The 72,089-nt window shown below is 41.6% G+C and overlaps 1 long non-coding RNA gene and 1 other non-coding gene across 2 annotated transcripts; both read right to left on the reverse strand.

Moving 5' to 3' along the window:
• Positions 1-9,359: 9,359 nt before the first annotated feature.
• Positions 9,360-9,466, reverse strand: LOC116086787. The gene has a single exon (XR_004117127.1). It is a non-coding gene; the product is annotated as a U6 spliceosomal RNA (small nuclear RNA).
• A 10,891-nt stretch (positions 9,467-20,357) lies between these two features.
• LOC116086355 lies at positions 20,358-33,219 on the reverse strand. The gene is made up of 4 exons (XR_004116884.1): positions 33,207-33,219; positions 32,978-33,056; positions 31,904-32,008; positions 20,358-20,394 (listed from the first exon to the last, which is right to left on the reverse strand). It is a non-coding gene; the product is annotated as an uncharacterized LOC116086355 (long non-coding RNA).
• Between the last annotated feature and the right edge of the window lie 38,870 nt (positions 33,220-72,089).

The following is a 72,089-nucleotide window of genomic DNA, read 5'->3' on the forward strand; positions in this document are numbered from 1 at the left end:
CTTCTCATTTTTGTGAATGACTGATAGATATTTTTACCAACAGGCCCATGTGCTTAGAACACCTAATGGAGTGTTATTTAAGGTAACTAAGGGACTTGGTAGAGATCTGCAATGCTAATGCAGACATAATCTACTCTCTCTTCTTAGTAGTTGATTGCCTTTATGTTTTACGTGGGAGATTGTTAAGAACTGTTTATAGTGAGGCCTCTGAGGCCTCAGGTTTCTGTCTATCATGTGGTTTTAGCAGGAAAAATAGCATAAAATCTTACTTGAACAACTAAAACAATCAAACCAACAAAAAGGTTAAAAAAACACAAATAAGGCCAGGCAGTGGTGGCACACACCTCTAATTCCAGCACTTGGGAGGCAGAGACAGGCGGATTTCTGAGTTTGAGGCTAGCCTGGTCTACAGAGTGAGTTCCAGGACAGCCAGGGCTACACAGAGAAAGCCTCTCTTGAAAAACCAAACAAACAAAAAACCACACACACAAATAAGTTAATCTTAATACAATAAAATTGTTATTTAAATTGGACCATCTGGTGTCAGTATGACTATAGAAATATATTTATGTATTTCTGTGGGAGTATAAATTGAGGCAACTTTTCTGAAAGACAGTTTGGCAAATACTTTCAAAAGTGTTCACCATAAGCATAACCTTTGACTCATACCCAGTGACTTTACTCCTGGGAGCTTTTTGTAAGGTGATGGTAATGGGTATGTATAACGATTTATTTACCATGATGATTATTGAAACATTATAACAGCAGCAACTAGAAAAAGACAACTAGCCGACAAACTGAATGGCTTTAAAATGTCATTATTCTAAACAATGTTATGTTAGAGAGACATCAGGAATTTGTTACTGAAGAATCATTACTATGAGGAAATATTTAAGATGTGCTGCTGACTTTTAATGTGGAAGTTTCAAAACGGTATTTTCAAGATACCAGTCTTTGTAAACATCATACAAGTGCAGATTAAAAATATGAAAATTCAACATTGCTTTTCTCTGAAGGTTGGGCTTCTTGGTGGTTTTTCTTCCCATCTTCTGTCTCTTCTGAACTTTTCAAAGAATTTTATAATAAACATATTATATATTATATAGAAAAATGTTTTAAAAATACTTAATCTCATTCGTAAAAGTTTCAGTTTCTCACTATACTGTTGTTAATAAGAGATCAGGCACATTTTTTCCACTGGCTTAGATTGAAAGGCTAATTTAACAAAAAAATAAATAAACTTTCTTTTTTAAAATTTTCTAAATATTATAGAGTCAAACAGCTTTTTATGAAGGCTTGAGAATGAATAGACAATTCCAAAATCAGCCATAATCCTCTGCTCAGTGTTATTTGAAATAAAGAAGAATGTGCACTTGTTAATAATAGCTTCCGTCTTTTTCCAGAGCTTTCAATGTGGGATCAGAACAGTTGCATGACGTCAGCTACCAATGACTTCTGCATCACTAACAGACAATTTGAGCAGGTCTCCTGGTCCTGCTTAGACTACAGTTCTAGACTGGAAGGAAATGGGCTTATAGATGCCTTTAAAGATCAATGTGTATTATTTAATTCTTTCTTTTATATACTGAGATCATAATTACAGCATTTCCTTCTTCTCTTTCTTCCCTCCAAACCCACCCATATATCTCTCCTTGCTCTTTTTCAAAATTGCACTCTCTTTTTTAAATTAATCGTTGTTACATATGTATGTGTGCATGCGTGCATGCATGTGCATTCCTACATACGTAAGTACAGCCTACTTAGTCTGTATGTTATTTGTATACATTTTTTCAGGGCTGACTATTCGAAATTGGATAACCAATTGATGTGTTCTTCCCTGAGGAAGATTATTTCTCTCACTCTCAGTGTTCCTGAGCTGCCTGTAGTTCTTCTGTAGGGTCGAGTCCTGGTGAATTTTCCTCCATCCATGTTATTGTTTTCTTGTTCAACTTGGGTTTAGGCAGGAACATTAGTGAGACTTTTATCAATAGAGCTTCTGACATTACTAGGAGACACAATCTCATAGCAAGCTCCCTGCTCCTTTAGCTCTTACAACCTTTCTCCTCCTCTCTGCAATGATTACTGTGCTGTAGGCCTTGGAGTTCCAATGTAAACGTATCATTTGAGACTGGGCTCTATAACTCTGCATTGTGACTGGTTGTGGTTTTCTGTAAAGATCCCCGTTTGTTTTGAAGAGTAGTCCCTGCAAGCTTCCAAAGGAGGGAAACAGGCAGCAGTCTTACCCAGCTATGAAAACTGAGCCACAACAGTCACCGGCATGGCACAATAACCCTACACGAGGTAGTGGCACACACTCCTTGGCAACAACCAAGAGCTCTCTAACTGGGCTTAAGATCTGCTCGACAAGAGGGAAATCATGTGTACTGGAAACCTAACCAACTACCCCAGGCTAATGAAGCCATGAAGCCATGAAACATGTAAGGAAACCTAAAACTACCGATTTTCTTCCTCCTTTCTTTTCTCTCTCTCTCTCTCTCTCTCTCTCTCTCTCTCTCTCTCTCTCTCTCTCTCTCTCTCTCTCTCTCTCTCTCTCTCTCTCTCTCTCTTCCTTCCTTCCTCTCTCCCTCCCTCCCTTCCTCCCTCCCTCCCCCTCTATCTTTCTTTCTTTCTTCCTTTAACTTCATTTATTTGTTGTTTGTTTGTTTGTTTGTATATGTAAAATAGAACACATGTGCCTAAATGAAGCAAGTTATGCATGTGTAGTTCAATAAATGACTGTAAATTAAATCCCTGTGTAAGACCCATTCAAGTTACAAAGTAGTATAGTTGGCACTCCAAAAGACCCTCATGCCTCGACCCAGTCACTGGACTTGATGTTGGTGTCGTTAGTGTCGGTTGTGGCTGATGTCACTGCTACCATTGGCTGTATTTGCTTCATGCTTTCACCTAAGTTTGGATTTCTGAGCAACATAGTTGCTTGTGTTACTTTTGAACTAAACATATTCAGCCAGAGAAAAAGTAGTCACAATAATGGATACTTTTTGTCAAGTGCAAAGAACACACAGATAAATACCATTATTAGTAGTAATTTTATTATGTGAGGATGAATTTTAACCCTCCAAAGCAGGTGGCAAGTATCAAAGTTTTGAAGTTATTCTCAGTCATAGATAGACCATCTCCACTTTCAGGGCATCAGCACCAGCGGAGACTTGGGGATCCATTGACCTGCTTGTAATTTCATATGCCACCTGGATGGAAAATGACTCTCCTAAGGCAGAAAGAGGGTCCTGTAAGTCCACACAAATAACTGATTTTTTTTTCATAAATTAGCTGGCTTCCCTCTACTTCGTGAATTCCCAGGCATTGTCAAAACTGTAAGGTTAGATCTAGTTAATAGTTGGCTAGAAATCAATACACAAAGAGGGATGGTTTCTGATAAAGGTGGGTAATAAGCAAGTTCAAGCTCAATTGACTAACTGTCCTTTTGCTCTTAGATGTTGAAAAGAAGATGCTAACCTGCTCTCCTGTTGGGAAAATATAATCTCACTCCATTACCTCACGAACAAATTTGCTTTTTAACTAGGTCCTCTCTGTGTCCAGTTCATCCTGTACTGTGCTTAGCTATTCAAAGGCCACCTTTCTGCTGTCTTTTCTGCTCATCCTAAGGCAAAGCGTTCACTTCACTACTATTTTCTGGCCCCAGAAGACCTCAGGTTCTAAAATCAGTCGGATCCTCTTTGATGTTAGTTGCTACCTTGTGAACTGATCCGTGGGGCTCACAGTGCCTGAGGCTCAGCCACACTGTGGGTTTCCCATCTGGCAAACAACCAAGACTTACCATTCCTCCTGCGCAATTACCCTTGTGTGTGTACATGAGCACATGTGTGCGTGTGAATGGGTGGGTGTGTTCACGCATGTGTTAGCATAATGTCTGGCTCATTCCTCACGCAGACTGTAGCAATAATAGTGAGATGGCCTTTCATGTAGTAAATGAGTAAGTAAATGAACCAATGAGCAAAACCTCACCTGCTCAAGACCCTAGCTCTTCTCACAGCTGGGGCCACCTGGATTCCACCTGCAGTCACTATATTGTGCCACTTCTCAGGCTAATGAAGGACTTCTGTGATAGAACATCAAAGGCCACAGTCCACACTCCAAATGATTCCGCATTTTTATGTAACTGACTTACACTTCCAGTAAATGCTGAACTTAGATTTAGATTTCTGTCTAATTCTTCTCCCCCAGTACCTTATGTGTATTTCAGCTGGCATATCAGCATATTTCAGCTGGAGCAATTATTACCCATTCGTTCTGAGGCCGGACTGATGATATCCACCCCTATAAAATTACATATATCAGTTTTAATTCCAGGAGTTAGGAAACTACTGCTTGATTCTCCTTGTCACTCTGATACTACCAGAGTCAACATATGATGTTCTCCATACACTAGGGAGTTCCCATTTTTCCCTTTTCACTGCTCCGTCCTGGTCCTTAGCATCAAAGCTCCCCATACTGTCCACAGAGGACATTTGTCACTAGCCTTCCCCAGCCCACCAGCAGTTATTGCTGCCCTAGACAACAGGACTAGGCCTCTCAAATCTGCAGTCCCACTGTTTGTGATCAGCCTTTCTCATTACTTGCAGAAAGGGCTTTTGGTTTCTAAAATAAAAATAACAATAGGTACCACCAGGAGACCTCCAAAGGAGGAAATAAACAGAAAGAACGCAGTCACAAACTTTTGTTGAAGTCACTGCAAATGAAGGAAGATATAATATTTATGGGTAGAAAAACTCAGTCCAGATAAGGTGCTAGTTTTGTTTTGTTTTGTTTTTGTTTTTTATTGTTGTTGTTGTTTTGAGACAGGGCTTCTCTGTGTAGCCATGGCTATCCTGGAACTCACTCTGTGGACCAGTCTGAACTCAGAGATCATCTGCCTCAGCCTTCTGAGTGCTGGGATTAAAGGCGAGTGTCACCACTGCCTAGCTAACACTAACTTTAAAAAAAAAAACCTGTTATGAAACCGGGCTGTGCAGTCTATCTCCAGGTAGCCTGAAGCTCACTATGCTACTCAGGCTGACCTCCAACGTGTAATATTCCAAGCTCTGCATCCTGAGTTCTGGGGTTATATGTATATGCCACCACTAGGCTAAAACATAATCTATAGATTTATATATAAGTATTGATAATTAAGGATTTCCCAATGGAAAATCTCTAAAGTTTTTTTTTTTTAATTAAGAAACTGTTTCTAAAGTCTATTTGTAAAAGCAATGGAGCTAGAATAACCAAAACAAAGCTAAGAAAATAAGATTGGAGGGGTCACCTTTGTGATTTCATAGTGTACTGTGAAGTTCTCAGACAGTACTGTATTAGAGAGGATATAAACACAGAAATCACAGTCCAGAAGTAGACTTACATGTGTATGACCACTTGATTTCTTTTAATAAACTCCAAGGCAACTTAATGTATTTTCAAAAATTTATGTTGTAGGAATAAGATATCGCTATGCAAGTGCATGAACCCACTTAACATGACATCATATAAACACTAATTCCATTTGGACTGTTGTGAGAAGACTTTTGATATGGGAGTAAAAATACAGTATGTATAAGAATTAAAAGTTAACCCAAACTAAATTAATTAATCTATGAAAAATTCTCTTAAAAAAGAAGAGCAAGGTAAGGAACAAGGAGTCTTATTAATCATATCTAAGAAGGCATTTCTGTCTGTATATAAAGAACTCTCAGAACTCAAGAGTAAGAAACTCGTCTAACTGTTCAAAAGGTACCTGCACTGTGAATAAGCGCTTCATCCTAGAGGATGCATGGATGGCAGACAAGTATACGAGATGGTCATTAGGAAGGAAAACAAAAGTCATGGTTGCTGTGTTTCTATTTGAGTCACTAATGTGAAATCATTCCTAAAAGCTAACAGCAGCAAGTGCTGACAAGAATCCAATATCACTGTCCCTTTCTTGTATATATTGCTGATGAGAATGTAAAGATTTGATAGGTTCACCCAACACAAAAGTCCTCTTAACTGGTACATACTGTGTTCATGGAAAAACCTGTATACAGATATGATAGAAGTTCTGATCATGGTTTCCTTGAGAGAAAAAAACCTTGAGTTCTTTTCTTTTTTATTGGATATTTTCTTTATTTACACTTCATATCTTATCCCCTATCCCAGTACCCCCCTCAGAAACTCCTTATTCCATCCCCCCCGCCCCCTGCTTCTATGAGGGTGTTCCCCCACTCATCTACCCACTCTTGCCTCCCTACCCTAGCATTTCTCTACACTGGGGCATCAAGCCTTCACAGGACCAAGGGCCTCTCCTTGCATTGATACCCAAGAAGGCCATCCTCTGCTACATATGTGGCTAGAGCCATGGGTACTTCTATGTGTACTCTTTGGTTGGTGGTTTAATCTCTGGGAGCTCTAGGGGGTCTGGTTGGTTGATATTATTGTTCTTCTTATGAGGTTGAAAACCCTTTCAGCTCCTTCAGTACTTTCTCTAACTCCTCCATTGGGAAACCTGTGCTCAGTCCAATGGTTGGCTGAGAGCATCTGCCTCTGTACTTGTCAGGCTCTGGCAGAGCCTCTCAGGAGACAGCTATATCAGACTCCTGTCAGCAAGCACTTCCCAGCATCCACAATAGCGTTCTGATTTGGCAACTGTATTTGGATGGATCCCCAGGTGGGGCAGTCTCTGGGTGGCCTTTCCTTCAGTCTCTACTCCACACTTTGTCTCCATATTTCCTCCTGTGAGTATTTTCTTCTCCCTTCTAAGAAGTACTGAAGCATTCACACTTGGTCTTCCTTCTTCTTGAGCTTCATGTGATCTTTGAATTGTATTTTGGGTATTCCAAGCTTTTTTAAAAAATGGAAACAGAGCTAAGCAAAGAATTCTCAACTGAGGAATATCAAATGGCTGAGAAGCACCTAAAGAAATGTTCAACATTCTTAGTCATCAGGGAAATGCAAGTCAAAGTAACCCTGAGATTCCACCTCAAACCAGTTAGAATGGCTAAGATCAAAAACTCAGGTGATAGTAGATGCTGGTGAGGATGTGGAGAAAGAGGAACACTTCTCCATTGCTGGTGGAATTGCAAGCTGGTACAACCACTCTGTAAATCAGTCTGGCAGTTCCTCAGAAAATTGGACATAGTACTACCTGAGGAACCAGCTATACCACTCCCGGGCATATATCCAGAAGATGCTCCAACATGTAATAAGGACACATGCTCCACTATGTTCATAGCAGCCTTATTTATAATAGCCAGAAGCTGGAAACAACCCAGATGTCCCTCAACAGAGGAGTGGAAACAGAAAATGTGGTACATTTACACAATGGAGTACTATTCAGCTATTAAAAACAATGAATTTATGAAATTCTTAGACAAGTGGATGGAACTAGAAAATTTCATCCTGAGTGAGGTAACCCAATCACAAAAGAACACACATGGTATGCACTCACTGATAAGTGGATATCAGTTCTTGAGTTCTTAAAGAGAAGAATAAACCAACAACTGAGGGCTGGGGAAAAAGCTCAGCAGCATTGACCACATTGACATAACACCATGAGAAGGGGCGATATGGCAGCAGGAAACTCCTAAACACAGGTGCAGGCCAGGAACAGAAGGCCGCATGACTCCAACTGGCAGCACAACGCAGATCTGAGCTGAGGACTACTTGTTCTGATTGCTGTGGTGGTCACACAAATTTACACTTTACCATCCCCCCTCCCCTTTTTCCGGTGTTTCAAGACAGGATTTCTCTGTGTAGCCCTGGCTGTTCGAGAACTCACTCTGTAGACCAGGCTGGCCTCGAACTCAGAGATCCACCTGACTCAGACTCCTGACTGTGGGCATTGAAGTGGGAGTACACGTCTACAACCCCTCCTTCTCCATGTATGCTTTTCCTAGGTAGCCTCATACTGATAGAATCACTCTGTATAGTCCATTCTAATTTTGCAGTACTAACTTTCAGTGTAATTTATTCTGTGTCTACACATCAAATATAATGGTTGGCTCATACTACATTGACTCATTGTAAAACCTGTATTAAGAGTTAAATATGGCTGGGCACTAGGGCTGAATATGACATAAATCTTTAAACTTCAAAGATGGCCTTACTGGGCCAGAGATTTTCATTCAGGATTTTTTTCTCCTTTTTTCTCCTTGCCAATGTCCCTAGGACCTTCTAGATCTATTTCAACAATGACTGTAATAGACTGTGTTGTGGGGTTAATACACACACACACACACACACACACACACACACACACACACACGCACGCACGCACGCACGCACGATCGCACGCACGCACACACACACATACACACACACGCAGACACACATATACCCTAAATATTCATAAATCTGTTTTTGTAAGGCCATGTTTTTTTTTAAAGTCTTAATTCATTTGTCAAGATATCCTTCAGAAAAAAAAATGGTGTTCAATTTCATTGCCAGAAGGCAGGGAGTGTCCAGCTCCCATAGCCTGCCTTCTTATGCTGCAACCATTAGAGTTTCAGCTTCCTCAAAATACTTCTCCATCCATGCAAGGGGAATGATCCTTGTGAGCCAAAATCACTCTCAGGACTCTGTATGTAAACTTTAATATACAAGCTTGGGATCATATGTGTATTTGCTCATTTGTTAAAACAAATAAATACTCTATATTTTTCTTGGGCATTAGGTTTTCCTATTTAAAGTTAAACTCATTTGAGTTACCGAATTTTCAAACAATAATCATTAACTCATCCCTGAAGCTGTAATACCCAAATATTTTTATTAGATATTTTCTTTATTTACATGTCATATGATTTCTCCTTTCTCATTTTCCCCTCCAAAACAAACAAACAAACAAAAACAACAAGAACAAACCCCTGTTGCCTCCACCCTCCCCATGCCTGCCACCCCACCCTTTCCCACTTATTGGCCCTGGCATTCCCCTACACTGGGGCACAGAACCTTCACAGGGCCAAGGGCCTCTCCTCCCATTGATGACCGACTTGGCCATCCTCTACTATGCACATGCTGCCAGAACAATCAATCCCACCATGTATAGTCCTTGGTTGAGGGTTGAGTCCCTAGGAGCTCTGAGGGTACTAGTTAGTTCATATTGTTGTTCGTCCAAAGGTGCTGCAAACCCTTCAGCTCCTTGGGTCCTTTCTCTAACTCCTTCATTGGGGACCCTGTGCTCAGTTCAATGGATGGTTGTGAGCCTCTACATCTGTGTTAGTCAGATACAGTCAGAGCCTCTCAGGAGATAGCTATATTTAGGCTGGCTTGTCCTTCCTTCAGTCTCTGCTCCATAGTTAATCTCTGCAACTCCTTCCGTGGGTATTTTGTTTCCCCTTTTAAGAAGGAATGAAATGTCCACATTTTGGTCTTCCAAAAATATGGAATGCTTCATGAATTTGTGTGTCATCCTTGTGCAGGGGCCATGATAATGTTCTCTGTATCGTTCCAATTTTAATATATGTGCTGCCGAAGTGAACACTCCCCAAATATTTTTAATACAGAAAATAAATCAAGTAGTCATACCAAGACTTTTTTCATTTTAAATTTTTTATATTTTAATTTTATATTATATTTTATAGTTTATATGTATATAACTCTTTAATATAGTTCTTAAGAAATAATAAATGTTGGCTTCTTTTATATATCTGGTTAAAAGATAAGCACAAATAGAAATTCTAGAATTTTCTTCCCACTCACCAAAAGTTAGTGCTTTACATCACATCAATCAAGAGATTCTTTGCAGATTTCTGTCCCAAGGGAGATTCTGATCTCTGCCAAACAGTACAGGGTTCAAGAGTTCATAGGCCACCTAGAAAAAAGTGGCAAGAGAGCATCTACACTGGATGTGCAAAAGCTAATCCAGTTGGGAGAGATTGCTCTCAACCAGGGAAGACTTAGTCTGATGACAAGAAGGCCCTGACAAGATTATGACAAATTTTTTAAAAAGGTTGAATTCTGTCCTCTGAGGAAGCCTCTCTCTCCCCCCTGCTCTTTCCAGATGCAGCAACCTCACAGGATGTTGGCACAGAGAGGCTGACTGGGGGACAATCTGTACACCTGCAGTGTGTGACTGTTGGTGGGTTTTTCTTTTGTCTTTTTTTTTCCTGTTTGTTTAATGTATATATTTTCTCCTCCTGCCTTTGGGACATAGTGACACACATTTCTGCTTCAGCAAGTGCAGTGCCATCGCAAAGGAAAAGACACTCCTTTAGTAGGGAAGGCTGAACTTCAGCAAGTTGGTGTCTAATAATGCTTTATTGATTTCTGTTTTGGTGTGTGGGGGGGTGTTATGGTGGTCTCACTATATAGTACCAGCTAGCTTGAACCTATGTAAACCATGCTGCCCTTAAACTCACATAGATTGCCCTGCCTTTGTTTACTGACTGCTAAAAGTAGACACTACCACAGCAGCAGTTTGTTACCTTTAATTGTAAGAATTACACATTCCAGAGAATGACAAGTGAACTCCCAAGACCTTTGACCTTTCCCTGACTCTAATGTACCCAGTAAGAGCTGTGTTGTCTGTCTGTTTACACTGTGGAATTTTCTTTCTTTTCTTTCCTTTCTTTCTTTCTTTCTTTCTTTCTTTCTTTCTTTCTTTTTCTTTTTTTTTTAATTTTCTTTTATTAAAGAAGTTGGCCATAGCAGTAGCCATGCCAATTACAGGGAAGATATTCAGTTCTGGGTCAGTCAGAGCCACAGTCTGAGATCTCACCTCACTATACCTCCAAAGAGGGGTGGGATAGGTTCTAGGTGTTTTTGTAATTATTCGAACAACAATATGAACTAACTAGTACCCTCAGAGCTCCCAGGGACTAAACCATCAACCAAAGAGTATACATGGTGAGACTAATGGCTCCAGCAGCATATGTAGCAGAGGATGGCCTTCTTGGTCATCAATGGGAGGAAAGCTCCTTGGTCCTGTGAAGGTTTATGCCCCAGTGTAGGGGAATGTCAGGGTCAGGAAGTGGCACAGGGTGGGTTGGTGAGCAGGCGGAAGGGGAGAAAACAGTGTTTATGTTTTGTTTTTGTTTTTGTTTTTGTTTTCAGAGGGGCAACCAGGAGAGGAGATATCATTTGAAATGTAAATAAAATATCTAATAAAAAACTTAAAAATAGATGAATGAATATACATTAGAAAACATTATCATCTTATCTATATAGGTTACCACTAAAAAACATATATTGATGATGCTCATGAATGTGTATTTTTTTTCCTCCTGCCTTTTGGACATAGGCAGGAGGGAAACTACTTCTTCTTAAAAATAAGGGTTTACCCCCCTGTTTTAGCCTTTTACTCATTGTGTAACAGAGACTGACTTTAAATTCACAATCCTCCTGCATCAGCCACTTGGGTGTTAGGATTTGTCACTACTGTATCTTAATGTAGTATATACATATGAAATTATCAAAGAAGAAAAGTAATAAAAAGTGGGGAGATGGAGAGCTGGCTTAAGAGTGCTTGCAGCACTTGAAGAGGACTGGAATTCCATTCTCAGTACCCATGATTCATGGCTTACAACTTCCTGTAAGGAGGATGTAATAGCTTCTTCTAGCCTCCACAAACCACTACACTCACAATCAAAGGATACTTTCTTTGTTTGTCTTTTGTTTTTTCGAGACAGGGGGTAGCCCTGGCTGTCCTGGAACTCACTCTGTAGACCAGGCTGGCCTCCTGCCTCTGCCTCCCAAGTGCTGGGAATAAAGGCGTGTGCCACCACTGCCTGGCTCATAGGACACTTTTTTTGCCTCTTCTTCTGCAGTGCTTCCTGAGCCCTGAGGGGAGGGATTTAATAGAGATATCCCTTTTAGAGATGAGTGTTCCATGGCATCTCACTCTCTGCAAACTGGCTGTCTCTGTGTTTGTTCCTATCAACTGCAGGAGGAAGCTTCTCTGATGATGGCTGAGCAAGGCACTGACCAGACTTGGTTTTCTTGTTCTGTGTTACCTCATTCAGGATGACTTTTTCTAGTTCTATCCGTTTACATCTGATAGAGGGCTAATATCCAAAATATATGAATAACTAAACAAAAAACAACATTAGGTATCAAGAAAACAAACAACCCAATTAAAAGCTAGGGTACAGATCAAAACATCATTATCAAAAGGGAAAACTCAAATGGCTGAGAAATGTTTAAAGAAATGTTCAGTATCTTCAAGTCATCAGGGGAATGAAAATCAAAACTACTTTCTAATTTCATCTTACATCCATCAGGATAGCTAAGATCAAAAACACAAAACACAAATGACAGCTCATAATGTCATGATATAACAGTAGGGGGAACACTCATCCACTGATGGTGGGACTGACACTCGTACAGGCAGTATGACAATCAGTGTGGTGATGTGGTGATGCATCCAGAATATGGAAATAGATCTACCTCAAGATCCCAGCTTGGGCATCTTGGGTGTATACCCAAAAGATGCTTCATTCTACCACATACACACTTGCTCAACCATGATTCTTGCTATCTCTTCATAATATCCCACAACTGGAACCACCCTAAATGCTCCTCAACAAAAGAATAAAGAAAATGCAGTACATTTTGACAATGGAATATTACTCACCCAGTAAATGCTTTTGAAAACATAAGGGAAAAAACATACAAAGCATAGATGCATAGCACATCTTAAATATTCTCTCAATATGGATTGAATCCTGCCGCCACCCAAATTAACAGTGACAGTGAGATTTTACTGCACACACAGTGTCAAATATTCCGTGTGACATTCAAAGCACTTCAAATTCTTGCCTCTACCTAGACAACTGCCATCTCCCACCAGAGACATCAAACCACATGCTCCTTGGCACATGTGAACATCTATCGTCCCTTGGTATAGTCCAGCCATCTAAGGAGCTGGGTGCTAAGGCCCTGGGCCCTGTCTCCCTCTTCTCAGTTTTTCTTAATCAGTCATTGGTGTCTAATCTTTCTGCATCTCTTTCTACTGAAGAGGCAGAGCACTCAACTGCCTTTAACAACTGGAGACATTGTTACCTCTTATTGGAAACTGCTTAATTTTTTTCTGGTTTCTGATCTCTTCTAAGCTGGAAGAACAGGCTATGGAGGATAGCAAGCTGCATCATGTTGCTTTGACATTTCATATTAAGAAGCCTGTAGATTTTTAAGTAGAGATGTTCAGGAAACAGCCCAGGCTGTTTTCAAGGCTAGTGGTGGATCTCTACAAAAACCCTATTGCTGAAGTCAACAGCTACACAAGTCATTGAACATGGAGAAGTAGAACTGGTGCCTACATAGAGCCTTCGTCCTCACAAATTAATATTCATGATATTACAAGGTCCTCTGTATTCTATCAAAGAAGAAAATTAAACACGAACCCAGCTACAAACTCTTTCATCTACAATGGTGACCTGCCTGCAAGATATGCTGGTGCAGTAGATGTGCAAGGCTCTTGGGATTAACCAACAAATATCTGATTTGATTTAAGGCCCACTCCACAAGATGAAATCTATATATTACACTGCTTGAATGGCCAAGAATCTGAGACTATAGAGGCAAGAGATCTAGGAAAAGAAAGATTACTGTTCTTTAAGAATTTAAAGGGAGCCATAAAATGACTCTTGGTGATATTCTGCTAAACTCATAGATGGTTGCCTTGCTTAGCCATCATCAGAGAAGCTTCCCCCTGCCAGAGATAAAAACAAATACAGGGACCCACAGCTAGACAATACACAGAGAGTGAGAGAACTTGGAAGACTCAGCCCTAATGGGTATGTCTCCAGCAAATCCTTCCCCTTGGATCTCAGGGAACTCTGAAGAGGAGGAGGTGGAAAGAGTGTAAGAGCTCACGTGGATTGAGGACACAAGGAATCAACCTTCTAAATATAATAGGACTGGTGCACATATGAGCTCCAAGAGACTGTGGCACCATGTACAGAGACTACACAGTCCACAACAGATAGGGTCTTGGGGCTGAAAAGAGAAGTGGACATACACTCCATCCCTAACCCAGACACTATTGTCAATTGATATGCACTTGCAAATAAGAAATTAGTTTTCTCCAAGGGAGTCTAACTAGGGAAACCAACTCCTCTTAAGAATAGGCCTCATGGCCAACAGTAGATGGCCAACAGAAAATGAACTCACCTACATCTTTGCAGATTTTGTCTCATAATGTTAACATAGGGCTTTTCTTACTTTTGTTTTTGGTTTTCCAACTTGCAGGTCTTTTGTGTGTGTGTATATATATATATATATATATATATATATATATATATATATACTTTCCAGCTATTGTTTTTATAGGATTCCTATGTGTGCAAATATGTATGTGTGCTTCTGTACATAGCTATATGTGGTTTTGTGCTTTTTCTTTGGCTATTTTTTTTTTTGGTTTGGTTGATTTGTTCTATTCCAACCAGTTTTGTTTTGTATTATATTATTATATTATATTTATTATTAATCCTTAGATACCTGTTTGCTTTCTGATGAGAGACAGATCCAGATGGAAGGGGGATGGGGAGAAACTGTGAGAAGTAGGGGGAGGAGAATCATCATCAGAATATGTTGTATGGAAAAAATCTATTTCCAATAAAAGGAAAAAGATGTTCCAGAGGTGGCTGGATACAACTGGATGGGCATAAAAATGCTAACAACCCAACATACATCAACATGCAGGTAGAAATAAAATCCGAGAGACTATGACATTCCCTACACTGAATTTAATATGAGAAGTGCATCAAAGTCAGAGTATTAAGAGCCACCAGTATTTGATAGTATGGAAAAGAAATATCCTCAAAGGAGACCAACATGCTATAATAAAAATGAAAAAAGACAATGAGAGATTTGAAAGTTTCAAAGAGGAAGGAAGTGGTAAACTGTAGAATGCTACAGAAAGCCAAGAAAGAAAAGGCTAAAGTATGCATTGACTTTGGCAGTTGGAAAGCCCTTCATACATCAATAAAAGCATTTCCATATGGTTACATGATAAATTGATACTATGCTAAAAAGAGAACATCTCTCTCCAAAGCTTAAATAACTATAGAAGAGAAGTTGCATGACCCAAAATGTATGTTGTCTTTCTGCTGTTATGAAAGCAATTTGATCCTGTTTATTCATTAAAGGAAATAGATTAGTCAACAATATATGCTAACAATACATAAATAGGATTCTATATATCACAGCCGAATGAGAGCCACCTCAGAGGTGCAAGGTCGATTTAATATGTGAAAATTATACTCATAGAATAAAGAAGATCATTTCACTATCATAGAAAAGTATTCAATAATGACAGTATTTCACTGTAAATTAAAAAAAAAATACTCAACCATCTAGGAGTAGAGAGAACATTTTGAGCCTAATAAAAAGCATCCAAGAAAATGCACAGATAATGTTTTACAAGATGACAGAATGCTGAATGAGTTCTTAAGATAAAGAACCAAAGGGTGATGCCCACTCGCCATTTCTATTCAGTGCATTAGAATTCTTACTTAGAACAATTTAGTCAGAAAATTAAAGCATGTTCATACTGAAGAAGAGGAAGTAAAAGTATTTCTTCTTGTAGATGAAATGATCTTTTAGATAGGAAAACCTTACACACACACACACACATACACACACACACACACACTAATTAAAACCTAGCAAGTTTGCAGAATAACACTCCATTATATTTCTGTGTACTGATAATAAAATCTCCAACAATTAAAAGAAAACAATTTTCTTTATAATAACAACAGGAATAATAAAATACTTAAGGACTAAATTTAACAAACTACATAATTGTTTGTACTAAGAAAACTACAAGTCATGATTTTAAAAATGCTAAAAAATTGATTATATCCTATTTTCATGGATTGAAAGAGTAAATATCAAGGAGCTAGAGAGATGGCTCAGTGGTTAAGAGTACTCAGTACTCTTATAGAGGACCAGGGTTAAGTTCCCACCCCCCTGATGGTGGCTCACTATCTAACTCTAGCTCCAGGAGGCAGGGGATGACCTCTTTTGGCCTCTGAGGGCATTGTATACAAATGCAGACAAAAATACTCATGCACATTAAATAAAATAAATCAATCTAAGAGTCACAAGAAAGACTAAATATTAAAATAGTAACCCTCCCTAAACCAGTCTAGAGGATTATTGGAGACCACTTCCCAAGGTCAGCTAGCTTCTTTACAGAAGTCAACAATTGTTTCGAAAGTCAAAATGGAAATTTCAGAGTCAGATGAGCAAAGCTACTTTAATACAAGCAAACCTGGAGAACAGATCTCAAGGTCAGTCAAAACCCAAAGTAGTTAAGATAGTATGCACCACCAGATTCCCAGGTCAACATAATAAGCCTGATAATCCAGGAAAGAAGTTAAGATAGTATACACCACCAAACATATTCCCAGGTCAATTAAGTAAGCCTAAAAAATCCAGGAAAAGTCACCTTGTCAATTGACTTTTCACAGAGGCAACACAATAGGGAAAAGTAAATTTAAAAAAAAGAATTGATGTCAGCACCTCTACATGCATAAGTGGCTTGGGAACCCTAATTTATACCATATATAAAGTTTTAAGTCAAAAGTAGATCACAGACATAAACAGGAATAAAAAAGAAATGAGCTCCTAGAAAGAAAATATAAGAAAAAAACTAAGAGTTCTTTGTGTGGGATTAAACCTTGCTTCAAGATAGGCAACACAATAATAAGTAAGTTGGGCTTTATCAAAATTTAAAAGCACATGTGCTATTAGAAGCAGAAGAAAATAAGAATGAGAAGAGTGAATAAAAAAGGATGAAATTGGAACAGACAACGTACAGAGTGGAATGACAGACTTTCAAAGTACAAGTCTGGTAGGGTACTGATATATAGAAAATACTTCTAAAAACACAATAATGAACAACCCTGACTTTAAGTAGGCAAAGCATGGGAGTAGGCATTTCTCCAAATAGAGCATGTAACAGTTGACAGTCACATGGAGAGAGGTTTGCCACCAATGGTCATCCAGAAAGTGAACAAAAATAGTAATACACATGTTGCTGAAGATGGGGAGAAATTAGAAACTGGATGCTTTCCTGGCGGGAACAAAGAAAAGAGTTAGTCTGGGGAATGGTTTGACAGGAGTTTGACAGTGAGCCATTAGATGGAGAATCAACATTTTGTTAGCTAATTTTCAATGTGACAATTACTTGTAAGAAGTGACTTAAAGGAGGAAAGATTTATTTTAGCTCATGGATTCAGAGGTGCCTGGGATGCCTTGGACCACCTTGGAATAGACTCTCACAGAGTAAAACTTCTAATCTCATGGTGGACAGGGATATCATTCAAAATGATGTCACATGTTCACTTCCTCTAACCTTCTAGAAAACCCCACCTTCTAGAGTCTCCACAACCTCCTAGTAATGCCATCAAGGTACAATCCTGTGAGTGCATTAATTCATTGATTAGATCAGTGCCCTCATCATTAAATTATCTCTAAATGAGAGGGTCCACCTTAATACACTATATATGTTCCAGAAAGTTTACTTCTAGGTATATTCCTAAGGAACAGTGTGAACATATACACTATATATATATATATGTGTGTGTGTGTGTGTGTGTGTGTATTTAAATATATGTGTGTATATATATGCTGTATATTATATATCATATATAAGATATTATATATATAGAGAATATACATATATATATGTATATATGTTTATATATGAACATAAGAACAACTAAAATGCCCATGATAAATAGGTAAATTAAATGTGTGGACTATTATTCATAAATTAAAATGATGAAGCATTAATATATGCTACAATGTGGATAGACCTTGAAAGCATAACATTAAATAAAACAAGGCACATACAAAAAACATTTTCTTTCTTTCTTTTTTTTCATTTAATTTAATTTTTTACTTATTCACTTTACATCACACTCACTGCCTTCCTCTGACCACCAAGCTCCCACAATCCTTCCCCACCCCTGTCCCCTTCTCCTCTGAGCCTGTAGGGCTCCCCTTGGGTATCCCCACACCCTCTGCAAGGCTACATGCTTCCTCTCCCACTGAGGACAGGCAAGGCAGCCAGCTAGAAGACCATAGCCCATGTACAGGCAACAGCTTTTGAAATAGCCTCCATTTCAATTGTTTGGGACCCATATGAAGGCCAAGCTGCCCATCTGCTACATATGAACAGGGAGGCTGTGATGGTTTGTATGTGCTTGGCCAAGGGAGTGGCACTATTAGGAGGTGTGGCCTTGTTGGGGTAGGTATGTCACTGCAGGTGTGGGCTTTAAGACTCTCATCCTAGCTTCCTGGATGTCACTATTCTGCTAGCAGCCTTCAGATAAAGATGTAGAACTCTCAGTTCCTCCTGCACCATACCTGCCTGGATGCCACCATGTTTCCACCTCACCTTGATGGTAATGGACTGAACCTCTGAGCTTGTAAGCCAGCCCCAATTAAATGCTCTTATAAGAGTTGCCTGGTTCATGGTGCCTTTTCACCGCAGTAAAACCCTAACTAAGACAGAAGTTGTTACCAGGAGTGGGGTATTGCTGTGATAGGCCTGACCATGCTTGTGTTTAGAAGAATGTGGATTTGGGGAGTTTGGATTTGGAAAACCATGGAATGTTTTAAGTGGGGCTTAATGAGCCATCCTAGTACGAATATGGAAGACTTTGTTGCTGTGTGTGTTGAACTGTGCAGACCTGCCCCAAGAGGTTTCAGAGGAGAAGAATTTCAATGTGTGGCTTAGGGACTGTTTTTGTGGTATTTTGGTGAAGAATGTGACTACTTTTTGCCTTTGTCTGAAGAGTCTGCCTGGGGCTAAGGTGAAGAGATTCAGATTAATTGCATTGACAAAGGAAGTCTCAGAAACGCCCATCATAGACTCTGTTCTCTGGTTAAGTCTCAAGAAGAACATTTTACATGAGCATAGAAAGCTTAGAAAGGAAAAAATATAAAATATGTGGTTCAAGTATTAAATGACCACCAGGAAGTGAAATGGAGCCAAATCCTGTGTTCTACGAGAAAGCAGATTAAGGGCTTGGGACTTTGAAGATACATCCTACCCAGCTAAATTTAGATTCAGGCTGAGTGGTATACACCTTTAACCACAGGAGATAAGGCCCAACAGATTTCTCAGCTCAAGACTAGCCTGGAACAGAAAAAGTCCTGAGTGAAGAAAAGCTTAAATCCAGGCATGGTGGTACAAATCTTTAGTCTGAGGAGATAGGCATGCAGATCTCTGAGTTCAAGGTAAATCTACAGAGCAAGATTTAGGACAGCCAAGCTTAGGCAGTGAAGGAGTGGAAAACAGAAAGCTAGTGATAATATAATAGAATAAGGGAGTCCAGTTCCAACTCCTGCAAGCAGCAAATCTCAGCAGCTTTGGCCCATGCGTCTCTGGCTTTAGATCAAAAATAGAAGGGACTACTGGGACAATTGATGCTATTTAGCAGAGCTAAGAAATTAGTAGTGATTAAGAAGAGAACAGTGTCACTAAAGTAGAGTCATCTGGGAAGTGTTTTCTGAGAAGACAAGCTGTGTTCCAGAGATAGCTAAGGTTGTACCTCATGCTTCTGATGTACATGGTAATGTATAAGAATCATAAAGGTGCTACTGGTCTTGAAGGCATGAAGGGGTGATGAAAAGCAGCTGAGGCTTGGCACTGTGAGAGGCCTTGGAAGGCCACTGGTAAAGGTACAGCCTCAGTTACAGTTGATGTCAGCCTAGGACTGAAGGGGTCATGCAAAGGATTTGAGACTTGGCACTATGAAAGGAGCCTGTTGAGAAGCTACTAATGAAGCCTAGTTGCAGCAGAAGACCCCAATATATTGGAGATGCCAGTACCATGGGATGATCAGCAAGAACAGCAGCAGCAGTGGAGTGGATAAATTGGAGCTTAGAGTGCTACAGAGGGCAGAGCTGGAGAAGTGACACCAGCCCTTTGGAGGAGTCCAGAATATCATATGTGGATTCCAGACATTGAAACAAGAAACTGTAACATTGAAGCTGTCTTGGAGACCCCAAGATGTTTGAGATGCCATAGCCATGGGCTATCTGCTGAGGAAAGCTGCTAACAGAGTAGAAGCAGCCCAGGAGAAAGAAGTTTGTAGCAGTCAACAGTGATGAACTTCTGAGCCTATAAGCCAGCCCCAATTAAATGTTGTCCTTATAAGAATTGCCTTAGTCATGGCATCTGTTCACAGCAGTAATACCCTATGACGGAGGCCCATGTCCAGCCTGTCTATGTTCTTTGGTTGGTGGTTTAGTCTCTGAGAGCCCCAAGAGTCCAGGTTAGTTGACTCTGTTGGTCTTCCTGTGGAGTTCCTTTTCCCTTCAGAGCCCACAATTCTTCCTCCTAGTCTTCCATAGGAGACTCCAAGCTCCATCCACTGTTTGGCTGTGGGTGTCTGTATCTGTCTGAGTCAGCTGCTGGGTGGAGCCTCTCAAAGGACAACATGCTCCTGTCTGGAATCATAACAGAATATCATTAATAGTATTAGCACTTGCCCATGGAATGAGTCTCAAGTTGGACTGGTTTTTGGTTGGCCATTACCTCTGTCTCTGCTCCATCCCTAATGCCTGTGTTTCTCGTAGACAGGGTAAATTTTGGGCTGAAAGTTTTATGAGTGGGTTAGTGTATCTATTGCTCCACCTGGGTGGGGCTCCTGCCTGGCTCTTGGGCTCCTGGAGGTGGCCTCTTCAGGTTCTGTATCACCAACGTAGTGAGTCACTGCTAAGGTTCACCCCCATTGATACCGGACACCTCCCTTATCTCATGTCTCTGTCTCATTCTAGAGATGCCCCTTACCCATCTCCTCACCCCTGTCAGTTGCAGATTTCCATTCATTTTCATGTCCATCTAGCTATCTCTCCTGTCCTTCCCCACACCTAATCCTGAACTCGCAATTCCCTTCTCCCTCCTCCCTTCTTCTTCCTCCCTCCCAGTTTCCTCCCTCTGCCTCTTATAACTATTTTATTCCCCCTTCTAAGTAAGATTCAAACTTCCTCCCTTGGGCCCAGAAGATCATTTTCTATATGAATCCTTTAGAAGAAATGTTCAGAGTGGGAGAAATCTAGACATCAATTCAGTAAGTGGTTTCCCAGGTCTAAGAACCAAACCAGAGATAAGAAAACAGAAAAAGGAGAAGTACTTTCTAATGTGTTTGTGTAGGGTTCTTTTTGTGATGATGACAATATTGTAGAATTAAATACAGGTGATCAATATAAAATTTTATAAAATATTGTATTACACCAAGCATGGTAAGTTTTATGAATGTAATTATTAACTATGTAGAGATCCTATGAGAAGAAAGGCAAACACTAAGATGAATATTAAGGCATAAAAGCTGCCTTATTTTTCAGTTATTATCCGTTATTTGTCCTATGGTCAATAAGACTATCAAGAAGCAAGCACTAAAATACAGAGAATATAAGAAGGGCCAAGGATAAGGACCCTGATCTATGCGGATCAATTTGCAAAATATCCTGGGCTCAATCTCTAGCATCGCAAAAAATAACAAACGCAACAAAGGAAACAAATAAAGCGATGAGTAAGGTCTAACAGCCATTCTAACATCAGATGTCACTTCCAATGCTCTTAGGAATGATGAGCAGAGAAGAAAGGATTTGTGCCTGTGAGAAAAAAGAAGGACAAATGGCATTAAGGGAATTTACTAAATAGCCTCAAGTTTCTAGAAATTTTAGGTAGTGTTTACTGCTGGAAGCAAGGTGTTCGGAGTTACGTAGGGATCATCTGAAGAAGGCCAGTCCCCTTGGGCATGGAAAAGAAATGGCCTACAAATAGATGGAAGGAAGGAAGCTGGCATTTGTTAGGACTCTTTATGTGGAACCTGCCCCTCAGACAGGTTGCATTGTCTCTCTGGCACCTAGGTAATCTCCACAAGAGCCTGGAACTTCAGTACTATCTGTAGATTATGCAAGCAAACATGATGATGGGCGTCTTGGGGTTGGGTATGGCTGTTTTCAACCCCATTGCCCACAATGCGTCTAGGCTGAATACCATGTGTTTGTGATTATGAGCTTACTCTTACATTTGCCACAAGACAGTTCTGGAAAACCTAACTACTAGATCAGAGTGATTCACAGAGGCAGTTCAAGGAGCCTTAGTGGTCTAGCAACAGGAACATCACGTTACCTTCCAGGAAGTCCCACAAAGGACTCCATGAGAGAGTTCACCATGGAGGTCACCATGAGAGAGTTCCTCTTCCCAGCTTGGGCTGGGAGGCTGAAACATAGTAAATTTCACTCAGGGGCTGCTGAATAAGGAGCTTCAGCCAGCTTCAGCAGGCTGTGGAACTCAGGACATCCTCCCTCTGCTACATAAGACCATGGTGCAGTGTGAAGAAAACCAAAGTACTTAGCACATGCTTGAGGACATGCAAACATGTCTGAGCATATCACCTGCAACATAGTCTAGAGAGCTGAATAAGAACCACCTAAATCTAACAAACTCTGACCATTGAAATTTATAATCACCTTTTGGGGGAAAGTCTTTCTGTAGGTAATTAAAATTCAGCCTCTTGATGTCAGAAGAATAGCCTAGATTAAGTCAGAAAACCCTACATGCCGTTACTAGTACCCTAGAAAGGCATGCAGAGGAAGTCAACAGAGCATTCAGGATGTAGAGACTAACCTAAGATATAGCCAGTATACAGTCCCTGGTACCACTGAAAGTCAGAAGAGGGGAGAGATGGGGTTTCCCCCAAGGGCCCACAGGGGCACCTTGATGGAGGAAGGACCTCCAGCCTCCAGCATGTCTGTTGTTTTAAGCCACCCAGTTGTAGCTGTTCATTATGACATACCTAGGAAACTGCTGTTTGATGGCATTCTCCATGGGGTCTAAACTTTTCAGCCTTTGATTGTGAATGTGTTAAAAGTAAAGACAGGAAGGGAGCGCAGGGGTCAGAGTCAATGGACACTCCCTGTCCTAATCCCCCTTCCTCCTTTCAGAAGCATTGTCAGTTTCCTTTCTAAGGATTGCCATGTGACTCCCTCACCCCCACCCCAACTCACTCACTGCTGAAAGAAACAGTTATTAGTTGTTGAGGTTCTCTGGTGAAAACTTGCATCCAAGTGTAAGAAAAAGCATCCGGTTTGGACCTAAACAATAGTCTACATCTACCAATTCCAGGGCAGTTTTGGGCAACAATTTCTGCTCCTCTCCATAAAACATTTCGTGGGAATCAAATAAAGTATTGACTGTATCTTTACCTGGGCTTCCTAAAGGGAAGAAGTTAAGAAAAAGCATAGATACTAACAGAAAGGACCAGCATCCTTTGGGGTACCACAAGATATTCGTCTTGGTGTATCAAGACCAATTTCTGAACACACAGGAGATTTGCTTGTCCCAGAGGGACAAAGGGCAGGGAATAAGAGTCAGAGACAGGAGATCGAGGTTGAGAGAGAACGAGAAATGAAGGTGGGAGGGAGAGAAGGAATATTTGTCCCAAAAGAGGGAGGGACACAGGACTGTCTCTGCACAGAAAGGACACAGACCTGGCTCATAGCCAAATGGTGGTTTATAAAGGTAAAAAGGAGAAACCCTGTGGTAGAATGAGTTGGTTCATTTTAATTGGGCATGTTAATTAGGCGAGCCAATGGGGACTTTTGATAGCTGGACTTCAGTACTTCAATAGCTGGACCTTGGTGATCAATCTTAGGAGGAGGAAGTGGCCAAATAAGACAATAGGCCCTGGTGGCTAATTTTAAGAATGGAATCTAACAGTTTCTAGCAAGGAAGGGGGAATAGGAGAAGGATGAGGCCTGTCAGAGCCATGTTTTTTGTTTGTTTGTTTGTTTTGTTGTTTTGGTTTTTATGTTCTGGCCTGCTAGAGACCCTTCACTAATGCTTCTCATGGCGGGGAGTGGAGAGAGGTGGAGAGGTAATCCGAGGGTAGCAGAGTAAGTAAAGGGAGAGGCAATAAATGAAGAGAAAGAAACACAAGAAGGCAAATAGCATGCTGCACACCCCCACAGAGAGTGTGGCCTGTGATGGGGGCTGTAGGAGGCTATGCTACAGAGAACCCCACACTAGTGGGGTTACAAGAGCCAGAGAGAAAGTAATATACATCACCTCCCTCCTAGGTCCTGCCACTCAGCTTTCAGATTGTATGCCAGGAACTCACTGCCCTCGATTTCTACGTGGTGTCTCCTGGCTGGTTCTGGCAGCCAGTGATGAAGAAGCAAGCTACAGAATGAGAGTAAGCTCACATGAACTTACTGTGGGTCAGACCTAGGTACTGGAATTGCTGTATGGTAGTTCCCAGGCAGGAGACCTTTGGGAGGCCATACTACAGCCCAACTCCTTCATGGGAAGGATCAGAGGACATGTGAGAAATCTGGCTAGAGTGAAAGACATCTTGAAGACCAGAAGCCATCCGGACTCTGCCCTCAGCCATCTGAAGACCAGTGGGCTGGTAGGCCAAGTGGATGGAGCCACACGTACACAACATGGTTCCGAAAAACACTGGTTGCTCTACAGACAGGGGATGATTGTAACTTTTGGAGGGGATGTTTTGATTTGTTTGTTTTTGTCTTGAGTAGAGGTTGTCTGAGGTTTGTTTGTTCCTGTCAGGGTCTTGCTCTATTTATCTGCCAGCCTTGCTCTCCCAGGATAAGCCCCTGAAATTCAGACTGCAAGTCTGTGTCACCATACCTTGCTGCCTTGAGAAGTTTTGGGTCCTTCTCCATGCACCAAGCATCATTTATTTGGATGCAGTTTGTCTCAACTTTAAGTGTGATCTGCTAACGTAGTAAGGGCCTTGGTAAATAATTAGTTCTCAAGCAACATGGGAACAATGAGGACACAGCTAATCTGAATTTGACACACGTAGTCCTGGGGTTCCTGAATAAGTCTGCAGATGCAGATTTAATATTAGAAGCTTAGAATATGTGAGGGAGGAAGGATCAGCCAATGGGAGAGATTGAGAAACAGTGTTGTTGGTCCCCAGTAGGTCCTACTCTTTGGAATGAGTTGGGAAGGAAGGCTTTGTATCCTCCTATTCTCTAGTCATTGAATATGAGCTGCCCCCAGGATAAGGGTGTCTTCAAGAACAATTCCTGAGGAAAGGCTAGCTATAATTACAACAGTAGATGAGTGGCAAACATGAGTTCCTTATCCCAGAAGGGGATCAGGGAGGTGCATTACAGCACCATGACAAAAGTTTTTGGAGAGCTGAAATTGAGGAATGGTAGCCCCGCCCCCCACCATCTGAGGTTTACTTTGTTGGCTGCTTCCTATTTTGCAACCAACACAATGTCTATCATCGTTATAAGTGAATGAATTCATTCATAAATGAATGAATGGGAATATTTCCAATCCACTCCTTCTTCATTTTAAGTTGTGAAAATAGACACATTCAGGATTTTCAAGTCCCCTTATTTTAAATCCACTTCTCCCCTCTAGTGTGACTGCAGAGGTTGACGGTCTCATGGAGGTGAGCTCCCTAGGCTTCTGAAGCTGGCTCCATGCTTGGAGGAGGTGGCCTTTGGTTCTCTGCACCTCCTCTTACACCTCCTTACTTTAAGTGGGAGCAGGACCTGTCTATTAGTAGCAGATCTAGTCCCCTACCCTCTTGCCCGATTCTGTCCCTGTGGCTGGGTGGGTAAGTCAGGAGGCTTATGAGCTTCCAGGCCCAAATGCCAGCCCCCAAAGATGCCATGTCCAAGTTGCTTCTCTGTCTACAATAGAAGTAATGCATATGAAGCCTTAATATAGCTGATAAACTTTTAATTTTTTAAGCTTTAAGTCATTTATCAAATGTTATTGAAAGATGCCAAGCCATAGCTGAGTGCTGGGAATGGTGAAACAAACAATATAGGTGAGATTTCTGCTTTTTTTTAAACCTTTTGGGTTGCTGGAGTGGATTTGTTTGTTTTTTAAAACACACACACTCACACACAAGACTCACTATATGGCTCAGGTTGCCGGGGGGAGGGGGGGTGAGCCATCACATTCAGCTTGAAATTTACATTTTATTAGGGATAGAAAAATTCTAAATGAATCCTAGAAAAAACACATGTTAGGTCTTGTGAAGTCCTTAGAACTGCTGAGATGGGGGTACCTGGAAGGGGTGGGACGAAGAGAGGTAGGAACAACTAATCTAAAGCCGAAGAGAACGGCTCCTTGGGGTAGAACTATCTGAGCTCAGATTTCAGTGGCCAGGAAACTGGCCATGCGAAGCTGTACAGGAGACATTCCTAGCAGAGGTGTGACCAAGACCCCGAGGTAGAAATAAGGTTAGGAGACTTCAAGAACAAAAGGTAAAATAACGAATTTGAAGGAGGAAAATGACAAAATACAAACTCAGAGCAAAGACCAGGCAGGGCTCTGTGCTTAGTCACAGTCTTGCCTGAAACGTGCACTTCCCTCGTGTGATGGTAGTGTTTCGGATGGTAAATGGGCAAATATTTTTATTGGAATAATTATAGATGTATTTTAGAGTATATTAGAAAAAAGATAATTATCACATCAAAACTGTGATTTCCAAGATATTATTCTACTGGTGAAACTAAATTATAATGCAAATTGAGTTAAAGAGAATATTAAGTCAATTACAGTACAGGTGCTATGCACCCTCGGCAAAGATCTCCAAAGTGGTGTTTATAGAACGGAGGCTTAGAGAAACACTGCTTACCAATTAGAAATAAGATGAGAGAGGGCACATCTGTGCTCCCCGCACACATCCAATGGAAACTGGCAACTCGGTTCCTCACCAGCTGCTCAAAACCGGATCGGTAGTCATGGCCTGTGTTCCTCTAAATGACCCTCACTCCCCAATGTAAGCTGCCTCAGGGAGCAGCAGAGTGGCCAGAGGCTATATTTTCCATGTTCGTATGAAATCAGACCACACATGGCTGACAGGGTGAGAGTGGAGGGGTGACCCTCCTAGGTAGGACTCCTCGAGCCTTCCTCCTGATCATCTTTCAGCCAGATTGAGAGGGCTCCATTGGAACTTACTTCTTTGCTATGTAAGGTTCTACTCAGTGGGCAGTTTTCTTCCCTGGGAACTTTATAGCTGCAAGTTCCTGCTGTCCAGTGTTCTTTAGGCATCTGTGGTATGTTTGCTAGATAAGTTAATATGTTGACATCCAGAGCTCTTTCCCTTCGTGGGATACCGTATCCTGAGAACATGGCAAGCATGCCTCATATGAGATGACAGGGCTTAACCCAGAGTGAGAAAGGTAATCAGATGGGAGTGAATACGCGATCTCATCTTTTCCATGTACTTGATCACCTTTTGAGAGGGATTTTATGTGTTCTTAGATGACCAGGCATAAGAAGCCACATAAGGGTGTCTTCATTTTTGCCTGGAAGATCACTCTGAAACAATACAAGTAAGACACGTGTACATGCCAACACGAGCTATTTCAATGAAGAGTGCAAGTCTAGAGGGGAATGGGGGTTCTTCCTTCACTGGCTGCCTGAGGACTCCCTTGCCTCTGAAGACTTCCGACTCTTCCCACCAAATTCTGAATCAAATCTGCTCCCTCTTACAAGAGAAGACTGGACAGGAAGTGGGTAGGAAAGGGTTTTTTGCTAAGAAAGCCCATCTCAGCAGTTTTTCTGTCCTTCAGGTCTGTTCCCTGTGGACTTGACCCAGTAGACTGTGATGCCCCATTGGCACAGGCCAAGTGAGCTCAGTCATGTGGTGTGCACTGGCTTCACAGATCACAGGTCTGTACACATTTCCTCCTGAAAGAGCATGGCCAGACTCTGACTTAGCCCTGTAGACACCGAAGCCAGATGTGCGCTTTGCCCTCCTGTGAAGAGAATCCAGAAAGAGCATGGCCAGAGGAAAAATAGCGGTTCAGCCAGCAGAACATAGCTTTGAAAGGCCTTTGCCCTTGACAGCCTGACTGCTCTGGGACAACAACTAGAACAGAGACAATCAGGAGAGTCCAGAAGTAGATGACAGGACACTGGATCATCTAAGCAAGGACTGATGCCTTTAAGAGGTGGTAGAACAATTCCCAAGGGATTTTTAAACATTAGTGGCCGATATACACACACAAATAAATAAATAAAAGTAAAATAAATTTTAAAGAAAAATACTAATTATGCAGACTGAAATTTAGTTTTCCTTTTTTTGTCAAGTAGCTTTAGCACTTGAAACCATCAACAGCAACAAAAGACCTCCTCCTCCTGCTAGAGGAGGTGTATATAATTGTCATTTTTGAGGGACCACTGGTACAAGGAACTCCAAATATTTCCCTGAGAACCCAGCTTAAGTGCCACCTTCCTAGGCCCTCTACCCTGCCCCTCACTATTCACCTGCACCACCACCACCACCCACCTGTGAGCTCAACTATGTCTTTAAACTGCTCTGCCCATTTACTTTATACTTCTAATTGCTGCCTGCTTGAGGTTGTCTTTCTTGATGGAAAATAAATTCCTTGAACATATCTACATTTTTGTAAAACCTAGCGAAGTGCAGAGGCTATAACACTTGTGGGAAATGGGTCACGGTGAAAGGATGAGCCCACGGTGAACTGTTCCCGTTTAAACTCTGCCGTATATGTGATGAGTTCCCAAGTCACCTCCCAATGAAAAGTTCCATAAAGGTTAAAACCACTGCTTCGGATCAAGTCTCACTGATCTGTCTGGGCTGATCTCCCTGCTGGGTCACCACAGGAAGGCATTTGGGAGGTATTCAATGACTCAGTGTATAGCAGGATTACCAGACGGCTTACACACAGTTGAAGCACAGTGGGAGGGAGCCCTGGCCTTGCCAACAAGCTCAAGAGCTGGGACCTGCAGACAGGACATTGAAAGTCCCAGGCACCATGTGCTGGAGAGAGAAGGTTCCCCAGAATACTATAAAATACTTCCTCTTCCTGTGATCTTCCTGCTTCCGGTCTCAGAATCTTCTGAAGATTTTCTGGAATGAGCTTTGGGTACAGTCTGGATAATGTCCTCTCACAGAAGGGGTGGCTGGAATCCAGAAAGAGGCATAAATCTCCCAGAGCCCATACAGCTGTAAGTGAGCTCAGGAACTGTATGTGTCAGAACTCAGTGACATATCATCAAGGCTTCCACTTGTGCAAGGATGTCTGAGGCTCACTATGGAAAGAGGAAAAGCCAGCTCGGATTTCTCACTTTCAGTTCCTGGGTTTCTTCGTTGGCTTTAGGTTATGGTGAAATCCTCATAACAGTTAATCTTTTTATGGTACACAGTTTAATGTCATTCAGTACATCACTATGTTGCTGTCTTAGGGTTTCCATTGCTGTGAGGAGACACCATGACCACAGCAATTCTTGTAAAGGAAAACATCATTGGAGCTGGCTTACAGATTCAGAGATTCAGTCCATTATCACCATGGTGAGAGCACGGCAGTGTGCAGACTGATGTGGTATTAGGAAAGAAAGTGACAGTTCTACATCTTGATCTGCAGGCAGCAGGAGAGCGACACTAGGCTTAGCTTAACTTCCTCCAACAAGGCCATACTGACTCCAAGCCACACCTCCTAATAATGTCACTCCCTATGAGCCAAGCATTCCATCACATTAGTCTATGGGGTCTATTCCTATTCAAACCACCACAGTTACAGATCCAGCAGTTCCTAGACAGTTATTACTATTTTCAACCTTGTCTATAGCATGGCTGATCTTTTTCTCTTCTAAGACTGTCAAGACCCACCTAATTTCCCTTGCCATGGATTTACTCATATCAGTGTTTCATGTGAGTAGAATCATAGACTGTGGCTTTGAGTCTTGAGTTCTGGGTGTAATCCTTTCAGTGCCTCTGGTGTTACAGTATGTTCCTTGTGCTGGATGGGTAAAATCCTACTTTGTGTATATACATTTTTTCTATCATATCTGATTTTGATTAAGGGTCAGGTTTGGGGGGGGGTAAGAAGAAATCCTTCATTCTTCATTCTTTGATACAGGTACAGAGAGTGCTTTAGCACATCTACTGCATGGGCATTTATTGAATGCATGCCACGCACAATGCTTGATGAGGTTCCCAGAGCGACTGGCAGTGTGATGTGCACCTCAGGTTGGGCCTCTGATGCCACACCATCCGTAACCAGCAATGTGGCTCAAAACAGCTTCTCCCCTTCTCCAAGTTTCAGTTATTTTGCTTCTAAACCAAGGTAAGGATTATGACCTTAACCCATGGGAGTGCAATAACAAACTTACACCAGCTTTGTGGCTTAAGGACAGCATCGGTCTCTTTCTTAGATGTCTGGAGACTGGAAATTCAAGGTCAGAAAGCCAGAATAGTGAGGCTCTGGTGAGGGTTACTCGGAGTGGGTTTTCCCCAGGGACATTGCCAGCTTTTACTGCATCTGTGAGTGGAGAAACGAGCGAAAGCTCCGTTGGGCCCCTTTTACAAGGACACTAATCCCATCTGTAAGTGCCTCTCCATCATGAACAAATCATGGGGCCTCCCAAAGTCACCACCTCCTAATACCCTCATACTAGAGACTGGGTTTCAACAGATAGGTTTTAATGCTACAAAAGTATTTTGGTTTAGAGGCTCTTAAGTGCCAGTCACAAGGGAAATAACCTATGCAAACAAGATAGACTTCCGGAGTACGCACATCCCCGCCTACCCTGTGTACATTCTGCTGTCACCAGCAGAGAACTTGTGCTGGAACAGCTTCCCTGAGGACCTAGCAAATGTCTGCTCTTCTGCTCAGTTGCCAGGTGACATGCTAGTCTCTGGCTCAGAGTGCGACGAAGCCAAGAAGATCAGGATAAGGATTTAAAGCTCTGCCTGACACCATTGTCATTATACCAGAGGAAATGCTCCTGCCCATGAAGCAGCCCAAACTTTGACCAAGTTCATTTCCTCCTTGAATCCAAGGATTCTTAAGGAAAAAAAATCAATAAAAGCACAAAACTAAATATCCTAAGATGATTCTTTATGAATTCTCCATAATGCTAAGCAGCTGGGCACATAAAAATCCCAGCCATAGGTGAGACAGAAAGGGGCTCGCTCTGAATCAGCACAATGGCATTTCTAGAGCCATAAAAGGAAGATTGGAGCAATATGGTAAGAGTAGATGATATTAAGTGGAAACACAAAATGCTAAATAGCATTTGCATGATGATTGCAACCATATAAAATATATATCGTGTGTGCACAAGATGGTAGAAAATAAAAATACCACTAAAGACAAAAGACACATGGGTAACTATTTTTTTTTTAAATTTTTTATCCTTTACATACTTTGCTTAGCATTTCAGAAGGTTCTTCTCCAGCAGGGCATCTGTATCTGTTTTCGCCACCTAGTAGGATTTCATACACCTGCCCCTACTGAGATATTTATAGTTTGGTTTATACTGACTTATTGCTATCTCTGTGTGTGAAGCCCACAGGACTCTGGGCAAGAAGTGGTTAAACTTTGGAGTTCCACGTTGCTGACCTTGGGGGATTGTCCAATGACACAGTACTGAAGGTCGTGATGTTCACAAATGGTAGGTACCTCTTTCTGTTTGGAAGAGATTCCTTCCTCACGGGTCTGAGATGCCCTTCCCAGAAACCAGCATCCACAGAGAGCAGCCTCCAGAAATGATGAACTCTGATCCTCTCTGAGATAGCATAGCTCCCGGTTCTACTGATGAGCGACAGAATGCCCCAGCATCATCAGGGGACAGGAAAGGGCTCCAGCGCCATCAGTGAGCAAGAAAGGCTCCAGAGTGATGGGAAAGCAGGGTAGGGCCAGCATCAGTAGTGGAAGCATGGTCAAAATATCCCAGATCTGTAAAGTTTGGACTGGGACAAATAATACCCACTTCATTCCTGCCACAGAAAGCTAAAGAAATATAACCTGAAAAAGAGAATACTATGACTTCATCATGACACTCAACTGTATGCCCCACCGAGATCTTGCAGAATTGGCACAAAAACTGAGCACATAGTCCACATTTGGCTCAGCCTGAGATTCCTCTAAGAGACTTCATGAAGCAGCATTTAAGTGTCATCACACACAGTGAGCTAAGTACCTTCAGGTAATCTTCAAGTAGGGTCAGGCTAGAGGTCAGGGGTATCTCTGGGTTTGCCTGGACTTGATGAAGACTTCTGGCATTTAGAAGCAGGGTTTTTGCACTCTGAGGAGAGAAAAAACAGTGAGAACAAATGCCCCCAGAGAAGCCTATATGAATAGTTCTGCTTCTTTCTGTGAGAGATGGATAAGGAAAGCCACTGATGATCAGCTGGGGGATGGGGGGGAACATCTGAGACAACCATGCACCAGAAAATGGAAATGCAAACTGCTTTTGGAAGGAAACGAAAGGGCAAAGAGGAAAAAGAAAATGCACTGAATTGGCCTACTTTTTGAGGTTTTAAACTGTCCATTACTAAGTTGAATAAGTGCATGAATAATGAATTAACAGTTAGATGAAATCAACCCAAATGAAAATGTTCAGGGGAGATCTGTCAAAGACTTTCCCTTGGGTAAGAGACCAAGATGGGGGTACAAAAATTAAGAAAAGGAACTCCCCCGCCCTCAGAAATTGCTTTACCTATGAGATCTCAATCATCATGTTAATGATGACCAGTTGAGATTCTCTCTTTATAATTATGGCAGCACTACACCATAAAACAATCACATAATGCCTTTAAAGAGAATTAGATTCATTGTCACCTACAAATCCATAGTGAACATAACCATAGCCTCTAGTGCAGAGGCGGTGTCTGCAACACCAGGGAAGAAATTTGATGGCAATCAGTGTTTGCTACCAAGGTTCAAACACCATCCTTCTGTCCATATGTGGAGACCAAACTCAAGACCATAATCCCACTGTTGAGCTGGAAGTGCTGGGCAGTGAGACAGATCCAGAACACTTCATTGCTTTCTTCTAGAGCAAGTTATCCCTGTGCCCCTTCCAACAGGGCTGAACCATTCTACAGAGGCCCCATGTCTTCTGGGTGTAGTGGTATCATCATGGAGAGGCAAGAAGTACCATAGGGAGGGAGGGGAAGAGTATGGTGCAAGAGAAGTGGGAGTGTAGGCTACAGCTTTGCTACCAGAGAACATGAGGAGGCAAGTGTGGGCATGTGGACAGTGAACATCTTACCAAAGATAGGCTCTCTGAGAGGAGGCTGCACCATAGTATCTTTCCCTTTCAACTTTGGGTTGGGGGGGCGGGTCCATGCCTGTGAATACACAGAACAGAAGCCTGGGTTTCTAGTACCCCCTTGGAACTGTGTGACATGTGTAGGAAGACCCTCAAATTAAAAAGAGAACCAAATCAAAATTGTTCCCATCCTCTCCTGAGGGAAGTGTGACCAGCTCTTCAGGCATACCTCAAAGACCCTGCATTGCTTGAAGTCCTGTGCTCTTGGTGGAATGCTGGAGAGGATGATCTCCCAGCTCAGAGCCTGCCCTGCCTGACTGTTGTGACACAGAGAAGTCCACACCCCATGCCCCAGTTCCTCCTCTGTCCTTGATGCTATCTTCAGTTTCTACATGACACCTAGAGTGAACTACAGTCACACCTTCTGAGTGCTCAAGAGCTTCCTGTGGCTCCTGGCTATCTCCTGAGTCTCTTTGCTGCCATTCAGGCCCCCTAAAACATCCTGCTTGCTTGTTTTCCAACTATAAGTCCTTCCTCCCCTCTTGTATCTAACCATCCCTATTTCCCCATAGGCACCATTAGAGCCTCAAAATTCCCTTCAACTGAGTCTTGCCCAAGTTAGTTTCTTCCTCTAGAAACTAAATTCATTCTTTCCACTCTCTCAAAATGACACTTTAAAAATCTCAGCTTTTGTTTCACCCTAAACATAATCTTGTCTACAGCACCTATACTCACAAATTCTTCTGAACATCTAATGTGCCAGCAAGTTTTTATGTCAACAGGACACAAGCCAGAGTCATTTGGGAAGATAGAGGGAACCTCAACTGAGAAAATGCTTCTATCAGATTAGCCTGTGGGCACACCTATGGTACATTTTCTTGGTTGATGATGGATGTGGGAAGGGCTCAGCTTGCTGTGGTGGTAACCCTCCAGGCTGGTGGTCCCAAGTCTATAAGAATGTACATTGCACAAACTATGAGAAGCAAGCCAGTAAGTAGTATTCCTCCAAGGCCTCTGCCTCAGCTACTGCCTCTAGGTTCCTGCCCTGGCTTCCCTCAGTGATAACCTATGACCTGGAAGTGTGAGATAAAGTAAATCCTTACTCCACAAATTGACTTTGGTCAATGGCGTTTTATAACAGCAACAGAAACCCTGATTAAGTGTAGTCAAGAGGACTTTCCATACCCTGTGTTTTCACTAGGGCCTGTAGTCTCGGCAATGTGTCTCCTGAACGCTTCTTATAGCTTTGCTCTGGTCTCTAAACTCTATGCCAACAATTTTCTCCTGACCCTGGGATTTATTCCTCTTTGTATCCTGGAGGTGCCCCACAACGACTGGCACTCTGGGTGAGGGGAAAGGGGAGCGATTTGTAGATCCTGGACAGATTTCTTGAAGGACACAAGGGCACGGTCGCAGGCGCACATGTTGGCTGTGGTGCACCAAGGAGGCTTTGGAAAGGGAATGGGGCATTCGGAAGAGAGCAGGATTTCATGGGCCTCTCTGCCTGTCTGAACAATCAAAGCAAAGGGCCACATTAACCATCTTTTCAACGCCCCTGGCAAGTTCAATATCTAGTTAAGTGAGGTCTTCTTGGGTTTCCCTTGCCTGGCTACAGAAAAGGCCTCTTTCCAGGGGCTGAGTAATGCTTACTGTCATTTTCCCAATGGGAGTCAGCTCTGTGTCTGGATCGGCTGTGTTTTTCCTCTGTACACTTGTGACTCTTGCAGGTCCTCCGGCCTGCCTGGCCCAGGTGAGGCAGCTGAGGAGAATCACCCTTCTCCTGTAGGTTCCAAAGCGTCCTGCTTTCCTGTGGAAGATGGAAAAGGTAAATTCACAGAGCAATAAGGCTGCATCCTGCTGAGCCTCAGCCTCCTGCCCTTCTGCACCAGACTATCCAGGCGCTAATTCTTGTGTTCACAGAGAGACAAGGTGCTGGAGAGGCCAGCAGGTCAACGAGGGATCCCTTTACTTGTGCATCCATCGGGGAAAAGACAAGAGTTCGATTTCAATCTGTTCTCTGGGTAATTCAGCGTCAAAAAGCAAGGAGGCCAGGGACCTTGCCAAGTCTTTGTTTTGTTTTGTTTTGTTTTGTTTTTCCCTTTTCCTCCAATCAGCACTGGGCACTAAGGAGTGGGTGGGTATGGGGAGTGGGGGATGCAGTTCCCCAGGCTGAGAGGGAATGCTGAGCCTGCAGAAGTGGCCCATTGAGAGCTTCGGCGGGTGGCGGGTGGCACCCCCTGCCTACCGCCACAAGGGCAGCTCTGTCCTGCAGGCCTAGGGCTCTATCCCAGTCCCACTGGCTGAGAAGGAACAACATTTCCTTATAAGGCCCCTGCTGCCTTGCCAAGGCTGGACGATTCCACGAGACTGTAGCTTTCCATTCTCCTCCACCGGCTCCAGTGCAGGCCTTGAATGTAGCCCTTGTTGTCAGGCCCCTCCTCTGCTTCACGGCCCCCACCACACCCACTTCCACTCTCTGCCAGAGCCAGCCCCACCGGCTCAGGAAAAACAGCCCAGAGGCTTCTCCCACGCAAGGACGGCTGTGGCTCAGGCCTGCTGGAGGCAGCACAGGGTAGCAAAAAGGAGCGAGCTTTGATGCTGTGAGCTCCCGCCTGCCCTGGGGTTACCTTATGTACAAGTGCGACTTTAGCAAAGGTCCTGACTTCTAGAACCTACTTCCCCTCCTGGAAAATAAGTATCTAATGGTCTAGGGTCCAGATTTTTTGCACTGTATTCGAAGCCTAGCCAGTTAGCTCACAGCCTGGACATTACAGCTTAAGACTGCCTTTACGATGCCCAAGACCTGATTCCTCCACACCCTCTCTCTCTGAAACGCACGGGCCCTCTTGGTTTTGTGCTTCAGGTGAGTGATTTTCTCCACCTAGATGGCTCCTGTTGATCCACCTAGGCCATCATCATCTTCACCAACCTCTACTCCTCGGATGTTTCTTTCCCCTCCTCATGGGGGATGGGGGGGATCATTTTTGCTTTGTCTTCCCAGTATTTGCATGTACCCCTTGCAGTTCTTGATAGTATTTATGAAAGGCTCTTAATCTAAAAACCCAACATACCAAAAGACACAGTTGTGCAAATATTTTGTAAAATATTAAGTTTTGCAGCTCCTTCCATGGGGATTTTGATCCCCCTTTTAAGAAGGAATGAAATGTCCACCTTTGGTCTTCTTTCTTGAGTTCCTTGTGGTTTGTGGGTTGTTCTTCCTGTATTCCAAACTTCTGGGCTAATAACCACTTATCAGAGAGTGCATACCGTGTTTGTTCTTTTGTGATTGGGTTACCTCACTCAGGATGATATTCTCCAGATCCATCCATTTCCCTAAGAATTTCATAAATTCATTGTTTTTAATAGCTGAGTAGTACTCCATTGTGTAGATGTACCACATTTTTTTGTATCTATTCCTCTGTTGAGGGACATTTGAGTTGTTTCCAGTTTCTAGCTATTATAAATAAAGCTGCTATGAACATAGTAGAGCATGTGTCCTTATTACATGTTGGAGCATCTTCTGGGTATATGCCCCAGGAGTGGTATAGCTGGGTCTTCTGGTAGTATTATGTCCAATTATCTGAGGAACTGAAGGAAGGACAATCCAGAGACTGCTCCACCTGGGAATCCTTCCCATATACAATCATCAAACCTAGACACTATTGTGGATGCCAGCAACTGCTGGCTGAGAGAAGCCTAAGATAGCTGTCTCCTGAGAGGCTCTGTCAGTGCCCAACTAATACAGAAGTAGAGACTCACAGCCATCCATTGGAGTGAGCACAGGGTCCCCAATGAAGGAGCTGGAGAAAGGACCCAAGGAGCTGAAGGGTTTGCAGCCCCTTAGGACAAACAACAACATGAACTAACTAGTACCCTCAGAGCTCCCAGGGACTAAACCACCAACCAAAGAGTACACATGGTGGGACTCATTGCTCCAGCTGCATATGTAGCAGAGGATAGACTAGTCGGTCATCAATGGGAGGAGAGGCCCTTGGTACTGTGAAGGTTCTATGCCCCAGTGTAGGGGAATACCAGGGCTAGGAAGCAGGAAAGGATGGGTTGGTGAACAGGGGGAGGCGGGAGGGAAGAGGATTTTTTTGTTTTGTTTTTTGGAGGGGAAATCGGGAAAGGAGATATCATTTGAAATGTAAATAAAGAAAATATCTAACAAAAAAAAAAAGTTTTGTGCACCAGTGGGTGGTATCATTAAGGACACTTTCATATAACATGGATGTTCTCACCTCAGATTCTACACTTAGTTCTGTTCTCACAACCTTTGCCCCATCTGTCCAGTTCTGTATTCTGAAATCCAAATTGACTGCAAGCTCCAGAAAAAGGGCAACCTGTATCTCTAAACCCTTTATTCAGCCTCAGAAGCCCAGTATTGGAGGCTGAAAGGCACCTAGCCCTGAATTTACACCCTGGAGCCCATGGTTCCCATATGGTATCACAGCGTATAGATAAAGGGTTTCTAAGTTGCCTGCCCCACTTCTGCATACACATGCTAGGTTACCATAGCACTCACAGAAAGACAGGAAGATTTAGTGGCTTTAGAAGTTTTGGCACACTAATTAATGCTATGGCAACATTTGGAATTTGAGAAAATTGAACCCCCACCCTCTTTGAAAAAGTGCCTTTCTCATGGGTCAGCTATAGTTTGAGACCTTCTCTGGGGTTCCTGACCTTGCATCCATTCTGCATCTATGATGATGGATAAACCTACATATCTTGTCAAGATGGATTCTTACAGGTCTTGAATGCTGTGAGTTCCAAATAAGGAACTTCAGTCTGACAGTATGAATCTTTCTAAAATAGAATTCCGCAAGTCACAGGTCAGTGATTCGCAAGCACAGCACAGTTCACTGCTACACACAGCCCATCCTTAATCTTCACATCCCAGAAACTATTTTAAAGGCAAAAGTCTTCTCTCCTGATAAAATACCCTATACTTCATCCATACACTCATTACATGGAGACAGTGTTTGTAGAACTGTCTCTCATTGATCATAAACTCTATTCTAATATAGTTCACTATCCACAGAGCCAAGGGAAGGGAAATCTACCGTGGGTTCTAACATCAGAACTTAGTTGCTTGAATGTCAAGAAGACCTTATTATATTTATTATGGGTACTGTGCACTGGAAATGCCTCAGAACAGACTCTGCAGGAAATAAGAGATATGGGGAATGCTAAGCAAGGAAATGGAAGACTAAGATTCGGTCTCATTTCGGATGCTTAGGTGGGGAGCCCTAAAGCAAGTCAATCATCTGAAAGGAACTCGTTTGCTCAGTTAGATAAGGTTAATGACAATACCTCCATCATTCGCTTCCAAAGGTAGGGAGTTAAGTCAGTGCTGGTCCTGGCTACGGCTGTGCAAACAAGACCTAATTACATTAATAGACGGTGTGGTTCCCTCTGGGCTTGCTCTCTTGACTACAGAAAAAAACACAAAATGCTTTCTTCTCTGGGTTCCCATAATGTTCACACCCCCATCTCTGTCATAGCCACCGGTACTATGCCATTACTGATAACTTTCCAGGAAATCAAAAAGGGTGGGGGTGAGGACTGGCTCCTGCTGTGGAATTACTTCAAGAGACAGAAGAGAAGAGAAGAGAAGAGAAGAGAAGAGAAGAGAAGAGAAGAGAAGAGAAGAGAAGAGAAGAGAAGAGAAGAGAACTATTCTCTCACTATGGTCCCCTCTCTTTCCTTCCCAGGTACAAAGACAAGGACTTTGGCAGCTGGCTGGCTCTAGGAAAACTAAATAAGTGGATTGGGAAGTCATTTCTCTTCTATGGACCTTCATCTCTCAAAAAGCAAAGTGAAGATAAAAAATAAAAATCATACTAATAAAATGAAAAATCCAGACAAAACAGTATTTCAGTTTAGGACAACTGAGTCCTATTGTCAATGCAGAAACACTCTTGTAAACAAAAAATTATATTATTAGTAATCACATCAAAATGGTTCTGACTAGGATGTCCCAAGAAAATGAGTCCACACCTGGTACAGATTACTTTTTTCAGCTTGCACTGTCATAAAAACAAAATGACCTCAAGGGGAGAAGAACTCAGTTCCTTCAGTGTCCCCTTAGCTACTTTTAATGACTCCATTGATTGTCTGAACATCGTTCTTCATCATTAAATACGAACTCTAACTTTTAAAAGCTCTGCATGTAACAAGACACATCTACGGTTTTTGTCTTCTGTAATAAGTGAGTGTCAATCTCATCTTAGTTTTTTTTTTTTTAAAGACGTACAGAAAATTAAAAAAAGTTATTCCCATGGAAATGCAATGTCTTGATGTTGGGCATGTACTTGCCCCTTGGATTCTGTCCACAGGGAGACACTTAATTCACTGACATACACCGGCGTTATGCAGTGTCCTTCTACCTAGAAAGTTCTTTCTTCTTCCCTGACTGTGACACCCAAAGCAGATTTTTTTTAAAGAATCCCTGAGGCCTAAGGGTGACTAAAGCCTTAAGGATGAATTAAATTGAAACTGAGCAAACCAAAATCCAAGATAGACTGATGTGTATAAAATTACCCATCAGATCTGCCAAACAATGACAGTGTAAGAAGGGGAGGAAACAGAATTTACATCTATCTCTTCATCCCTGCCAGTGACTCATAAGTTATGGTCTAGTTCTCAAAGGTAGAGGAAGCATAAGCCATTCCTGCTTTTACCTTGGAGAAATACAGATTAAAGAGCATTTAGGTCTAGAGCCATGGTTCTCAACCTTCCTAATGCTGAGATCATTTCATACAGTTCCTCATGTTGTAGTGACCCCAACCAGAAAATAATGTTGCTGCTACTTCATAATTGTAAATTTGCTACTGGTATGAATCTTCATGTAAATATCTGAGATGCAGGATATCTGATATGCAACCCTTGCAACCCCCACAACTCACAGGTTGAGAACTATTGGTCTAGAGTATTGAAACAGCCACACCTCCTACCCCCATATTTCCAGTAAAGATTAAGTTTAATTCCATTTCCTAATAGGTAAAGCTTCTGTAACTCAAAATTGTTTTCAGTGCCTTGGAGTGCAAAACGAAAGGCTGCTTGAAACATAGGTGATGGACATTTGGAAAGTAAGGAACTTTGTGTTTGGGTTCTGGTTCAGCTCTTCCATTGAGGCACCTAGACCATGTACGTCATTTGTCCTTTCTGGGCCACATCATCTTCATCCGTAAAGAGAAAGCATCAGGTAGGAAATGGCCAAAATTCTTACAGTTCTAATGAATGACGTGTGGACTCACATACCTTAAATGCTTTTGAATGGGAATAGTTTTTTCTATCCTTTAATCTCACCAGTGTCATAGCCTAGGAGAAGCCCCATATCACAAATTGCCTGTGAATAGTTCCTGTCATTTGCTTCCTGTTCTTTTACTCTGTTGTCACATCACCACAGATGACTACCTGTGCTGGATAAAGGAGGTTAAGAGCCTGGTCACCTGCTCTAGCACAAATGAGATAACTGAGTAAATCATAAGCATTATCTTTGTGACCAAAGCAACTCTTATAAAGAAAACATTTAGTTAGGGATGTCTTACAATTACAAAGATTCAGTCCATTATCATCATGGTGGAAAGCATAGCAGTATCCAGGCAGACATGGTACTGGAGGAGCTGAGAGTTCTACATCTTGACCTAAAGGTATCTTCCAGGGGAGAAGCTTGAGCACTAGGCGTCCTCAAAGCCCATCCCACAGTGATATACTTCCTCCAAAAAGGCCACACTTTCTAATAGTAGAACTCCCCATGGGCCAAGGATATTCAAACCACTACATTCCACTCCTTGGTCCTTATAGGCTTGTGCAAACACACGAGTCTATGGGGGCGACACCCATAATGGAAGACTGTTATAATGAAAAATTACGTTTAGCCCAACTTCAAAAGTCTCCGTAGTCTACAACAGTCTCAACAATGTTAAAAGTCCAAAGTTCAAAGTCTTTTCTGAGATTCATACAATCATTTTAACTGTAATCCCTATAAAATCAAAACAAAAAAGCAGATCACATACTTCCAACATATCATGGCATGGGATATACATTACTGCTCGAAAATGTCATAATGAGGAAATAGTGAACCGAAGCAAGACCAAAGAGCAGCTAGGCAAATTCCAAACTCTGAATTCCCATGTCTGATGTCTCACACCTTTCAGCATTGATGACTGCAACAAACTTTTTCTGTTGGACTGGTTCTACTCCATTAGCAGTTTTCTGAAGCAGGTATCCCATAGTTCTGGACCTCTAACATCTTGGGGTCTTCAAGGCAACCTCAAATGTGCAGCTTCTTGTTTTAATACCTGGAATCCACACACAGTCTTCTAGGTTCCTCCAAAGGGCATAGGTCACTTCTCTGGCTCAGGCCTCTGTAGCATTTTAGGCTCTAGTTGACTCCACTCCACTACTGCTGCTGTTCTTAATGGTCATCCCACAATACTGGCATCTTCAATACATTGGGATCTTCTGCTGGAACCAAGCTTCACCAATAGCCTCTCCTTGACTTTCTTCATGGTGCCAAGCCCCAACTTTTTTGCATGACCCCTTCAGTCCTGGCCCTTCTTCAACTGCACCTGAGGCTGAACCTTCCCCAGTGGCCTTCCCTGACCTCTAACAGTGCCAAACCTCAGCTGTTTTCCATGAGCCCTTCATACCTTCAAAACCAGTACCACCTGGCTACCACCTGGGTGACTCTTATACGTTACGAAATCTGCCTTCTATGTCTGGAACACAGTTTGTTTGTGCTCTCAGAAAACACTTCGTAGAAGATTTTGCCTCAGTGATGCTAATCTCTTCTTAATCACTGCTAGTTTCTTAGCTCCAACTAACCAGCATCAATTGTCCCAGTAACTCCTTCTACTCTTGACTCTAAAGCTAGAGCTACATGCAGAAATTCCCAAGTTCTGCTATTTGCTGAAGCTGGAACATGGCCTCCTTGTTCTATTACATCCACTGATTAATCTTGGCTCTCCTAGAACTTGCTTTATAAATTGACCTTGAACTCAGAGATCTATATGCCTCTCTGTCTCAGGAATGCTAGGATTAAAGGGGTTGTCCACCACACCTGTACCTAAGCTTTTCTCTACTTGAAAATTGCTACATTTGATCAAAATGTTCCACATAAGAGTAAACTAAGGGACAAAGTCTATTCTGAGCTTTTTTGAGACTTCCTTTGTCAGTGCAATTACTCTGAATCTCTTCACATTAGCCTCAGGCAGACTCGTCAGACAATGGCAAAAAGCAGCCACATTTTTCACCAAAATATTACAAGAACAATCTCTAGACCACATACTAAAATTCTCCTCTGAAACCTCTTGAGCCAGCAGTCCTCCACAGTTCAAATCACTCTCAGCACCAATGTCTTTCATATTATTACAAGGCTTACCCATTAAGCCCCACTTATAGCATTCCACTGCTTCTCAAATCCAAAGTCCCCAAATCTACATTCCTCCTAACAAAAACATGGTTAGGTGTATCACAGCAATATCCCAGTCTTTGGTACCAACTTCTGTCTTAGTTAGGGTTTCATTTGCTGTGAAGAGACACCATGTACAAGATAACTCTTAAAAAGAAAACATTTAATTAGGGCTGGCTTACAGTTCCAGATGTTCAGTCCATTATCATCATAGTGAGAAGCATGGCAGCATCCAGACAGACATGGTACTAAAGAAGGAACTGAGAGTTCTACATCTTGACCCAAAGATAGCAAGGAAAAGACTCTCTTCTGCAGGGTGAAGCTTGAGCACTAGGAGCTCTCAATGCACATCCACAGTGCTGCACTTCCCCCAACAAGGTCACACTTCTCACATATATTCAAACCACCACAGGTATTAATCACATGGTCCATTAGTTGGTTGTTTATAAATTCATATAGCTCCCATAGTCCTCTCTTAAGGCCTAATCACTTCTTTCCTTCTTTCTTTGATGTGAAATGATCATATCATATCACAAGGTATAAGAACAACTCCATGATATTCAGCAGTACCACCATTTATGTCCAAATATTTCTGAAGGTGGAAAAAAATTCCCCCAAAACATAGACACAAATAGTTTGTTTTCTCCTAATAATTAACATCCCAGCTTGTGGTTCTGAGCTGAAAGTTTGGGTCTACAAGACCCATTATGTCTCTTTCTTGTTATGGAAAGGTAGAGCCAGTTGGGATTAGCATCCATCATTCTGCTTGCTTCACACCCACCCCTTTCTTGCTACAAGGAAACTGTTATTCTTTGGAAAGCCTATTCCCTTTATTTTGTTGAATACAGACCTTTCCCCGACAAGGAAGGAAGCAAGCATATGTGCTATCATTGTATCATGTAGCCTTGGCCACAAATAAATGCTCCAGGACAAACCAGCAATCAAAGTTGAACTGGTCTGGCTTCTCCCGAGGACCTTTCTGCTTTCAGAAAACTTGACTCTTTTTCTGCAGTAGATTTGCATAGTTAGTAATATGTGGGCTATGTTGACAACTGTCTTGTCAATATACAAAGATAGCTGGAGAAAAGGAAGGTTATCCTAGCCTTGGAGATTAGCCAACCTAAAAGCAATACTTTTCAATGTCTCTTTGACTAGGCACTAAATCCCCTCTGCTTTAGACTAGTTTGAGGTACATTGGTTGCTATCACTATAATAAAAAAGAATCACGCTGCGTGTCTGTTTCTTCGTAGCTTCTCCACAAGACATTAAAATATCAGAGTTGAGAGAACTTCAGGTGAGTTCAAGCCCTGGATCTATGGAGGACTGACAGAATCTGCTAGATGCTATACAAGGAAATTACTGAACGAGAAGCTCAATTTCTGAATTAGTTCCTCAGACATCATTCAATCTAAGCCACAGCCAATGCTAATGTCAATTCTATGTTGAACAGTATTGAAAAAACATCTAATAAACACAAAGTATATTCTTTCAAAGAGTATGAGAAATTGCCAAATCCAGAATCTCAGGATTTTCATATGACAGATTTGTACCATGCTTTTACTTTTCATAGTACTTTCTATATATTTATAGTTCCACTGTAAAAATTTCCTGCGTTCAAATCATTCAAATTCCATTCATTATTTACAAGTCGGCCTTACACAATTGTGTCTCAATTTCTTTCATTTTCTTTCTGAATGAAAAATGAGTACATGACATACATCGATTGTATTATGGTTGAGGAGATAGTTTATTGTAGATAGGAGGGAGAGAACAGCCAGAGGTATCTGAAAGGGTCTAGACGAAACCAGGCCAGCAGCCTGAACTGTGCCATGAGAAGAAAGAGAGGCAGAAAGAGCTAGAGAGGAAGGGCTAAGAGAGGAGCGACAGACCACAAGGTCCACAGTGGGCCAGGAGACCAAGAGCACCAAGAAACCAAGAGACCTAGTAGTTGAGTTATGTGGGAATCAGAAAAGCTGGAGGAAGGGAAGGGACTGGAGAGGTTTAGGATGGGGGTGAAGTACAAGTATCAACAAGGACGACCCTGTAACAGGTTCTTGTACTTGTAATTCTGAAAACCTGGCAATAGTGTCAGCTGTGTTAAGCAAGCACCTCAGTTAGCCCTTTGAGACCTAGCATTTCTTTCTTCATCTTTCTTTCTCTCTCTTTCTATCTTTCCTCTTTTCCTTCTTTCTTCCTTCCTTCCTTCCTTTCTTTCTTCATCCTTTTTGTTTGTTTTATTATGCTTTCTTTTGGAAGCAGGGTTTCTCTATGAGCCCTGGATATCCTGAACTCACTATGTAGACCAGGCTGGCCTTGAACTGACAAATATCTGTGTGTCTCTGCCTCTACAAGGCGGGAATTAAAGACATGCACCACCATGCCTGTTTCATGCCTCAGTTTCTTCAGTTTTGAATTAGAGTTCATAAAACTGTAGAATTCAACTGTGATAAACATTATTTTTAAACCACTTGCACATTATAGCAAGCCCACTACACCAAATTGTTAACCAATGCTGTTTCTTTGTGTTAGTTTAGCAAATCATTAAGAAACAAGATGTTGGGACTAGAGAGATGGCACAGAAATTGACTGTGAGAGAGTATTGACTGCTCTTCCAGGGACCCTGGATTTGGGTCCCAGGCCCCACATGGTGGTTCACAGTCATCTTTACTTCAGTGCCAGGGGATCCAAAACCTTCTTTTGACTTCCACAGACACCAAGCACACATGTTGTGTGTATACATACATGCAGGCAAAACACTCATACACATAAAATACATAAATCTTTTTGAAAGGAGAAATGTTTGATAAGAAAGCCCAGGACTAGAAGGAACTTACCTAGGGAATCCTAGTAGTTGACTGAAAAACTAGATCCAGCTCAAAACTCACATGATTTTTTCTTTTAACATCCTTCTAAAGTTGAGACATAATATTTGTATATCTTTAGTACACAGTATATTAATGTGGTATATGTATATAATGTATAATGGTCTAATCAAGGCAATCAAAGCTCTTTTAGCTCATCAAACATTAATTATTTTATTTATAGATAACTTTTATACTCTTCCACTTATTTTGAAATACATCATAGATTGCTATAACAAACGGCTACACAGCTCTACTGCTAGAACTCTTTATTCAGCTTCTGTCTGTCCATCTATGCCCTGCCTTTCCCAGTTTCTCTTGGCCACTAATATACTTCATTCTTCTATGGGACTACCTTTATCATTTCCACATAAGGAAAATATATCAACTTTCTTGATTTATTAAAATATTCACCACACGCCAAAATGCAATGTCCAGTTGTGTCCACTTCTTCATACAATCATCCATTTTTCTGTCTTTCTTGATGCATTAATGTGCACTTATTAATTCAGCAAATATTCCCTGAACATAATGATTCTCTTCATTACTAAAAGCCATCATTCAGAGATATAGGTTCTATTCCAAGCTCTTGAGTAGTTCACTACTGAGAACAGTGACAAGTGGCTTCTTTTTAAGCATCAATTTCTCAGAAGAGTGGATAGGATGTCTGTAGGGATTCTTCCAAAACAAGTGCCTATTTGCTGCCCTTTGTATTACGTATTACAAGAACACCAAGATGCAAAGTCCGTAGTCTATAGTCACGTGGAAAACCCAAACACAACTGGCATTCACTTTGTCCCTCATTCTAGAGAATAGCATTTGCACCTAAAAATAATTTTGTGAGCAAATAAATGAGATGCAGCTCATATTCCAGGGTTGGCAGGAGAGTCGTTTTCTCTTTTTTTCCCTAAGATGGATGGATGGTCATGTATGAAAATTTCAAATAAAGTTGAACACTGGTGGATTTTCAGTCCAGAGAAGGCAGTGTGGGTGTTTTGCTTGGATCATTGCGAGTTTTTAAAAATGTAAGTCAACATTTAGTAGCTGAGAATTTTCTCATTAAAATTTAGATTTGTGGCTCCCCTTGAAAAAGCTTATAATCTATCAACCCTAAGCTGCAATGCAGATAATGGCAGCTAACACGTCAGAGGTTCTAATTTTTTTCTATTAGAATAAATGGATCTTTTAAAGGCTTTTAAAATTAAGTATGTGTTTATTGTGTGTATACATGTGTATAGGTGGCTTCAGAGGCCGAAGACAGGTGGTTGGGATCTTACTGACATGGGAGCTGAACTCAGATCCTCTGCAAGATCAGCAAGCAATCCTAAATCACTAAACCGTCTCCCTAGTTCCTAAATGTTTTATTTTATTTTCTATTTTTTTTGTTAGAACAAATATAGTAATTATGCAAGACAATGAAGTTCATTGTAACTTTTTTAAAAATTATTTTATTTCTTTACATTCCAGCAATTGCACCCCCTCCCACAGTTTCTCATCCCATTCCTCCTCCTCCCTGCCTCTGGGAAAGTACTCCCCCATCCCTGCTCCCTGGAGCCTCAAGTCTCTCAAGGGTTAGGTACATCTTCTCCCACTGAGGCCAGACCAGGCAGTACCTCTACTATATAAGTGCCAGTGGCCTTGGACCAGACCATTTATGTTGTCTGGTTGGTGACTCAGTCTCTGCAAGCTCCCAGGGACCCAAGTTAGTTGAGACTGCTGGTCTTCCTATGGGGTTGCCCTCCCCTTCAGCTCCTTCAATCCTTGCCCTAATCTCCCACTTTAGTTCAATAGTTGAGTCTAAGTATCTGTATCTGTCTCAGTCAGTTGCTGGTAGGGCCTCTCAGAAGACAGCCATGCTAGGCCCTTTCTGCAAGCACGTCATAGCAGCAGTATTAGTGTCAGGCCTCAATGCTCCCCAACCCACATGAGATGAATCCCAAGTTGGGCCTGTCACCAGAACACCTATCCTTTACACATGTATATGTTGTACTTTGATCACATTTACTTCTCCATCCAATTGGACCTCCCTCTTCCCAAGCAGCCCATGTCTACTTTGAGTGTGTTTTGCTTTTATCTAGATTCCACACATGAGAGAAAATGTGTGGTGTTTGCCTTTCCAAATCTGGTATATTTCATTCAATGCCCTTCAATTTTTCCTGCAAACTACATGGTTTTCTTCTTTATTACTAAATACAATGTCTTTATGTGTATTTATAGCTACTATCATTTCTTTATCTATTTGTTTTCCCTTGATGGCACCTAGGGTGATTCCACAACATAGCTATTGTAAGTAGTGCTCTAATAATATTAGGTGTAGCTATCTCACATCTTTAAAAAGAATATGATATACCACCCTTGAGTAAAAATGGAAACACTACCTTTGGCTTTCTCTTGAGATATAAATATCTGGGTAAATATCTGTCATTACTTCTCAATGATGTTTTAATGTTGCTAGAAAAATAAGGGGTGGGTGGGTGGGTGGATGGATGGGTAGAGATATTATTTATAGATAGATAAACTATTTAAACATAATTTGAAAATCGGGCATTTATTTTAACCTAGCCAAGATTAGCATACTTTATTGGAAAAATGATATTGGGATAATTCATTGAGAAAAATGCTTGTAGAGCTGGAAAAACACATATAATGCCATCTTCCGTTCCCTGGGGACATTTGATTAGTAATTCTGTGCCTTACTGTCACATGCTGGTACCCTGGCTCTCTGAAGAAAAGGTCTCCAGTTTGTAGAATTTGCCAAATACTATGTCTAAGGGTTGCTCCATGAGTAAATTCTGGGCTACTCTAAGCCCTAGCCCACAGCATTTCTAAAGTTGAAGCCATTCTGCTCTGTAAGCCATTGTAGCCCTCTTAACAGCATATCTTGTCTAATGTGAAAACATAGAAATATAGAATTTGTGCTACTTCCTACTTACCCAGAGCCCCAGGAGGAAGTTAAGATATATAGACATGGAAGACTCTTGCTTCCAGAAATTCCTATCTACTTCAGTGGATAAAGTAATACCTCTGTAAATATCAGAGAACCTGGTCTTAGTTGGTTCTTTTGCTGTTTTTAAATTTTATTACCAAAAGCAACTTGGTAAGGAAGGGGTTTGTTTTCTCTTACACTCCATCATCCAGGGAACTCAAGGCAGGAATCTCTAGGCAGAAACTGAAGCAGAGGCCATGGAGCGATGCTGCTTACTAGCTTGGTCCCCATGGCTCACTCAATCTACATTGTTATAGCTGCCAGGACCACCAGCCCCGGGCTGGCACTTCCTACAGCAATCTGGGCCTTCCACATCAATCATTGTCCAAAAGACTTGCCCACTGGCCAATCTAGTGAGGGCATTTTCTCAATTGAAGTTCCCTCTTCCCAAATGACATTAGCTTGCATCCTACCCCAAATCAATATTTGATAGTCCAGTGACAATATAAAACTTATTACAGCCCAAACAAGGTTTTTATATTCCCTCCAGAAGTCTATGGTACTCTATCACTGTGTTCCTCTCACCCAGTTCCGCAGCTGACAGCTTTGCCTCCAGGTCCTTCTCAGACTCCTTTTCCCACCGAGAAATAATTGTTCAGTGACCAACTTCCACCTTTGCCTGAAAAGGTCTAGTTCCCTGCAACCCATTGCAACAACTCCAAATCGGCCCATTAACTCTCACCTAGAGGCCTGTTCATCTGTTTGCAGCTTGCCTGCTCAGCTTCTCTATTCACTTTCCTAAGGATATCCAGAGGGAATTTTTTTTAGAACATGAATTATACCATTTACTTCCGTGTTTCTTATCTTCCCACTGATCTCAGGCATCCCATCTCTTTGCATTGTCTGGCTCTTGTGCCTTCAGACTTCCTTTCACTCTTCTGGAATTTGGGGGTCTTTCCTTTCTCCCTGCTCTTACTCATTATGGAGTGTCTGCCAGCTTTTTCCCTCTCTTTGTCTCTGAATATTTGTGATGGTCAGTTGCTTCTCAGTCTTCAGCACAGTTAGAACCTTCTCTGCCTACCTGATGGAACACAGTGACTCCCCATGCCATCAGCCTGCCCTCCCCCCACTCAAGGGAATAACTGGATGAAAGAAGTTAAGGGTGAAGTGAAGGATTTGGATAATTCCAACTTTTCTTCTGGCTCTAACATCTTTGCATGTCTATGGGTTTCAGAATGTGTTCCACTTTATGAAGAGGAAGATGGGTGGAGAAAGAAGACAGTAGCATTCAGTAGCAGAGGAGGCTCCCTGGAGGAAGTAGTAGATAGGCTGGAATTTTTTCAGCACCCAGAATAATGTAACAGAAAGTGTCTAACAAAGTCTAAGTTTCATTTCAATTGTCAACTGTTCTACGGAGTTTACAATGTCATTGTGTTTAGAGGAAATTAATGGGTATACTTTTCAGGAATATCTACCATCTAAACTCATTATGTTTAAATGGCCCTGAGCATGTGTGTGTATGTGGATGCACATGCATGTGTGTGTGTATGTGTGAGTGTGTGTGTGTGTGTCAGGGGGGGCACTAGCTCGCGCTGATTACCAGGTTTATTTTGACACAGATAAAGAGATTTCAGTGTTTGCCCAGAGGCTCACTGACTTGACCCTCTTCACTGACTCCATATCTGAAGGGAGGATCTGTTCCACGCCTCAGAAAAGACCCACTTAGGACAGGAAGTGAGTCATCTATGCCCCACAGGACCTGTCACAGGTCGGACTACACTAAATATGAAACATCAGGCTGGAGCAAAGTCACGACAGGTTTGTTCCTTCCCACACTGTGCAGCAAACATTTCACAACCTCATAGTTCTTTGCCCCGAGGCTTTCAGAGGTCTACAAAGTTCAGCAGTCTGAGCCTTTTGGTCTATAAGGGGGAACCTGGGGCCCAGAGAATATAAGTGCCTTGTCTACTATTATCCAGAACACTCTCCAAGGAGTTAGCATTCAGTAACTGCCTGCACCCCTGATAAATGTTCTATAGCAATATGTAAACTGATTGCTAAAACTCATTATATTTTTGTTTGCTTAGTGCTTATATGTAATTCAGTAATCATTTATTAACTATATGTAGTTGAAAAGAATAAAGTTGTATCAAATGAGGTTCCTGAGCATGCCAAATGAATCAGCTCAGAATACTAAAAGGACTGTGAACATCTACTTATAACAAGAAGGAAATGTTATTTGAACTATCTGTAAAGTACTATGTCATTTTAAATAAGCCAGACAATGAATCATTCTCATCTCTCTATCTATAGATACAACAATTTATCATTTTTTTTTTTTTTGGAAACTTAAAATCTGTTTTAAAAGCCATACAAGGAAGTAATTGGCGACATGAAGTCTTAGTGGCTGGAGGCGAACATTAACTCAAAAGATAATGAAAGGTGTTTATGTGGGCCTTTTCAGTTGTCAAGTGCACAGCTGGGGTTTAGAAATTACAGCATTTCAAGACAGGTACATTGAAGGGTGATGGTGCTTAGTGGCTACCAGAAATCTTTTTCCCCTTTTCTATGTTTACAGCCAGTCTGAGAAGATGCAAATAGCCCCTCAAGTGATAGGAAGAATTAGAAACAAAATCTGGCCCCTTATTCTTTCATCTTTCCTTGCCTCCACTGTCTTAAGCTCCCACTTGTGTCAAAGAATAGAGTTGAAAAAGAGTCGGGCCTTCTGTTTCAGAATCCACTGTAGAGCATCTTAGGCAGCCTTCACCAGTGGCCCTCACACTTAGAGTGTCTAGAAGCCAACGGGGGCAGCCTTTCTAGACCCACTTCCAGAGCACCTGATTTCCTAAGTACGGACAGTACCCAGAAGAACCAGCAACCCAACAAGCATTCCCAGCTCACCCTACACACTAGACAGTGAGCAAAAAAGCTGAGACCTTGCCAGCTTTCACTCACTCTCTATCTTGATCTGTTTCTTCTAAGGTAGGTAGAAGACACAGGTCTAGGATCCTGACTAAGTTTCTGTCTTGATTCAGGAAACAGAGCTTTAATGACTTGAGAATTTGCTGTCCTTTGCCTCCAGCTACCTTGGTAGGTCAAATTGGCCAGGGGCTTACAGAAACATTTGACTCCACTTGGCTCATTTATGCAGAACACAGTGTGAACTATGTGGTGGATGAAGGCTCCCAGCTGGTTCCTCCATGCTGCACACCCCCACAGTGACTTACTCTCTTCTACACCAAGCGCAGTACACAATCACATGTCCTTAAGTAGAATCTCTGCAACGCACTTCCTGTCCCAAGCAGGACTGGTTGGGAAGTGGACTGATTCTATCTAAAACATTTCCTTCTTAGATCTGGAATGCATCACACCTTTTCCCTCAAGTTTACTCCACAGGATGATACTCTATATTAATTAAGTCAAAATACTCAGAAGAAACAAACTTGGAAAGAGAGCAAGCTCCTTGTAGAACAGAGACACACTCCAAAGGAGTGCTTCCTTTTCTTTCTTTGGATGTTTTAATGAATCCATAAGGCAAATACATTTTTTTTCTTTAATATTTTCAAATCCTCAAAACTAAAGAGCCAGCTGCCATTGGCCTGTGGAGTTCATTTTCATGAAGCCTTTGATTCCTCTAGGAAATAAATTTTTCTGGTAATTTCCAGTGTTCTAAAATTAGAACTTGTCCTTGCAATGACTTTCCCTATCTATAATTGCCCATCATTGCTGGATGGCTTCAGGTGTTCTCACCTGGCCTTGTCGAAGGCTGAAGACTTCCACAAATATCTAGCTTCTACATGTTGAGTATAGACAGTGTCTTTCTTGTTTGTTTGTTTATTTATTTATTTATTTATGAGTATTGATGTTTTGCTTGCATGTCTGTCACTGTGTCCACTCTTCTGTGGAAGCTGGAGAGAATGTCAGAACCCTTGGGAGTGGAGATACAGATGGGTATGTGGGTGCAGGAATTGAACCAGGTCTTCTGGAAGAGCAGCCAGCACTCTGGATCTGTGGACAGCTCTGTATAGCCCCCGTGGACTGTTTTGCTGAGGGTTTCCTGAGCCTTGTGTTTTAAGATTCAACTAATTAACTTTTTTTCTGCATCTTCATCAAATACTTCATTAACTTCTATATCTTTCATGAAGTAACAAGGCAAAGCTATTGTCTAAATCACAAAATATCTGCTTACAGAGAAAAACCAGCAATTGTCAAAGACAGTTCTCAAAGTCCACTGGCATACTCATTGGCCAAGAGCTGCAAGTAGCTGAGTCCAATCAAGTCTGTTTGGTTCTCATTAAGTAGGATATACACTAGCCCTCTAAGTTCTAGAGAAACTATGGTGGTACAATGTGATATATGCTTCAAGAAAGGCTTCATGTATGTAAGTTATAATGAGCTAGCACTATTAAATGTAATCTATAAGAAATTAATTTCCTTACAAGATTCTGGTCACCAAGAGATGATATTCAATACTCCCATCCTGCGTTGATATAATTTCAGATAAAACAAAGAACCATGGCATATTCTTTAGTTTCTAGACCTTGAATACCAATATGGCCCATTGTATGGTGTATTTCTGTTAGACCTTTATTATCAGTGTGGCCCATTGTTTGGTATATTAGTCATTACAGTCAACATGGCCTTGCCTATCATATGGAGGTTTGAATGCACTGAAAATATTAAGTCATGCCACCTTGGTCTTGACTTGAGTACCAATCCCCCTTTGTGTGGCAACACCCACCTTTCCTTTAGGAAACCATCTTCCCCTTAGTCCCTTCACCTCATCCAACTTCATGAGTAGTGAATATAAGGCTAATCAGTCCATAGTTCCTTGTAGAAATTGTGAACTGATGATGTTTAAGAGGTAAGCCTAATGTTCTTGAGAATTTAGAGAATAAATGACCCTTCATTTCCACTAAAGTTGTTGCCAGACAGCCATATTGCCACCAAGAGAAGTGTGGTGGTTTGAGTAAAAATAGCTCCATAGACTCATCTAAATGCTCCATAGACTACTCTAATGCTTAGTCACAGGGAGTGGAACTCTTTGATAGGATTAGAAGGATTATGAAATTCTGGCTTTGCTGGAGGAAGTGTGTCATTGTGTCACTGTGGGTGGGCTTTGATGTTTTCAAAAGCCCACACCAAGCCAGTCTCTCTCTCTCTCTCTCTCTCTCTCTCTCTCTCTCTCTCTCTCTCTCTCTCTCTCTCTCTCTCTCTCTCTCTCTCTCCGACTACCAATCAGGATGTAGTCCTTGGCTACTGTTCTAGAGTCTGCCTATATGCCACCATCCTTCCCACCATGATGATAATGCAGTAAGCCTCTGAAACTGTAAGCAAGCCCCCCATTAAATGCTTTCTTTCATAAGAGTGACCTTGGTCATGATGCATATTCACAGCAACAGAACAGTGACTAAGACAAAGGGTAAACGCCAACAGTAACCTACAGGGGAACAAAAATGGGAACTGGCAGGCAGAAACCAGCAACAGCTCCAGAAAAGACTGTCAGAAGCAAGGCCAGCTCTGTTTCCAGGAATATGGACTTTAGTCATTCAAAATCAAAACACTTTTGTTTAATGCCCACTTCAGCCATTACTACTAAACAGACTTGTGTATACCAAAGATGCCTAGTTGGACATCACTAACCAATCATGGGAATAATCACATCTAAATCTCAAATGCCTCAGATCGTTGATTATTGAGAGCTTATCATGTGAGAAAAAAATCCAGGACCTATGAGAAACAAGATTCTGCTACCTATCCCATTGTCTTCACAGCCTATAGACAACCAAGAAGCAGGCCTGGTAAATTAAGGAGCCACAGAAAAAGTCCAAAGAGTCCTTAGAAAGTACAAAATGGTGCCGTGAATGTTCAAGACATAGAAACTTCCAGAAGTCATTCTTAGAAGGCTTCATAGAATAAGGCTTATTGCAGTTTAGCCTTGAAGAACTGAGTCAGAGCTGGGCTGTACAACTACTACCTCTTAGTCAAGCAATGAGCAGCCTAAACACAACAGAGAGGATGCCAAGCCTGTCTCAAGACAGAAGAGTAGAGCAGCTGCTACTGGCTCCCCAGGCACAGCAAAGCGACACATGTAGCCCTCACTTTGAGATGAGGCTCTAGCTATCTAGATATGACAGGGGTAAGATAAGGCAAGGGCTCCCCACCTGTAAAGTCATCTCACTACAGCTAGAAATCATAAAGTCAGATATGATAGAATCATAAGCTATCGAGGCTGGCAGAAACTATGGAATTTGACAGCTGAGTATCTGGAAACCTGAAGAAGTCAATGACTTCCTTAAGACCAGCACTGCAAATTCATACCAGGACCCCAGTCTGTGTAGAAGTGACTGACAACACACAAAGAGAGCAAAGGCATCATTTCAATCTCACCTCCTTTCAGGAGTAAGAAAATTCTGGAACTGTATTTCCACGGGGCTATCTTTCATCTGGCCCCAGATTTTAAGGAAATTGACTTCTTGTCCTAAATCACATAGGTATGGAAGACTTACCAATGTAAATCTCTTTAACAGTGATGGTCTCTTTAACAAGCACCATCAAAGCCCCACAGTAGACCCCTGGCTGGGAATACATTTCCTCAATTATTGATGAGCCTGGCTGAAATATGGATGCTATCTTGTGGTAACAGTGTGGCAATCTGATCCCGGTACTTACCAAAACATTTCTGCAGAGGCCGTAAAACATAGCCGATAGAGAATGAAATATGTAGATATGAGAGGGGACAGTACCACCTGTGTTGGAAGCCTTTTCCCAGAGCATATGGAGGGTCCTAGGTAGAGTGGAAGGAAACTCCCCCAAAAGCCTAACCATGTTCCTTTTCTTTGTGTAGGTTTTGCTATTCTTATGTATTTCTCTTTATTTAAAACTATGAGTGAGATTTTTAAATATTTTTAGTTTGTTGGATTTGTCAATTTTTCTTCTTATTTGATCCCCCTCCATTTTGCTCCTCCCTTGGTTCCTGTGCCTACCGGTTGCCACTTTCACTTGTCTTTCTCTCCCCCCTATAATGTCTTCTTCCATTAATTTCTTGTCCCTACCCTTCCTCTTGCTGAAGATCTCTTCCTCCTCCTCATAGTTCCCTTTCTATTTTTATGTTATATACCATGAGAAAAATTACACACATTTCTAATTGATACCTAGCCACTCTACCAGTGGCTTCCTCTGCTGGGTAGAAGCTTTGTAATGGCATATAACACACTTGCCAGGTTTAGGGGTTATTTCTTGTGCCCTTGGGTTCTTTATCACAATAAGCCTTCTCTATGCCTAGATCCTGATGTGTTTTATCTGTTTTCCTCCAGCAATTTCCAAGTCTCAGGTCTCACATTCTCAGTCTTTAATTCATTTGAATGGATCTTCATTGTCTCGAAAAATATTTTTGTCTCATTCTCTACAGGTAGAGGTCAGGTTTCCCACCTGTGATGAGAATCTTTTCCCTAACCTATGTTTTTGTCACCTCTGTTTAAAATTCTGTATCTGCAGCTCTATGTGTTTATTTCTGGGCTCCCTGTCCTGTTCTATTGCCCTATGTGTCTGTTTTTCTACCAGTATCCCAGTGGGCTGGTTTGCTGTTGTTGTTGATGTTGTTGTTTGTTACCATGGCTCTATAGCGTGGCTTGAGCTCAGGTATTGTGATGTTTTCCACACTGTTCTTTCTATTGAGGACAGTTTTGGCTATTTGAAGCCTTTTGGGTTTCTATACGAATTTTAAGACTCTTTTTCTATTTCTATAAAGAATATAATTGGAATTTTGACAGAAGTTATGCTGCATCTGTAGATTGCCTTTAGTAATATGGTCAGTTTTAAAATATTGATTAACCAGTCCATGAGCAGGAGTGGTCATTCCTTCTAGTGTCTTCAGTTGCTTTCTTTAGTCTTAAACCTTCCACCTAAGGACTCTTTCACCTTCTTAGTTAGATTTATTCCTATGAATCAAGTGTATTTTTTAAATTGCTGTGAGTAGACATTTTATTGATTATTAGTAAGTTAGTTATTATTACAGAGAAGTGCTATTGATTTCTATAAGTTCATTTTGTATCCTGCTTTAATGAAAGGATTTCAAGTTTTCTTATGGAGTAACGAGGATGTTTAACAATCAGATCATGTCAGCTGCATGACATGATCTTTCTTCTTCCTTTCTATCCTTTTCATTCTTTCTCTTGCTTTATTGTGCAAGTTTAAGACTATGGGCATTATATTGTATAAGAGTAATGAGAATAGCCACCCTTGACTCATTCTGACTTCAGAAGAAATGCTTTCAGTCTTTCTCAATTTAGTATAATGGCTATAGATTTGTCATAGGTAGTCTCTATGATCTTCACATATGTCCCTGGTTTCTCTGGCCTTTTACAGGGAAGTAATGTCAAACTTTATCAAAGGCCTTTTCTGACCTATTAAGATGATCCTGGGAGTTCTGCTCTTAGGTCTACTTATGAGCCATATTATATTTATTAACATATATTGAATAATCCTTGAACCCCAAAGAACTGGATCATGCTATAGGGTTTTTGTAATGGGCTCTTGTAAATAGGATTTACAAGAAAGGGTTATCAGGAAGACTTCTGTATTGTTTTCTTTCTTTGTTTTGTTCCTACCAGTTTTAGTAACAGGGCAAAACTGGGTATTTTGAGTGAGTTTCCTAATGTCCTTTCCCTTTCTGTCCTGTGGCACAGTTTCAGGAGTTTTGGTGTTATCCTAGAAAATGAACTCAACAGTGGATTCCCTTAGTCCTGGGGCTTCCTTTATGGGAACAGATTTTACTATTGCTTCAGTCTCGTTGCTTGTTGAGGATCTGTTTACATCAATTATATCTTCTTGATTTAATTTTGGTGGCTCATATGGGTCTATGAATTTGTCCATTTCTTATGGATTTTCCAGTTTGAGAGGACCTAAACTTTCAAAGTCTTACTTACTGCTCCCTGGAGGAAACCTGTTGCAACTACTCCCTTTTCTAATCTCTAGTTTTTATTTTGAGAATGATTTTGGTCTGTTTGGCTAGTGATTTGCCAATCTTATTTATTCTTTCAATGGATTTAACTTTTTTGTTTGATCAACTCTGTGGACTATTCTTTTATTAAGTGACATCATATAAAAATGCTCCAATCTTTGTTGTTATTTTTTACCTGCTGCTTTGGGGTATGACTGGTTCTTGTTTCTATGAAGTAATGCGTTATATATGACTGAGTTAGCATTAACTATCAACTTGACACAGCCTAGGATCATCAGAAAAAAAGAATATCAATTGAACAATTGTTTTCAATCCAGCTGTTCTATGCATGTGAATTAATGGGTTATCTTGATCATTTTAACTGATCTAAAAGGACCAAGGTCCCCATTGGTGGCACCATTGTATAGGCAGGGGCTACTAAGTTGTAAGAAAATTTAGCAAAGTGTCTGGAGAGATGGCTCAGTGATTAAGAGCATTTACTAAGTTCAGTCCCCAGCACCCATGTCAGTGGCTTACAATGGCTATAATTCCCACTCAAGAGAATCTGGACACCTCCTATGGCCTCTCAGGGTACCCACATGCCTGTTTACAAACTTTAACACAGAAACACATACATACCTATAATTAAAACAAAACAAAAATAAGAAAACTAGCTAAGTATAAGCCTGTGGATGAACCATAGAGGAAGCCAGTGAGTGAGCCAAAGACTGAGCCAGCCAGTAGCTTCCCTCCATGGTCCTGCCTCTTGCTTTCTGCCTTGAATTCCTAACCTGACTTAGTTCAAGGGTTGACTGTGCACCATAAGCCAAATAAGCCCTTCTTTACTCTAAAGTACTTTTGGTCATGGAATTTTATCAAAGCAGTGGAGAAGTTAACTAACGCAGTTAGGTTATTTAGTTGAGATCTCTCTGGCACTTTGTAAGAATAGTTACTCTTAACTATGAACTTTCCTCTTAGAACAGCCTTAGCTGTGCCATAGGGGTTCTAATGGGTCGTACTTTCATTGGTACCTGTTCTGGGAACATTTTAATTATTTAAATGGCTCATTGCTTATTAAAGAATATATTAGTCAGTCTCCATATGTTTTGTAGCCTCTCTTGTTATTGGCTTCTAGTTTTCTGCAGACCTGCCAGTGGTATAATGGCACAGAGGCTTTTAAAATAGCTCAAAGACGGCCCTTCATCTGGGACCGTCTCCAGCTACCTCATCCAGTTTAACCTGATGATCTTGCCTGTGACCCACCACGTGGCTAGCTCTACACATTTCTCTACTCCACTACTGTCCCCATTGGTTTCCTTTTGTGTCTACTGTCTGGATCTCCCTTTGCTGCATTCTTCCCCTTCATTCTCTCTGTCCGGAAGTTCCACCCTCCTCCTTCCTGCCCAGCTATTGGACACCTGATCTTTATTATAACCAATCACCAGTGAGACAATCTCTGATACAATTCTACATTGCCCTGGGCAGGCGAGGAAGGACAAATATTTACAAAACAGAAAAATCCAGTAACAGTCCATAGAAATGATAACACCCAAAGCCGGCCAGAACCCAGCTCTCTGCCAGTGCAGAATTAACCATTGAAAATAGAGAGACACACCATCACACAATGTGAAGAAAAGTTATCCCAACAGTTTGTTTTTGATCACTTTATTTTATGTTCGTGAGTGTTTTGCCTATGTACATGCCTGTACACCATGTGCATGCCTGGTGACCTAGAAATCAGAAGAGGTCATCAGTTCCCCTGGAACTGGAGTTTCAGATAGTCGTCAGCTGCCATTTAGGTGCTGGGTCCTCTGCAAGGTCAAGTTCTCTTAACCACTGAGCAACCTAGCCTGCCCTTTCACTTCTCGTTTTAGTCCACCATGACCTGAGAAAATACAAGAAAGCAGTGTAATTTTCTTATTTTGGTTTTTATTTACTTTACATCCTGATCATATCTTCCTCTCCAACCTCTCCTCCCAATCTCTCCCTCTCATCTCCTCCTGCCTCACCTCCATTGTCCCATCCTCTCTTTCTCCTCAGAAAAGGGATATCCTATCCATTTGGCCCATCAATGGATTGTCAATGGATATCAGCCCTCCTTGGCATATCAATTTGCAGTTAAACTAGGCCCATCTTCTCTTGTTGAGGCTTAACAAGACAGCCCAGTTAGAACAAAAGGATCTAAAGGTAGGCAACAGGTTTCAGAGGCAGCCCCTGTTTCTGCTGTCAGGAGACCCACAGAGCTGCACAACTGTTACATATGTGCTGAGGGCCTAGGTCTGTCCCATGCATGCTCTCTGTCAGTTCAGTCTCTGTGGCCCCATATGGGCCTAGGTTAGTTGATCCTGTGGGGGGTTTATGTGGTGTTCTTGACTTCTCTGGCTCCTTCAATCCTTCCTCCCCCTCTTTCTCTGAATTCCCCAAGCTCTGACTAATGTTTGGCCGTGGGTCTCTGCATCTGTTCCCATCAGTTGCTGGGTGAAACCTCTCAGATGACAGCTATGCTAGGCTCCTGTCTGCAAGTACAGCTTGGCCATCAGTCATCAGTTGGTCATTCCCTCAACTTCAGTTCCATCTTTACCCCCAGTATATCCTGTAGATAAGACAAATTTGGGGTCTAGGGTTTTGTGACTGGGATGGCATCCCAGTACCTCCATTGAAAGTCTTTTCTGGTTGCAAAAGATGACCATTTCAGGTTCCATAATAGGAACCTTATTGCTAGGAGTCTTAGCTATGGTCACTCACATACATTCCTGAGGGTTTCCATTGTTCTAGGGTTCTAGGCCATCCCAGAGATGCCCCCTCTTCTCTCTTCCCATACTTTCTCCCTCCAACCTCCCCCTACTTGATCCCTCCTGCTCCTCCATCCACCCTGATGTCTATTCTATTTCCCCTTCTCAGTGAGATTCAAGCAGCCTCTATTGAATACTCCTTATATCTTAGCTTCATTGGGTCTGTTGTAGCATGGTTATCCTGTACTTTATGGCTAATATCCACTTCTAGGTGAGTACATACCATATTTGTCTTTCTGAGTCTGGGTTACCTCACTCCCAGTGATCTTTTCTAGTTCCATCCATTTGCCCTCAAGTTTTATGATGCCAGTGTTTTTAATAGCTGGGTAATATGTCATTGTATAGCTGAGAAATATTGCATTGTGTAAGTGAACCAATTTCCTTCATCCATTCTTTGGCAGAGGGACATCTAGATTGTTTCCAGTTTCTGGCTATTATGAATAAAGCTACTATGAACATAGTTGAGCAAGTACCCTTGTGTTATGGTGGAACACCTTGTGTTATATGTTCAGGAATGGTATAGCTGGGTGAGGCAGAACTATTCCCAATTTTCTGAGAAGCTGCCAAGTTGATTTCCAAAGTGCTTGCATAAGTTTGCAATCCAACCAGCAATGGAGTGTTCCCTTGCTCCACTGCCCCAGTTCTGCAATGACACCACAGAGGCTTATTTTTGTTTACAATGCTTTTGGCCTTAAATGAGGCTTGTTCCCAACTAGCTCCTAACTCAAGTATCCCATTTATACTAATCTAAGTTCTGCCATGTGACTGGTTCCCTTTCCTGTTTCATATATCTGACTTCTCAGAAGCAAAATCTTATATTGCCTGACTCCTCCCCTGAGTATCTGTGTTCTCACTCTGCCAGATGACCTACCTTCTATCCTGCCTTTTGCTGGAGGCCATAAGCTTTAAACTATCAGAAGGCGCCTTAGGCAGGTAAGGAAGGACAAACACATTTTCACATAGTGTGTATAAACAATTTACCTACACACTTCATCCTCACCCAGCGTGTACTATCACTTAAGGTTTTGGTTTTGGCCATTCTGACTGATGTAAGATGAAATTTCAGAGTCATTTTGATTTGCATTTCCCTGATGACGAAGCTTCTCCACCATTAGAGATCTCTGTTGAGAATTCTGTTTAGAGCTGTACCCCATTTTTAAATTGGGCTATTTGGTTTGATGTCTAGTTTCTTGAGTTCTTTATATATTTTGGATATTGCAGTCAGATGTAGCTTTAGTGAAAATCTTTTCTCACTCTGTAGGCTATCATTTTGTCCTTTTGAGGGTGTCCCTCACCTTACAAAAGCTTTCCAGTTTTGTAAGATTCCACTAGTCTTTTGTTGAACTTAGTGCCCAAGCTGTTGGTGTTCAATTCAGGAAGATGTCTCCAGTGTGAGTGTGTTCAAAGTTCTATCACATTTAGTGTTTCTGGTTTTATGTTGAGGTCTTTGATCCACTTGGACTTGAGTTTTGTGCAGGATGAAAGATATAGATCTAGTATAGTTTTGGCTTCTTTGTCAAAAATCAAGTGTCCATAGTTGTGTGCATTTACTTCTGGGTCTTCGATTTGATTTCATTAATCAACTTGTATGTTTTTATGCCAACACCATGTGGTTTTTATCACTCTTGCTCTGTAGCACAGTTTGAAATCAGGATTGGTGATACTTCAGAAGTCCTTTTATTGTACAGAATCGTTTTAGCTATCTGGGCCTTTTTGTTTTTCCATATGAAGTTGAACATTGTTCTTTCAAGGTTTGTGAAGAATTATGTTGGAATTTTGATGGGGTTTCATTGAATCTGTAAGTTGTTTTTGGTAAGATGGCTATTTTTACTGTGGTAAACTGACTGATTCATGAGTCATCTTTCCATCTTCTGATGTTTTCTTCAATTTCTTTCTTCAAGGATTTAAAGTTCTTGTCATATAGGACGTTCACTCGCTTCATTAGAATTACCCCAAGATATTTTATATTACTTGCGGCTTCTGTTAAAGGTGTTTTTCCCTAATGTCTTTCTCTGCCTCTTTATCACTTGTACATCTGCCCAGGATCTTCTGGTTTTTAGAGTTTCTGTTGAGAAGTCAGGTGTAATTCTGAAAGGTCTGCCTTTATGTGTTACTTGGCCTTTTCCCGTTGTAGATTTTAATATTTTTTCTTTGTTCCATATATTGAATATTTAAATTATTATGTGATGGAAGGATTTTCCTTTCTAATTTAATCTATCTGGTGTTCTGTAAGCTTCTTGTATGTTTATAGGCACCTCTTTAGCTTAGGGAAATTTTCTTCTAGGATTTTGTTAAAAATATTTTCTGGACCTTAGACCTAGAAATTTTCTCCTTCTTCTATTCCTATAATTCTTGGGTTTGGTTTTTTTCATGGTGTTACAGATTTCCTGGATGTTTTCTATCAGAAACTCTTCAGATTTAACATTTTCTTTTACTGATGTGTTGATTTCTTCTACTGTACTTTCTATGCCTGGGAGTCTCTCTTCCGTTTCTTGAATTCTATTGGTGATGCTTGTGTCCATTGTTGCTGTTATCTTCCCCAGGTTTTCCATCTCCAGGATTCCCTCAGTTTGTGTTTAATTGTTGCTTCTATTTCTATTTTCGGGTCTTGAACAGTTTTATTTATTTCCTTCTGTCTGATTGTATTCCCCTGTGCTTCTTTAAGGGATTCATTAATTTCTTCTTAAAGACCGCTATCATCTTTGTAAGACTGGTTCATTTCCTTTTTTGATGGATGAATGTTTGAGGGATGTTTTTCCTTTGATTTCTGTTTCCTTTCTGTCCGCTGGCCTGAGTTCTGGTGAATACTCTTCAGTCCAGTAGGATGTCTCCACTGGGCTTTTGTGACCTGTGAGGCCTCTGGGGTCCCTAGTACCAGTGTGATCTGAAGTTCCTGGTGCCAGCAGTCTTCTGTGAATGGAGGCAGAGTTGTGACATACAAAATGGTGCATAAGGTTTGGGGTGCAACTTTCCACTGTTGTGTGTGCTGTCAGGCAAGTTTATAGGTGGGGGCTTCGAGGCGGGTCTTATCTAATGTTTCTGATTCAGGGCTTACACCTGGGAAAGCAGGCAGATTTGTGGGATGGAAAATGAGACACAGAGCATGAGATGCAGTTTACAGCTGTTGAGGGTGCTTTCAGAGGAGTTGGTAGTAGTGGCTTGGGGAGGCTAAAGGACTACCTGGTATCTCTGGTGCCAGTATGTTTCCAGGAAAGTAGGCAGAGTTGATTAGGAGAAATGAGGTGCAGGGTATGGGGTACAGTTTACTGCCATTGGGGGTGCTTTCAGGGGAGTTCAAATGTAATTTTTTAAAATTTGTTGAGACAAACTTTATGACATGCAATATGGTCTATTTTAGAGGATCAATGGACTGCTGAGAAAATATATATATTTCATTTCTACAGTATAGTTTAACAATAAAGATTCTTTGTTGCCCTTCTATTTGAATGATCCATTTAAAGATGAGAGTGGGGTATTGAAGTCAACTACTACTACTGAATCGGAACTCAAAAGACCTTTTATATCCAAGGGAGTTTGTTTCTTCTAAAATTGGGTATCTTCACTTACATTGCATATGTAGTTTTAAACTGTTAAGTAACCTTAGTGGATCGTTCTAACAGTATATAATGGCCTACTGTATCTATTCTGACTAATTTTGGTTTGAAGTCTACATATTGGGTATTAGAGTAGCTATGGCACCATGTTTCTAGATTGATTTTGCTTGATAAATTGGTTTCTACCCTTTGACTCTCAATCTTTGTCTTTGTCATTGAGATTTGATTAGAGACAATTGCATTGAGGCTCTTTATCCACTCAGCCAGTCTGTGACTCTTTATGGGTGGTTTGAGGATTTTATACTTAAGATTCTTACTGAGAGCTGTTGACTAAACCCTGTGATCCTGTTGGCTGTTTACTTGCAGCTAGATTACTGTTTGTTCTTTCCTTTCTCCTCCCTAGCATGAGGGGTTTCTCACTTACTGTTTGGACAGAGGTCCCTTTTGTTCATCTTACCCTTCCCACAAACTGTATTCTTTCCTTTGTTCTCATTACCAGGATTGACTCTTTTCTCTTCCTGTGTATAGCATTCCCTTAAGTACCTTCTGCAGTCAAGTTTGGTGGTCATGAACTGCTTTAGTTTGTGCTTGTCTCAAAATGCTCCTGTTTCTTGCTCAATTTTAAGTGCTAGCTTTGCTGGATTTAGTAATCTTGGTTAGCAGTGATTTACTTTCAAGACTTAAAATATATTGGTCTTTTTTTGTTTGTTTGTTTGTTTGTTTGCTTTTGGAGTTGCTTGTGAGAGAGATTATATTATTCTGCTGTGTTTGTCTTTGTAAGTGAGTTGGCATTTTTCCTGCACAGTTTTTAATAATTATTTGCTTTGTAGTTTTCATATCTTGGAATGTTTTGGAAAAGGGTTCATCATGTCTATTTGGGGCTCTAATTGCCTCTTATGCTTGGATATTCATTTCTCTAGATAGAGGGAAATTTTTGCTATAATTTCAATGTCTGCCTATTTTTTTTTCTAGCCCCTAGATTCTTAGGTCTGGTCTCTTGGGACCATCTCAGTCTTGAATGTTGTGCCTAAGCCCATTTTTTCTTAACTGATGTTAAAGAGAAGCACTTCTTAAATCTTATTCTCCATCTGCAACATTCTTTTTTTTTCCTGGTTGGGTTTATTGGTCATCGTTTCCACTGTACATTTTCATTTACTCAATTGAGTTTTTTTTTTCATTTCGAGCATTTCTATTTGCTTCATTTTTCAAAACCTCAGTTTCCCTTCTGAATATTGCTTATCTTCTCATTCATTTTGCTGGTTTCCATTCTATGTTGCTGACGTTCACATCGGGTCCTGTTTTGAATTCATGTGCCTGTTCATATCCTCCTTAAGGTAATTCGTCACTTTTACTAGTAAACTTTTGAAATTTCATGCAGTACCTCACCTGTTTTAACATTGTTTAACTCAACAGTTAAAGACTTGTGACCTTGTAGAGGATTGGTGCCACCTTGCCATCTGCTATCTCTTGTACCCATGTGGTGTGATCTTTGCATTTGTTGGACGTCTCACCTAATTTGATTTGGAGGTTTTCTTATTGAGGAACCTACTCTTGGGGGCACAGTCTCCAGTACCAGTCAGTGTGGGGAAAGTAAACTGTTAGAATAGCATCAGAATCAAATGGTACAGGAAATAAGAATATAGTTAAAATTAATTAATGTTCACTGACCTCACCAAGAACCATAGGCCAGACAATGGGGCCACTAATGTAGAGAGTGTACCTCCCAGCCCTTCTCAGGAGCCATAAGGATGGAGCACTGACTGATGAAGTCATTCTATGTGCATAGTCTGCCTTTGGTTCTGTACTCTTTGGGTATCATATCACTACTCTTGCACAGTTCTGGAGCATTTCCTTTCCCTTTTTGAAATACGGTATATTTTTTTCATGTTTTGATTCTTCCTCACCAGGTTACATGGAGGCACTGTCTAGTCTACTATCTTAACTGGTAGTCCTCTACATCCATTTTCATAATACTCCCTCAACAGCTTTTAGAAACATGATAGACAGAGCTTTATGAGCCTCCTCCCCCCACCCCCACCCCCCAAAAAATTCCCAGATAAAGTAACTGAGGCTTTTAGACAGGGAACAACCTGACCCCTAGTCCTGATCTCAGTGGAGAGCTGGAACAATCAGAATCTTTTCTGCCTCACTGGTGGCCAACATTCTCTTGGCCCATGGTCAGTCCTGATCCACCACTAGCTTCGGTGAATGATGAGACACTGGGGCCTTTTTGTGAGTGAATAGGGAGCTAAGCTATGAAGTTATGACTCATATCCAACAATCAGCAAAGCTACTTCTTTTTGAAACCTCTACTATTAGAGAAAAAAAAAACTGATTGGAGGTGACACTGTAGAGAAAATACACACCAGTAATTAAATAACAAATAAACACAACACCTGCCTTACACACTAATAGTTTACACATACTGGTTTTACTTTATCTATGGTGCTAAACAGTGGGCATGAGACCACAACTACACCTTCACCCTTTTCTGATGAGCTTGTATTCAGATAGGGAAAACACAGTCTTGCAGACAGATAACTGCTCACACACAACAACAACAACAACAGCTGAAGTACAGATAGGTACAAAGTGCTCTGGAAGCCCAGAGGAGAAGGATATGAATAAGCCTCCTTGCCTCGTGATCAAGCCTGCTGCCCTCTGGGCTCCGAGCTTCCCAAGGGTAGCAGGGACTGGCATGACTCATCATGATCAAACATAACACAAGGAACATCTGATATCGCCAGCTAATGCTCGCATTCTGGGTGGAGTCATAAAGCAACTGCAGTGCAGCTACCCAGGGCCACATGGCTTCATGACTCCCCTCCACCCCCTGAGAGTTTATTCGCTGAGCATCAGCAGGTGATCTCAGATGTTCCTTGCTTACCTGACTGAGTTAGCAGATCTCCCACAGTCCTCTGCCCTGTATCAAGGACCCCAGCCATCAAGGCCATGGCTTTGGTCTGAGATCAGAATCGGCTGGCCTGGAGGCCTCTCTCACCTGCCACAGTTATCTTGAAAGGCGGAGTGAGATCAAGGCTCTGAGATCCTGTGGTCACAGCAGGCCAGCTGGCAGGGCAGCTCATCCATCAGGACTCCAGCACCTCACCTTGAACAAGGAAGATAAGAGAATAAAATAACACCTGACACAGCCTTATCATCTGATAATACAACTTCAGTTTTTCCATTAAAGTAACTGAGAGCCTTAGTCCTGCACTTCGTCTGATAAAGAGATCACAGGAAACAAAGCTATTAATTTTTATCTCTGCTCTGCAATAGCAGATTTGAGTGAATTCAATATATCCAATGGGGGAAGTACTTTTTCTAAAAGTACAACTCGATTAACTTGGTTATTTTTTTTTTCTTCCTGCTTGCTTTTATTTCTCATAATTGTTTTTTGGCTCAAAATCTCTAATTGCAGATGTATTAAATGCAGTAGATCTGACTATGCTATCACAAGCATATATATATATATATATATATCCTGTACTGGGGAGTGTTATATGGATATTTAATGTACAATACAAGGAACTTGAGAGCTCGGTAGTTCCGCCTTTAAAATGAGGAGTTGGACTGGTGTTCACTATGATCATCTAGCTCCTATGCCTCAGGAACCTGGGACTGAGTAGGCCACTGAGCAGGTCAGGTGAGATAAGAAGAGAAGACTCCCATGTGCACAGGAACTGAAAGATAGCAGTAGAATCAGACAACTCTGGCTCCAAAGCCTTAGGGTCTGAATGCCGGCCTTTCCTGCCAGATGAGAGTTCTACAAGACCACATGAATGTGCCCATGTTGAATCTATGGTGCCCTGGGCCCTGAAATGCCACATGCACTGGCCCCAAGTCAACTCCATGTCATAGGTCATCTCCTCCCTGGTTCCCCATACCTAGGACAGATCACAGCTCTAGGACATGTCTAGGACACATATGCATTTCTTCCTGTGCCTCACTCCTACTTCTTGATGTCATTGGTTTACTAAGGACAGGAGGCTGAGTCTATCAAGGCCCAGACCTTGACCCTAAATAACTCCAGTAACAATAGTGCCATAGTTTATACCACTTAGCACTAAAGGGTGGTCCAGGGATGAAAGAAGTGAGTGCTATTTGTTATGTCCCTTAAAGGCCATGTATTAAAAGCTTGGTCTCCATGGTGGCATTATCAGGAAGCTGCAGATAATCGGGTGGGGGCACTTAAAGAAGGAATGTCCTTAGAGGCACTTCTTTAGAAATATAATGATACTACAGCCCTAACCCATCCTCCTCCCTCTCCCTCCCTCTCACTTTCCCTCTCCCTCTCTCTCTCCCTCTCCCTCTCTCTCTCCCTCTCCCTCTCTCTCTCCCTCTCCCTCTCCTTTTCCCTCTCCCTATCCCTTTTCCTCTCCCTAACCTCTGTCTCCGATAGAATAGCCAGAGCTTTGCTCTGCCACAGGCTTCTACCATGATGTTCTGCCTTGCTAAGTGCCAGAGAGCCACAGGGCCAAGTACTCACAAGCCTGAAGCCATGAACCAGATGAAATGTTTCCTCCATATGATTGTTTATTCCAGATATTTTTGTCTCCAGGAGAGAAAACTGACTGACACATTATGTTACAGTGGAATATTTGAGAAACATGTCTCTGTGAAAAGCCCACATCTGTCAATGGTTTCCAGTGGTTTCCAGTGGGGGAATGGCAGTTGACTACAGGTCCTATGTGCACTCTCAACTGGCCTGTGGATGCTGGGTGGAGGACAGAGGTGATAGAGCAACAGCTGTGGAAGGCTTCTTTTGGAGGATGAGCTGGTGATAAGAGAGGGTTCTTCTTAACCAGGAACTGTCAAATTGTGTCACTTAAAATTCTTAAGGCAAACCCAGGATTCTTATCCAGCTTGCCTCTGGCCTTACCTCTGGAAGATTCTAATTTTATACTTTAAATGCAAACCTCAAAACTTCTTGTGCAAATAAATCTAGAGCTGATTTGGTTTTTCGTATAGTCAATACCCTGTCTCAAAAGGGGGAAAAAAATCTCAAATATTCCAAGTGGAAATACCTGGGAGAGATTTACAGCTAAAGCACTACGGTGTTACATACACAGACCTAGAGGTTGGAGTGGTGGCTCAGCAGTGAAGAGCAGCTACTGTTATTAAACTAGAGGAGCCTGGTTCCATTCCAAGCACCCACAAGGCAAATAACAGCCAGCCGTAACATCTGTTCCAATAGGTCTGCTGCCCTCTTCTGGCCTCCACAGGCGCTGTATGCACACGGTACATAGACATACAGGATAAGCATGCACACATGGAACCATTTTATGAAAGAAAGGGGAAGATGATTCCAGGAGCCTCACTCACTCTTGTTTTTCCATGCTGGAGTTCCTGGAAGGGAGCTGCCTCTCTCTGTAGGCAGATGACGGACTGAATTAAGCTGCACTGGTGGGGGACCTTGGAATGCTGCAGGCCCAGAGCAACTTACCTTATTTTCCACTAGCTTTAGCCTAGAAATAGCCATTCCTTCCCCACCTCTGAGTCAGAACTAACACCCTGTGACTAATGTATAAAAAGCCTTTTAGAATCTATTAATTTATCATATTCCCAGCTTCCACCAACCCAAAGGCTGAGGATGTCATCCTACGGCATCAGAGGGCTGTAGAAGAGATTCCCTCATCTTCCTGGAACCGCCTCTCCATTTTACTCAGAAAAGTATTTTTAAACTGCCTTTGATTTATGGTTTTCTTTGTTCTGTTACTACAAAACTGCTTTCGTGTCAGAACACTGTATTTGGGGAGGCCCAGATATGTGTTCCCTAGTCATGATCTCTCACATTTGTTCCAGAATAAGCCATTTTTCCCCTTGAAGGTGAGAGCTGATTCTTTCAATGATGCTGAATACAAAAATAAGGTAGCATGGAGGTTCCTGACGACCACTGCAAAATAAGAAAGTGACAAGCCGGGCAGTGGTAGCACACGCCTTTAATCCCAGCACTTGGGAGGCAGAAACAGGTGGTTTTCTGAGTTCGTGGCCAGCCTGGTCTACAGGGTAAGTTCCAGGACAGCCAGAGCTACACAGAGAAACCCTGTCTCAGAAAAAAAAAAAAAAATCAAAGGAATCGACTGTCATGCAAACATGCCTTGGGAGTCTTGCCTGAACTCCAAATGGTATCTAATGGTAAGAGAACATGGAATTCTATCCTGTAGGATTTGGAGATAAAGGATCGATCATGACCTCAACCCTGAGATAAGATGAAACTTCTTTTCAAACATTTTATCTTTCTAAGTATTCCATCTTACCATTGCATTAAGCCTGTATGTTGACTTTAATATAAAATTAATTCTCCAAAGATATGCAGAAAAGTTGGAATCCCAGAAACAGCATTGTTTTGTCTATATGCTTGGAGTTATTAAATTGCCCAAATGCTTGTACAAACATGACTATAATGACCCTTTCTTTGTTCTGCATAATAAACTGATGAAGCAGGCATCATCCAGTTTCATGAATGGGGAAATTGAAGAACAAAGAAATTAAGACGTTTCCTAACCATATATGGGGCCAAAATACATAAAGTTTGAATAAACTCATATTTCTTGCTTCAAGCCCTCAACTTTTTCTTGGCTTCCATGTTTATTTACCATTTAGAAAATAAACAAGGAGTAATCAATTAGATCGAGCTTGAGCCTGGGATGTTTCACTGGTGAGACACAACACTCCCTGAGCCCATGATGAGCTGGACTGACCAAGATGGTGGCACTAGGCTCCCAGCATTCTACACATTTCATCCCAGTATCTATGCATGTCACTTGACACCCTGCCAGATTCCTCTGTAGCGTGAGTCACTCTAGGCTCAAATTTTTCTCTCTAATCAATTTATCCATCAGCAATTTCGTGAGCCTGGGAGACAGGAGTCTCCTCTCCCTGGGCTCCTCAAGAAATGTCTCAAGTTGTTATGATAGTGACGGTAAATCACAGTCTTGAGAAGCAGCTAATCAATCCTGAGAGCAACACAAGGCAAGGATGGAAGGCCAGAAGTCTGAGCCAGGATATGACTGTGGGAAAACCACTTAATCCATTTGGTGTGGGCTGGACTAGGGAATGATGAGGCTGTCCTCAACCGTCCTCCCAAGAAGTTGGGGAGAACAGTGAGATAATGTCTGGGAAGCTCTTTGAGCTCCTAAGAAGCAAGAAGCTGCAGAAGCGCAAGGTGTTATTACACCCAAGCCCACATCAGCCAAGGACACCACTTTAAGGCTCCTACAAAACCTTCTCATGGCCCCCACATGAAAGGGCTGGCTGATTAGGGCGCTTCTCACCCAGTCCAGTGGACTTTCCCAAGCTTCCAGGGATTAAGGGAGTGGGTCATCTGTCGAAGTGAGGTTTTCCATCTTAAAGTCACAGCCTCCTGAACTGAAGAGGATTTCAGCAATAATGCCTGTGCGCTTAATATAGAGAAGAGAAAGCCTAGGACCCAAGTTTCCTACCTAGTTCACAGTCCTAGTAGCAGTACAGAGTAAGATGGTAACCAGGTTCTTGACTCTGACTTCTGCCTTTCAGGGGAGTAAGCAGCCTCTTGGGGAAGCATGAAGCAGTAGCCCATCTTTGCAAAGTGCCACAGGACACAAAGGCCCAGGCTACCTGGGCCTATAATTGCTTGTCCTCGGGCATATCACTTCAACATTTCTAAGTTTGGGAAAATGGAAATAAAAGCAAATGATGCCAACCTCTGCCATTTTTGTCATGGTGGATAACTCCTTAGTCCATTTTATCACCACTGACTGCTTCCATTGTTGTAAGAAAATAGGAAGGAAAAAGACCCCTTGTGTCTCCACACTACACAGCCAGGAACTAAGGTTTTGACAGAGAAGCCTGGTGCTTGACCCAAGCCTGAAAGGGTGGTCAGCTGGAAATGAAACTGGAAGGTAACTGGCTTGTCATCATCCTCCACGGGAGGACACCAGTCAGCTCTACCTTCTTCCTGCACAAAAGGTCTGCAGATATGAAATTCAGAGGGCCAAAGCCATGAGACCGTGAGGGCTTTCAAGATATATTTAGTCTACAAAGAAAGTTCTGAAAAAAAAAAACTGAATTCTTTTCCTCCTAAACTTAGCCACCAATAAAATATGTCTCAATCCAAACTGCATAATATACTTTGAAAAGAACATATTTTAATATTGAAATTATAAAAATCAAATACAAATACAGACTCACTCGGCAAATTGAAAAATACCACAGATAACACCTCCTTGACCACAGCTTCATAAACACTCTTTACTCTCAAGCCCTTTGTGCCTAAGAGATGTGTGTGCAATCCTGAGATGTTTGAAAAGGTGTACAAGTCAAACATTTACTGATAACAAGTAATAAAGAAATCTATTTTAAAATAGTTACTTGGGGTACAAATAACTTTGCGGCTTGCCAAATAAAGATAAAGGCAAGTTTGCATGCTAGTGAAAGGGATATATTATTTATTTGCATAAATAATTAAGTTTGAGCTAAATATTTGTTACTGAATTATAAAGAGTGTTTTCAATGCTTTTTAGAGTTGATCATGTTTTGATTTCATAATCGTCTGTGCTGAGAGTGGTGTCTCACATAAGCACACACTACAAAGCGGCTAAATGCACTTAAGGCCATTTCAGAGGTTTTTAGACACTCT

Source organism: Mastomys coucha, unplaced genomic scaffold (assembly GCF_008632895.1).
Source record: "Mastomys coucha isolate ucsf_1 unplaced genomic scaffold, UCSF_Mcou_1 pScaffold12, whole genome shotgun sequence".
Classification (NCBI taxonomy): domain Eukaryota; kingdom Metazoa; phylum Chordata; class Mammalia; order Rodentia; family Muridae; genus Mastomys; species Mastomys coucha.